The sequence below is a fragment of the Perna viridis genome, chromosome 2, assembly GCF_037379345.1.
Source record: "Perna viridis isolate PV_CMFRI_1.1 ecotype Kerala chromosome 2, ASM3737934v1, whole genome shotgun sequence".
In the NCBI taxonomy this organism is placed as follows: domain Eukaryota; kingdom Metazoa; phylum Mollusca; class Bivalvia; order Mytilida; family Mytilidae; genus Perna; species Perna viridis.
Genome location: NC_142446.1, coordinates 68,602,764 through 68,674,852, shown reverse-complemented (window position 1 = coordinate 68,674,852; position 72,089 = coordinate 68,602,764). Strand labels below are relative to the sequence as shown.

The window sequence follows — 72,089 nt, the reverse complement described above, 5'->3', positions numbered from 1 at the left end:
GTTCCTATTAAATGTGGATTTTGTGGCCCCTACCGTTTTAGAAAAAGGAACCAATTAGTAAAATAGTCTTTTTTTTTAATTAAAACCCACGTAGAATATTTGTTTTATTCCGATTTTAATTATTCTTTTTTGTTGTGTTCCTTATTGAATTATTGTAAACAAATGTTTAAGCTGATTCCATGTATTTTGGACCATTTTCAACTTATAGGGGGTCAAAGTATGGCAACGCCCAAAATATTCATTTTTTCTTCTGGTTCCGATTTTAAAATCCTTTTTTTATTGGATTCCTTATATAACACGTGGGCTGAGATAACCCCACGTGCACCCCCCCACCCGTCAACCAAAGTATGATTTTAGGTACCCTTATACCTCCAATTTAAGAATATTTTTGTCGCCAAAAATTGACAGAAGCATTTTTGTATTTTTTGGCGACTTTTTATACCTCGTTGAGGCAAAAATTATTTTTTAAGTTTTTTTATTCTTCGAACTTCATCTCTCTACAGAACAAAAAAAACCCAGATACGTGTATGTATCATCATGTAGTCCAATGTCTCAACTTTACAATGGTACCTAGAAAGTTGCGATAACACTTAGGGTTTTGCTGTAAAATGAAAAAAATGTACCCCTACCCAGCCGAAAAATCACTTAAATTTTTCAATGTCAAAATCCCGAGAGTATTAATTGGAGCAGAGTGATTGCGCAGTGGAAGCGATTTTACGATTGTTTGTTCAATTATGTAATTGGGAAGCTAGACGACGAGCACTATAACTTTTGTCTACGACAATGATTTCGATTAAAAACGATCTTTCTAATCCTACGTTTATTTACATAATATATACATTCACATATTTGAATACAATGTTTACCGATCGAACTCTGATTTCTAACTGACCATAATTATGTGCCGAATCTGAACAAATAAACCCAATTAACCTAAATGTAACTCCCCAAATTACCAATTTGAACTTTTACTTTCTCAATGTCTGTCTGATACAGATCATTAAATATGTTAAACAGCTGACCGCTATCAAAATAATTAATTAGTTCCAAGTACTGGATGACCAGACAAACAACGACTATCTTATCTTAACTAAATCAAGGTTACAATTCGATTTCTATGTAAAATTATCAATGAAAATTAAAAGTGAAAAGAAATAAAACTAGCTAAAAAAACGTTATCTAAAAACATATGAAAATTGAAGTCAAAAAATATAATTGTCTTCTAAACATTAATGCTTCAGTAAAAAATGGCTTATTGGGGTATTTTCTGTTTAGTATTATCACAATGTATGCTTTTTGGGTTCTTTTGATGATTTTTGGTGGTTTTCGTACTCAGAATTTATCAACTAAAACGTCTTAAATTTGGAATCACTCGATAGATAATTTAATTTCCTACAGAAATTAAACACGAAAAACTAATTTTCAAGAAAGGCTTTTCAAAAAATGTTGAAAATATTACCCCTACCCCTAGAAAACTGGTCTCAATATCAAACAGAATTCTTATTCTCAGCATACTGACACCGTAAAACATTCATAATTAAGGTAATTGTGTTCTCAATATATTTGATCAGATATGCTAATAGCACTGGAAAGTATCTTGAACGTTTCTGTATATTCCAACGTATTCAAATAGTTACCATGCAATTTTATATGATTTCTGTATATTCCAACGTATTCAAATAGTTACCATGCAATTTTATATGCCTTATATTATTGGAATCAAAGATCTGCCTTATATGTTACAAGTACATGTAACTTTTTGTTTCATCAATTTTATTCATTAGACTTTTTTCTATTAAAAAAACACCTAAAACTTTTCACAACGTTGGTACTATTTACCCTTTTCCTTGCTTCAAACCCGTGGAGAAAGTTCAAAGAAATAGATTTGTAAACCTTGAAAATATATGCCTACATCATTAATAATTTGAAGTCAGACAGGAGTTACTTCCACATAACTTCATGCATTAAATTGAAATGTTTTTAATTGGCGATTTATATCTTCGTAACAACAACAATTTGTTGTAGAAATAAATATTTTCTTAATACAATCATTTTGAAAGTGCATGAAACTTTATAAGTCTTCCAAATAATTCAAAATTCCGACAAATTTCATGTAGTATACTATAGTATTGAAAAGTCATTATTTCTCATGTAAAGTTTTATAAGAAATTTTGAAGTTTATTATCAGTGAGTCTTTTTTTCTATAAGCAAAATGACCTTCAAGGGAGACTATAAAGCGAAATCATCATAGTTCCCGGGGTCAAAGTATTTTTATTATCATTAAAACTAATAAGATATTGAATATTGTTTATTATACTTAATACTTAACAGTCTAATTCTTAGGATTAGAAGATAATTGTAAGAGTGATATGAACATGTACATGTTGAAAAAAGTAACTGCACGGGCGCTGATTCATAGGGCCACCAACTCCCCTTAAACTTTTAAGTTTTTTTTTAAAACTCAAACCAACAAAATTTTCTTACTTAGCGTTCTTATTCCGCCCCTAACCTGAAATCCTTCTGTAGATCCACTCCTATTGCGTATTCGATACCTTAGTTTATAACACTTAATTATTTTTTTTTTATTTCATAACATAATTAGAAACTTTAAAGTGCGCCATAGCATATAAACTTACACGTGTGTTCTATCATTATTCTAATTTTCTGCACGCTAAAAATAAAGAATAGCGAAATCGAAGTCAGGTATTTCTATTTTTTTAAATTGTTTGAACGCACCCCAATCTTATGAATATTCATGAATATTATTTACGGCTAGGTTCACTGCTGGCTGGTATTGACGGCTAGCTTCACACTGGTGTTTGAGGTCTGTCATATTGGTCAAGGCGGTCGTATTGGTTCCGAGGCATCGCCGAGGGCCAATACGGCTGTCGAGGCCAATATGATTGACCGAAACCTATAACAGGGCCAATGTGAAATTACATGTTTATTGACAATTTAATTAACCAACTCAACTAGATGATTTGTAGAACAATTGTTTTCGTGTTTTACCAAGAGCATGTAGGTTTATTTGTTTTAATCAGTCTTAAATCCTTTTGTATAAAATGGAAGACTTTTTGTGTTTCTGCAGCTTTTAGTCCTGGTGAACAAAGTTCATGAAATCCAATTCAAACTCAAAATGGCAATGTCAAACGACCGGAAGTTATGATACCGTATTGGCCCTAGTTTGATCCATATTGGTCCCGTATAGATGCCCGGTTTGAATTCATATCAATTGGTCAGTTTTTGACATATTTTAACGTATTTTGAGTAGTTGGTTAATAACAACCAAATTAAACGACAGACCCAAAGGAGGAACGTTAAAATTACTTTGGTTACAGGATTTGGCACAGATGGAAAGAAAATATAAAGACCCAACGCGTTAACGCATGAAAATTGTATTCTTCTTTTAGGCCCTGTATTAATTTAATACAGGGCACATGCCCTGTATTAATTCTGGCCCTGTATAAAAGTTAAACTTGTCCGCCATTTTGTTTGAAACAGACTATAGAATTTTGTTTGCCAAAACTGACTATAAATTTGCAGTACATTTAATTGATCTACATGAATGTTTCATAAAGGGATCACTTTATGGCTAAGTTCTATATGTGAAAAAAAAACACATTAACACACAAAAAATCAAAACTGTATAATGATCTACACATTAATAAAATTCGTGGGAAAAGCTAAAGAATGCATTAAAAACCTAATTTGAGAAGGTATCAGCAAACTTGGTATATTAATATAGATCTATATAGAAAAGAACAGTTGGGGTGAATAAATGCATCAAGAGATCTGGAGTGTTACAGTCTTCACTAGGAAATATGTCATACTGAGCTGTATTTAAAGGTTTGTACAGATAACTCCTGTTATTTTAAGTCATCAGTTAATAAAGGGATCATAAAATGGTTATTTTCATATTAAACCTGTATTATGTCCAAGTACAGTCGTATTGGGTTGAGATCACTTGTATTGGCTTCGCCTCGGGCCAATACAAGTGATCTCAACCCAATACGACTGTACTTGGACATAATACAGGATTAATATGAAAATAACCATTGTAAAATGGGAAAAATCAGAAACATGCATGCTAAAATTAACCGATCTGACAACATAATTTCACTCAGGGATGATTTCTCAATTTTAAAAGACCATTATTTGATCTCTGCATCACTGGATTTGCTCAGAATTTTCCCAATAGGATGTTAGAAAAATGAGATTTTTGACAGATTTATCTAGTACCCTTGAAATGCTCAGTTTCAGTGCATTTCAAGGGAATTATAATACAATTTGCCAAAATGATCAGGACAATCTTGTCTTTTCCTTTGATTCTACTGGAAAAAATAGTCAATAAAACTTTCAAAATAGTTATTTATTTTTTAATAGCTTGTTTCACCAACTGCCTGGTTCTCGCATAGACTGACACTTGATACCTCCGTTTTATATGGAAAGATAATTTAATGATGTTGACGATAAAGGCATCAAAGTGACAACTGTAGTTTTGTACTGGGGCATAAGCAACATTAATTGAAAGAAGCAGACCAAGAACTTCGAAAAATGCTGCAGTGTTATAAAAAAGTGACCAATTAGTTACCCACCCTTTCTAAATACAGATCTCGAAATATTTTTTTACATACAATCATAATATTCTCACAAGCTGTCTCTATAGTAACTACGAAATATATACAAACATCCCACTTCATATTTTTTTCTCTTGACAGATAATGAATATTGACAAAAAGAAATATTAGGATAAACTCTGGTAAGTATAAGTTATTGTAACATGCTTGTATTGTCACTGTTAGATCCCATCACATGTGGTGAACAAATTTTAATGAATACTTTTTAAATGAATTCGATGAAATTCAATCTCAGTTTCAATTCATGTCACATTGACAAATATTCGCTTGTTATTTTGTAAGCATTTGTAAAATCATTTTAGTCTTTTAAAGAAGATTGCAGTCATTCAAATAAAGGTCGGTTCAAGAGATTTTGACAGGGGGTTCCAAAAAGGGGGTCCAGGCTACATTTTTGTATATTTTTCTTATTTTTTGGGTTAAATTCTACGCAAGATGAACAAAATTTGCAAACAAAAGGGGCCCTTGCCGTCCCTGGATCCACCAGTGAATAATATTCAGGAACACCAACAAAACGCCGTGCATGATGTTTAATATAACAAGTATTGAACACAAGTGAAATATTGAAGCTACATGTACATCTAGGATGTTTATAACGACTTCCTTGTTGGCTTCTTTCTATCTTCTGATTTTATGTTTTTAGATGTTTGACGGCTCATGCGGGAAGCAAAAAACATCGATATTTTGACGTAAAGGATGTATTGAATTGAGTATAGATAAGGTAGGTCAAAACGTACGTTATCATTTTAACAGTTTAAATATATGAAACAGCGGCTTTAAAAGGTAATGAAGACAACAAATATTCGAAATAAACAAATATATATTCCAAAGTTAACGACAAGATAGTGAAACACCAAGGTAAAACGTACAAAGAAACAAGAGTAATTGAGCAACCAGAACTTTGCTAAGTCAAAGTACTCATATACTGAATCAATTTATATCAGTTGTTTGAAATAAGCGTCGAATTACAATAATAGGAATAAGATACATTCGTAGAAGGGAAGAACGGGGATTGACTCCCGACGTATATAAACATAAGGTTGTTGTGTATTGCTTACATTGAACTCTTTGATTTAAATTCATTATTCTGATTACGAACCACATTTAATTATCTTTAAATCAATCCCATCAAAATACTTGGAACATCGTATCAGTGCTCCAGTGGTTTGAGTAATTATTATACATTGTATTTAAATTCTTTGTTGGATTATATGGTACACAAAGATGAATGATCACAAAACTGTCCGACACCTGCAAAATTGTTGTTACAAACTGCTAGTTGGTCTTTTCCAGCGTTTAAATTTATGAAGTTGAAACCAGAAGTCGAAAATGCCAGTCAAATCATCCAAACTTAAGCCACTAAATTTGAAATCAATGTTGATCTAAGATACACGTACATCACAACTAAGCCACAACTATTTCTTTGTTTTTAAAGCTATAGCATTTGTGCTACAAAATTAATGGTCACGGAAAATTATTCACTTACAAAATAAGATAGATTGTAATAAAAATTTGTTTTTAAAGAAACACAGATATCAGATACAAGTTTTCCATTTTAAGATTTAATGTTGAATAAAATCCGAATCAAAGTTCAATGAGATATCAGAGAAAAATAATATAAACTTTCATGTTACTTCTCTGAACACCCAGAAGTAAAGTAGAGTAATCACTTTCGGTATATCACTGATGAAATGAAGACAATCATCAAGATGATATGTACAAAATGTACCCGGATATACATGTGTCTTTGAATTCTGATATCTGCTGGTTTATAAATGTACACGTGTCGACGCAACGTTCATGTAGATTTAAAAACAAATTGGAAGAGCGTTGACAAGTTTGTGACATAGTTCTATTTTTTCCTAGTGGTTACTTTAATTGTAAGTATTGTTTGATGCGTCTTTACTTGTGTAATGTGTGCATGATAAAACATTGGCTGTCGGTTACCAAATACATACTAAGTTTACGTTTTATCAATATTTTATTTGTATATAGTCCCTTTTTACATTCTAAACGTGGCTATTGTTCACTTATTCATTATTCTTAATTACGTTTAATTTGAGCTACTTCACAACATGTATAATTTTGTACATGTATTTTAATCTTAAACGCAATTGTAAACACCATCAAGCAAAACCAATCATTCTTTGAAATTATACTGATATTAAAAAGACAAAATGTAGCGTGGTAGTTCTTTTCACAGATAATCAATTTTTCATATCAGTTTTATAGCGACAACCTGGTACATTAGATTGTTTTATATATATACATGTATATAATATGAACATGTGTAACAAACAGGCTATACGAAAAATGTACATTTCGCTTAAATAACTGAAGACTATTCAAGACTGTTACTCCGAGTAGAAGAAACATAAGTGTTTATACTCAAATTAAGTCTCTAAGTTGCTTTGTTCGATCAAATCTGTCCATCATCATGGCGTCATGGAATTGCTGGAGTTGGACTATCTTCGAAACAGAGGTTTGTAGCTCATTCGTCCTTGTACTAACTGTTTGTTTGAGGTAGGAGATACAAGGACCTCTGTTTCGGAGATTAGGAGTTGGAGTGTATATCACATGCTTCATTTTGATGAATACTGATCAAGTGCCGGAAATTCGTTTTCTGCTATCTTGCTGAATTGTTTTTGAAAATAGATATTCAGATCCTTGATTTTCCGAATGTAATTCTATCATGTTTGGCCTTCCCTGCCATTAAACTCCCTGCTGGGCATACAATGTCAACTTGTTATAATTTAAAACAAATATCTTGCCTTTTTAAAAAAAAGATGTACATTCAATATTCGCCTTTTGAAAGCTGCTGAGTTGTGTAAAACAGAGTAAACGTCTCATAATCAGGAATTAAATCTGTAGATTAATGTAAATCCCATGATAATGTATAATTAAAATAAAAAAAGATAAAGTTAAAATCAATTGCTAAATAACTAATTTCATTGATCGTTACGGGAAAAAAAAACTTACTTTTTGTATATATATGTAAAATCACTCGACGCGGAAAGCTCGGTGCATTCAATTTAGACTAACAGTGAAACTGTGTAGTAGGTAAGAACGATACTTTGTTTAAAACATGTGTTTTAGCAGGTTGTGAGGGTCGGATCAATGGGGTTGGGGGTTCCGCGGTTAAAACTCGTGTTTTGTCGGATAATTTTTAAAGATGTCGTACAAAACGTCAGCAAATCATAATTGTTTTTTATCATATCCTAGTACCCCTTTTTTATCCCTCTAGACCCTCCTTCAAATTTCCAAAATCTCTGGATCCACCCACATGGGTTTTCTCCCACTTTCAAATATGCAGTCCGAGTCGGGCTTTGGGAGTGGGAGTAAGGCCCTGTGATCCACCCTGAGTGTAGACGATAGGATAATTTCGAAAATTTAGACTAAAACAAACGATGGGTTTGATTTGCTTTATCGTGACGAGTATATTTCATCTAAACCATATGGTTTTTAACTGGTTTGCACTTTAAAATCATTCAAACAACTTTGAATGAATTTATCAGGTACTTTAGTGGTTTTTTTGACGTGTATTCGGTTTGACCTAATGAGAGGTTTGTTAAATGGTGCTAAGTGTGAATAAAATCCATTGATTTGTGTTAATTTTAACTTATGCTATTACAAAAGTGTTCAATTCTCAAGTTAAAAAAATCACCAGTTTAAAAAAATTGCTACACAATTGTAGCAAACTATGAAAATGAATTGAAGTACAGTTTATAGACTTAATCCTCTGCATGAACAGAAAACTAACGGAGACGGACAGACAACACCCGACTGTTCAGTGGTTTGTAAAAGGACGATCGTTATAACTGGTTCATTCTTGATTGTGTGACTGTCTTTCAGAACAGACCAACACAGCATGGTGCAGATGAATCAATGGCCAAATACTCAGAGCCCATTTTTCTCTGTCATACTTAGCTGCGAAACGTAGCTCTAACTATTCTTTTGTATTTTCTTAACGTCTAGATCGCAAAATCAAAAAAAAAAAAAAAAAAGATCAAGAGCTACGATTTCGCAGCTACTGGCCTTTAGTAACATAATTGTCTAACAAGTATGTTGAAACTTTTATCACCGTCTTTTACCGACTCCTTGCAGCGTACCACTGTAGGCTCACCTGCCAACTCTTAGTGCGACAAATAATTAAAATAAATATATGCATTTATGTATTTTTATACGACTGCAAAAAAAAAAAAAAACAAAAAAAAAAAAAAAAAAAAAAAAACAAAAAAAAAAAAAAAACAAAAAAAAAATAAAAATAAAATGAAAAAAATGAAAAAAAAGATGCGGTGGTACAGTTTATTGGTATGGCGCTGTCGTCGTCCTCGTCATTGGCTTTTGTGCGATAATATGAATTGGTTTAACTTTATAAAATTTTATAACAAGGTTTCAAACAGCAATAGGAAGGCTGGTTATGGTACATAGTCTTTTTTCATATTTGTTTTAGCGGGTTTTTCAAAGGGGCGTAACCCACCGACGCACGAAGGAAAACAATAATCACTTTTTTCTTTGAAACTAGTATTATTATTTTACTTCGGTAAGTACCAAAATGGTTTGAAATAAGTGGTGAAAAAGTACCCAAGTGCTTACCGCAGCCCCAATAAATTAAATATTGAATTTAATGTCTACTGCTGTCCATTACTCCAATTGGACAGTAAACCAGTCTATTGGATTGGAGAGTTACTTCCCTTTGCTTAAAGTTTAAAAAAAAAAAAAAAACGAAGTCAAAGTCGGGGCTATGGAAAAGATCTATTTTGGATCAAAAAGGGCCTAAAACAAGCATTTTATGGAATTTAACTATATTACTCCAATAAAAGCATAGGAATGTCTGGTATTGTTCCACAATGGTCAGACTTGGATTGATTTTCGGGGTAAAAAGACTTTCAGAAATAAGGGACCAAAAGGGGGACCAGAAAAAAGCATTTTCCTGATTCCTGACAATAACTTAAGTATTTTTGAAATTGTATTACGAGGTGCCATACCACAAAATGAGGACTGGAATTAATTTTATTGGGATGTGACTTGAGCCAAATAAGAATAATGGGACACAAAGGGGCCAGAAACAAATATTTTTTTCCTGATTTCTTGACTTTACTTGTGGTCTGATTTTGATTTTTTTATTTGATTTCTCATGAAAATCTTTGCCTGCATTTTTGAATCAAATTTCAGACATCTTTAGTTTTCACTTTTCGAAATATAAGGGGTCAAAGGGGCCACACCCCGAAAAATCGTCTTTTTTATTTTTTATTAGATTCCTCATGAAAAATCTTGCCAGCTTTTTTTTCTATCAGATTTTACATATCTTTTACGGTCTTCGAGAAATAAAGGGCAAAATTGGACCACGCCCCCAATTATTAACTTTATTGATTTTTTTGTCGGATTCCATAAGAAAATACCAGTCTAAATACAAGATTTTTAAGAAGTATGCTTCTCAAATTAACCCTTTTATTTACTGCTTTTGAAATAATGAGGTAAAAGTGATCCATGAATGCAACCTAAAGCTTAGTCATACTTAAATTGAATTTCAAAATATTGTGCAATATTGTGTCTAAATAAGTTATTGTGTCCATAATGAACTGTAAGTCCCTATTTTAAGTATCAAACATTAATATCGTGTCCACACTTGAGTTCAACTGGCTGTGGTCGTATCATGCTGCGCTCGGCGAACAGCTATCATATTTCTTAGAAAACGCTTATCACGTTTGAAGGCAGCACTTTTGTTTTTTGTTTTTGTTTTCCGATTTACATGACTGCATCAGTGATATGAATTTCTCTTTTTCTTCAATCGTGGATAGAACATTTAATTTTTTATACTATGTAGCACATGTACAACTTTGATTATATGACACATAATATACAACACCTTGCCTGTAGCCAGCATTTATAATAGTTTGTGTAATAGTAAAATTATCAGATATTTTATAAAAAATGAATTCTCTGCATTTAATATTCTGATGGAAGTAAACATCAGTGGTGGATTAAGAAACTTTCAAGGGAAGGGGTCCGATCAAGAAATTTTGATAACGGGGGAGGGGGGGATTCTAGGCTTTAATTTGCCTTTTCTACCCAAATTCTGCACAAATTGAACAAAACTCTTCAACTAATTTGGAAAGGGGATTTCAAACCTCGGACCCCGCTTTATCCACCACTAAACATTAATTTTTGATTTAGCTTCAGCTTGTAATAAATTTATTATCGTTAAAACAACATTTTTGAGTCAAACATGTTAAATAAAACATAAAAATGATGTACCAAAGGGGCTTTGAGAGGTTACTTGGTCTGAAATATTGCTGCTCGGAGGTTAAATCCCAACAATCAATCAATCTTTGTTTTTCTTACTGAATGAATTTTAGCTCTTAATAACAAACTGTTACACTGTGCTTATAAAAAACGGGTAAGTTGGGCCCGTCATTATCACATCTATCCTACTATCCTTGGGTTAGGTTGGTTCGTCGGTACCACATCTATCCTGGTATTCTGGGGTAAGGTGGGTTCGTCGTTACCATATCTATCCTGGAATCCTGTGTTAAGTGAGGTTCCTCGTTACCACATATATCCTGTAATCCTGGGGTTAGGTAAGTTCGCTGTTACCACATCTATCCTTTTATCCTTGGGTTTAGTTTATAACAATTTTATTTGCTCAACTAGAACAAATGGGATAGGACACAAGTTACTCAAACTTATAAAGTCTTCTCCCTATTCTTGGGTCAGGTGGGTTCGTCGTTACCACATCTATCCTGTTATCCTGAGGTTAATGGGTTCGTCGTTGCCACATTTTTCCTTTGGTTTAGGCGGGTTCTTCGTAACCGCATTTATCCAGGATGCAGGTGGATTCATTGTTACAACATCTATTCTTTTATCCTGAGGTAAGGTGAGTTCGTTGTTAGCACATCTATCCAGTTGTCATGGGTACGGTAGGTTTGACTTTACCACATCTATCCTAGTATCCTGTGTTAAGGTGGGTTCGTCGTTAACCCTATCTATCATGGTATCCTGTATTTAGGTGGGCTCGTCGTTTACCATATTTATTTTTGGTTTAAGTTGGTTCGTCGTTACTACACCTATCCTGGGTAAAGGTGAGTTCGTCGTAACCACATTTATCCTGGGTTTAGGTGGGTTCGTCGTTACCACATCTATCATAGGTTTAGATGTGTGCTTGGTTACCAAATCTATCCTGGTATCCTGGGGTTAGGTGAGTTCGTCTTTACCACATCTATCCTGTTATCCTTGGATTTGGTGGGTTCATCGTTACTACATCTAGCCTGTTATCCTGGATTTGGTGGATTCGTCGTTACTACATCTGTCCTGTTATCCTGAGGTTAGGTGGTTCGTCGTTACCACATTTATCCTGTTATCCTGGGATTAGGTGGTTCGTCGTTACCACATCTATCCTGTAATCCTGGAGTTGGGCGAGTTCGCTGTTACAACATCTATCCTGTTATCCTGGAATTAGGTGGGTTCGTCGTTATTACATCTATCCTGGGTAAAGGTGAGTTCGTCGTAACCATGTCTATCCTGGGTTTATGTGGGTTCATCATTACCTACTCTATCCTTGGTTTAGGTGGGTTCGTCGTTACCATATCTATCATGGGTTTAGATAGGTGCTTGGTTACCATATCTATCATGGTATCCTGGGATTTTGGTGAGTTAGTTGTTACCACATCTGTCCTGTTATCCTGGGTTTAGGGGGATTCGTCGTTACCAAATCTATCATGTATTCCTGGGGTTAGGTTAGGTGATTTCGTTGATACCTCTAGGATCGGTCGGTTGTAAAAATATATACACATTTAATAATGAAAAAAAATCTATAAAATCTTCAATTCACATCCATAACATAAAGTAGTCCATACAAAGGCAGTCACCGCTAGCATACAGACACACAGACACTTCTATCTTAAAAGCATCATACAATGTGAGCAAGATACTGGACAAACTCCGGTGACAATCGTCTGCTTGATCAACTTCTCGGTATTGGACAAACCATTTAAACATAAACAACATCTCCTGGCAACCCGATCACTGTTAACATGGCTGACTTTTGACAATGTAAATATTGGGACCGAGAATTAAAATCTCACCAGAATTTAACGATTCAATGTTTAGGGAGAAGCCGTTTGGCTAAACGAATGAGCAAGTCATTTAAGACAATTTAATAAAGTTGTAGAAAGTATTTTTATTCAAATTTTAACAGTATCTTATGTATGTGACGCCGAGTATACAAGTACATGTGTATTGGATACGGAAGTAAAATTACAACAATTCTTACACGTTTCTGCCTTATTTACGACTATTTACTTCCTTTATTTAAGGTAGTACAATACAGTTGGGTCATTTCTGAAAGTTTGGTCTCATTTTGTTGAAATAAAGGCTGTTTTTAGGCAGTCCGCACAGAATTTTCTAGTGTTTTGTCATAAAAAAGTGCATATTTTTGAAATCCTTAGTGTGTGGAGGTTCAAGTCATTTATAAGTAATTTAGTGATTATTGTTATAAAATCCAGTAGCCATGGTAACATACTGAAAGAAATATTACTGAGTTTTAGTACAACTCAGGGGTGCCTTTCCAAAACTAACAGCCAATTACTATGTTTTATAAAATATCAGGCACTTGGACACTACCACAGCATGGAGTAGGTGGAAAAAAGGGTAAAAATAATAAGGCCCTTTTCGATTCATTCTCTCACAATTTTAGTTCCAAAAGTTCGTGCGAAATAAGATATTTTGAAAATCAGCCATCTGATGCTGAGGAGAGAAGCTAATACCGTAGGGGACTGAAACATTCCGGATACCATTCATTTAAATTACACCTGTTTACCATTACATATGTTACAAATGCTTAACTACATTTAAACAATACATCCACCAAATTTCAACTTTTAATTTTAAGTTTTACAAAATTTGACCGAGGTAACTTGGTGTGCGAAACAGTGCGCCTTAATGTAACTGTATAGTGCACCCTAATGTACCTATGTTTATTTTTCAGAAAGATGGTGATTTGCATCCTTTAAGTAACAACTTAGCAACCACCCTATACACATGGAGTACATTGATTTATTAAGTTGTATGATACTTATTCCGACGATAGTGGCCGGTCTCATGGTTTTTGTGTCATTTCACCGTTCAAAACACAAATACTCTTTCGTATTTCTTGTTTTGATATCGTCTGGACTTTTAAATGTTGGCATATGCAGCCTGAAATGGTTAAAAAGTAAATTTGACCTTTGTGCGATTCATGTGTATGCTAACGATATAGCGACGTTACCGACGTTTATATTCGAATTATCGTTTGCTGCGATAGTCGTTACACTTAGCAAATGTAAATTGAATTCGCCTACGATACAGATTTCCTATATAGCTTTTGTTTCATTATCATCTTTGTTCATTTTCTACATTAGAAGCAACTTCAATTTATGTTCCAGTGGGGTCTTTTTAGGCAGCAGTAGAAAACCATGCGATATAAAGACATTCCTCACTCTTCAGAATGATAGTTTCTCGCCAATCGTTGAGTTTTTGTGCACGTACTGCTCATCAATAGCAATTACAGTAGTAGAATATATTCTAATTTACTTTCCAAGTATCTTCCTAATACATGGGGATATTAAGAATGTTCAATCAAAGATAGGTAAGTCATCTTCCAGTAGGTTTATAAGCAATGTTTATTTTTTTTTCTTTAACTCATTCAGTTAACATTAATTAGATAATTTCGATAATCATGTCTCAGATAAATACATGGAGCCGTGTTTAGTTAAATAGCGCATCCATTTACAAACCGATTTCATTCAACAAAAGAGAATGATAAGTTACCATGAAAAGCTTAAATGGGATTTATTTTTACCGAAGGTCCATTGTTTTTGGGAAGGGGGCTTAGTTGATAATAATGATTAGTGTTTGTCGCCTGGATAAAGCCTCCATGGTTTGAAGTATTTCGTCCTAGCTTTGTTGAATGATTTAATTTAAGTTATATAATGAAAATGTGATTTAAAAACAGATTACACAAGACTACATACAACGGCAATGTTTTTCTCATAGCTATATGTGAATTATATGCTAAGTTGCTTAAGGGGAAAATGAACATCCATCAAATGAATTTACAACCTATTAGGAAGGGTTTTCTCCTTCAATAAAATGAAGAAAAAACAACTTTGAATAACTTTTTAAACGAGTTGCTTTCCTTTTGTACAAAAGATAATTAAGTCATTGCTTAAAACAAAACTCTTAAATGATCTAATGTTTTTGTACCCCTTTTTCTATTTTAGTGATATTTGGTGAGGAAAAGAATTGTGTGTGGAAAGATAAAAAAGAAGAAATCGGATGCAATGACTGCAACAGGAATGCAAAATTATTCCGAACAATGGCCACTTTTGTTTTTTCTATTGTTTATATTGTTAGGCCGTTGATTCTTATTATGAATCTGTATGTCCATTTTATGACCCAAGATGTGACCCCGAGTATCACCTTATTAGTTATCTATCTAGTGTTTATTGTTGATAGCATTGATCAGACGATACCTGGCAGTTGCGATGAAGTTACAATCACAAAATAGTTAAACATGTTAAAATGCATGCATTTTGTTGATTTGAACCATGATCAAATTTTAGACCTTCATAAAGAAAGAAAAATTAATAAAACCTTCACAAGAACGGATAGCGATTAGTGTAGGACTATGGAAATTATCATCAAAGGGTTTGTAGAAAAAAAATGGGAATTATTCTTCTTTATATAATAATTCTGCTATTATTGCTTAGTGGCAGTAAATGTTTTGAATGTGAAAAAATGTCGACAGATAAACATTATAAAATTTTTGTCGTATAATAATAAAACGATTGAAGTAACTAATCGAGTTAAACATGTCAGATGGCATTTTGTTTTGAAGATATTTAGAAAAGTCTCCTTAATTTACCTGATGTGTTTTCTGTTTTTAAATTAACTTAAAGGTTTAAAAGAAAATGGTCATAGATTTCTCCGATGTTTCATTGGTTTTTACCGATCCATCCTCGTAAATAGCCGATAATTATCCTAGATAATAAAAAAAATTTCAGTCTTGATATGATTAAATCGAAGACTGAAGTGTTCAAAGTCGCTAGTCCTCAAATATTCTGTGCCACTGATTTTGCCTTACTTTCGACAGCCGAAATAGTACAAATGCGCTATGCTCTAAAATCGAGTGACTACCGCTAGAATCTTGGTTCACTTGATGATTACTTTTTCCGTAACCGTGATGACCAGAATGATTTCATTCAAAACAACTGGTTACCAGGAACCAGATTAAACAACTGGCAATGTGTATATATAGATATCGGGGCCCTAATGTTGAATATGACCTATATGGTCAACTGTAACGAGCCCCTGTGTTTGAATCGGAAATTCGGTAATATTACATAAATTCATTGCTAACAGATCATTTCATCTTTTAATGTAAACTTCCCGTTCTTATACAAACTAAAAAAAAAAAAAAACTTAAAAGAGGTACATTTAAGCGACATTTGGGTCGCTTATGATATTGACCAGTGGACCAGATTAGGAACCAGATTAATCATCTGGCAGTGAATATTTATAGATATCGGGGTCCTGCTAAAATGTATATGACATGTATAGCCTAGAAATCACTAATGCCACTGCCCAAGTGCTTCAATGCTAATTTCACTACATTAGTAACTTCTCTGGACTTAACCTTAACTTTAACCTGCAGAGGACTATATATAAGCATAATTCTATATACAATATATGTCAGCTCACAATCCTCAGAATGGCATTTGGGGTTACATGTTGCAGAATTGCAGTGCAGCACAGGTCACCTCAAGTGAAGTGTTTATAAATAGCATAGGAAGTCCCAGTGTTTTCACAAGATAGAGGTATTTTTAAAAATCATTATGGAGATTAGGCTTTACAGCACAAGAAGAAAAATGCACTTAAAAATGTACAAAAATGTTTTTCCTTTCAGAAACAGTTTTATTTTTTAAAACAAAATAAGAACTTTTTTCACAGCACTATGAGGAATAGATAGTAATTTCTGCGTAGGACTATTTTTACGTTCCAAATGCTCATTGGATGTATTAGTAGAAATGGTGGTCTGTAATCTAAATATAGTCTTGTGACGACTCTATGGCGGTAATCAGGGCACAGATCTGCAGCATAACGTGTAGTAGTAATTATAATTATGCAAATCATATGCGAATATAAAGTACTGAAATTACAAGCGCAAGAAGTCGCTTACAATATTAGCGACTGAAAACATGTCTATTCAATATCACAAGTACATTTCTGAACTAAAGGTCTATAAAAGAACTAAATGATAAATTTAAAAATAAATAATAAAAATTAGTGGTTAATGAAAGTTATATACATGTAGGTGTAGTAGCGACTACCATTGTTAACGGTATTCTTCATTAAAGCACATGCCATATCGCGTATATCCACTAAACCTCGAGAGTACGGGCCATGTTCACCGGTACATGCATGTTAGGTAAATGTCCTCAACTGCCACCGATTTGAAGCACATATTCGGGAAGATGCCTCGTAAAACTGCCACCGATTTGAAGCACATATTCGGAAAGATGCCTCGTACAACTGCCACCGATTTGAAGCACATATTCGGGAAGATGCCTCGTACAACTGCCACCGATTTGAAGCACATATTCGGAAAGATGCCTCGTACAACTGCCACCGATTTGAAGCACATATTCGGGAAGATGCCTCGTACAACTGCCACCGATTTGAAGCACATATTCGGGAAGATGCCTCGTACAACTGCCACCGATTTGAAGCACATATTCGGAAAGATGCTTCGTACAACTGCCACCGTTTTGAAGCACATATTCGGGAAGATGCCTCGTACAACTGACTTCATTTTCCATAATGACTTACTATTGACCGTCAAATTCATCCATTTTAAATCTATAAAAAGTGCCCTATTTCGTATAAAAATATTCATGCAAAAATTAAGCAGACATATTCTTCTGTTAGAAGTTAGATTATTTTCTCTTTCACAAAAAACACGACGAGTAATCATCATATCGAATAAGTTTGACTATCTATACAACACTTGTAAAGTGTTGCGTTAGACGGGAAGAAAACAAAAATAAAAACAAATTAAGAAAAACCCCAAAGAAGTCGCAAACTGTGACAAAAAGGTTTCGCCTTCTAGGAGAACACAATAATATCGTGATAAATTACAATATTGTCTAGTTAAGACACCCTTTTTAAAAGAGTTTTTCGGAAAGAAATCGATAATGAGTTCGGAAATAAAAAAATGAGGTTATAGAATTCACTACATGTAACTTTAATGCAAAACTGTTCGGAAAAAATAGTATTACTTTTATCAAATTTCTTTGTATGACATTTGGTAACAGCTAATATAAGAGATATGCAACTTGTGTATTTCATATCTGGAAAACTTTGAAGTAATGATTTTAATTATCAAAACATTTCCCAATATCATGAAAATGTGCCATTAGAATGTTTCTGATAATGTAAATACAATTAAGTGCACTGACTTGACATATTTTACCATTACAGAACAAAAGAGTTTCTCCTAGGCAAGATATTTGTCACTTTTGAGAAACATTTTCCCGCAAAATAAAGGCATTCCATTGGACAAAAGTTTTGCCCCTATCCTAGCCGATCTGATTTTTAGTTACATGAATCGGAGCTCCTCCAAATTCTTGTGAAAGGAAAGATGTTTAAAAAAGGTAGATATAAGATGTCATGTTTCGATTTATTGACGATGTTCTCTCAATTAACAATCGTAACTTTAAAGAATAACTTCCCCTATTTTGTCATCAGGAGTAGTATACCATGAGTTTTAGAAGTCTTATTTCTCGGGAGGTGCACCCCAATGCGCATGCGCATGACGTCACATCCGGTGGTCAATGACCGGAACTGACCGGAAGGGGCAGGATGACCGGAATTGACCGGTAGAGGAAGAGGGACCGGAAGTGGACCTTGGGTATGACCGGAAGTGGACCTTGAGTGACCGGAGGTGGACTGAGGTGGGGGACCCATAAGGGGGGGGGGGTCTTAAAGGTTGGGAGGGGGAAACGACCTCCATATGTATCCTCATTAAGTGCCCTAATGAGTGTCATTATATAGTATATTATAAACAGGTAAGTTTAAAAAAGGGGTGTATTATGACAAGAGTTATCTTTCTTCGTTTATATTTTTTTGTTTTTAAATTTTTTACATTTTCATTAACTTCATTGATTTTTAATTATTTTTGTAAATTAATTGTAATTTCATTGTCTTTTTGCAATAATTGAATGGGGACTTTGGATAGATTTTAAATTTTGATTTGATTTTCTTTGTGTTCAATGGATTGTGTTATTTGAATGGATGTCTCACGGATTAGACAGATGTTTGAAACTTCCCTTTTTACTGGTGATTTCAATAGTCCGTGTAATGCTTTTTAACCGTTTTTAGTGTGCTTTATGAATACATTACAGGTGTAAGGACGTGTTGTGCAATGTTTACAACAGGGAAATCAATTTTTATCATTGTTTCAATTATTTTTGTTTAGTATTTTTTTGTATTCAGTTTGAAATTTTGACTGACCACTAATGGTTATCCTGACAATTGTAAGGTTTGCACGTTGTACATTTGGAACGTTAATATCTTTTGAATGCTCATTTCAGATTTTTATAGTCGACCATTTCACCACTCAACGTTTTCATCGATTTTATCCGTGTTATGGGGCTCTATCGGGTGAATTCCTTTATTCATATTTTCGATGTTTACATGTCGCTGCTACTTGATTTGACCCGTTATGGGGTTATTTGGGTTAACCATTGATTTGTTGATTTTTTTCTCTCCATATTTTCATTCGTAGTTTGTTTCCTACGCCCTTTTTTGTTTGAGACTTGTGTGGTGGTTTAATGTTTGTCTTTTGTTATTATAAGGAGATTGAACTTTTTACTGCTATAGTATTTTCGATATTTTCATGTGGCGTACACACTTTGAATGTGTTATGAGGCTCTATCAGGTAAACCGGTTTCTTTTTCATACTTTCAATGTCTACATGTCGCGTGTACTAGATTTGACCCGTTGTGGGGGTAAACCATTGAACTACGGAATATATTTTTCTCTCTATAATTTCATTCGTGGTTTGTTTTCTTCACCCCTTTTTTGTTTAAGTACTGTATGATGGTTTTTTTAGAAGGAACTTTTTATTGCATAATATGTTTTCAAGTTACTTACACTTTGACCTGTGTTATGAGGCTCTGATTGTAAATATGTTTGTTATGCTGTTACTAATAGGTGTTATCGGTTTTGAACTACCCTTTTTGTAAGGAGGTCTTTCTTTAGTATAGTTTTATTACACAACAAGTATTTTTTTCCTTTTATATTTTATTTACAATTCATATTCATATATTCGTCGCGGGGTGTCGTCAAACCCGGGTTCTGCTCAATGGTCTGTTCCATAAAGTGTTCTTCGTCCCCTTCAAATAACACTTCACGATCCGATCTTCTGATGATTCTGCTTTATTATAAGTAGTCTTGCCGTCCGAGTATCATTGGCGTCAAGGCTGTTTTTTCCACTCTGTTTTCACTTCCTTTTGTTTACATGACTTCTGGTGGTGTTCGTTGTATTTCCCATATAGCGCCTCATTTTTCTTGATGAACAATCCTCTCAGGTTCTGGCACCGTAGATCAATATGATTCATCTTGTTGAACTTTTGTAATTTTCTTGATTTATTAAGGTCGTTGTTTCTTATACAAGGATGCACGATATTCTGCTCTGGTTTCCACTAGTATTTGATATTCTGAACTACCTTGTAAATCTTTATTGCTCCGGATGCGTCCATCTCCTTTTGGGAGTCGGCCAAGAAGTGACAACATATCCTTTTACATCTCTATTTAAACTTTTCTTCATCAAAGAACACATCCTGAATTTCCCATGGGAAAATGTTGCTTCTCAATCTCAAGTTGACGGGAGTGCCCTGGTTCATGTCGATCTATAAATATCCGTGGGGTTTGGCAGTGGCATACTCATAAAGTAGCTTGTCTTTTTGGGAAACAATTGTTGGGCCATGGTCATGGCCTGTGATACGTCTCTGGGATTTTTAAACATAACCAAGTAATGAGCATTCAGACTGATGGTTCTGTGATACCTGTTTTTGTTGAACAGATTCTGAACCAACAACATGACACTTATATTTTTATGGTGAGAATATTTCGTGAAGAGATGGGAGACAGATTCGGTGACCGAATTCATCATATCGTCTAGAATAAGCAAGTGTCTCTCTCTCTGGGATCCAAGGTGTCAAGGTCGGGGAGTCCTTGTACAAAGTCGACATCCTCCATGGTTCCATAAATGGTTTGGTACACGTCGTAGCACCACGTTATTCGATCGGGTCTAGGCATCATCATGTGTTTCACGTTTTGTACGAATCGACGTACAAACATCTTTTTCCACTTCCGGTGGGTCCTGCTATGACACTGCTAAAGGGATGGGCCCACGGCATGAAATGGTCGTCCAAGTATCTTTGGGTACGTCGAAAGCAAGGGGATCGTCTGTCGGATGTATGAAAAAGTTTTCTTCAGTTGGGTCCCTGGGTAAGCTTTCTTGAGTTTCATCCTGGATCGATTGGCTTGGCCCTTTCATCGAAGTATAAGGGTCTTGGTGTAGTCCATTCAAGTATCTCGGTTTTTTTTTCTTTTCTCAAAGCATATTGGTGTAGTTCTATCATCAAAGTATGGTAGTCCGATAAGCCAGTTTGCATCGATTCTGTCTTTCTAAGATTGTCTCTTGCTGGACAGGATGCGTATGTGTACTGTCTTGGTCTGTTTGCTTCTCGTAGCGTGATAGACTCAGTGAACCTTGCGATGGTCTAGGATAAGGAGAACACCTTGTTTCACTCCGATAGAGTGCATCAATTAAAGCCGGGTATCCATGAGTTTTCCTAAAATGACGTTTCATATTATACCTTCTTGTAAAGATAATCTTGCATTCTGGACAGGTCGAAGAAATCTTGTAAACGACGACCTTCTTCTTCGACAACTGAGAACAAAATGATAACAATTCTTTTTTACTTTTACTTTTAAGACTATTTTTTGCAAGTATTCTCGCTGATATTCCTTTCATACTCTAACCCCATCTTTTGAGGCTATGTTTGAGTCTTTACTGTCTTTTGACCCCTTAATATTGACTCTTGACTCTTTACTCCGACTCTTGACTCTTACGTCCTACTCTAAAGACTTTTGGCTCCGACTCTTGACTGGTCAAATCAAGAGCATGCGACATGTACACAATGAAAGTATGAAAAAGAAATCGGTTTATCCGATAGAGCCTCATAACACATTCAAACTGTGTACGCGACATGCAAATATCGAAAATACTATAGCAGTAAAATGTTCAATCTCCTTATAATAACAAAAGACAAACATTAAACGAGCACACAAGTCTCAAACAAAAAAGGGCGTAGGAAACAAACTACGAATGAAAATATGGAGAGAAAAAAATCAACAAATCAATGGTTAACCCAAATAACCCCATAACGGGTCAAATCAAGTACACGCGACATGTAAACATTGAAAATATGAAAAAAGGAATTCACCCGACAGAGCCCCATAACATGGATAAAATCAATGAAAACATTGAGTGGGTCTGTAATAAGTGATGAAATGGTCGACTTTAAAAATCTGAAATGAAAGGCAATACACCATTCAAAAGCTATTAACGTTCCAAATGTAAACCTTGCGATAGTCAGGATAATCTTTACTGATTAGTCAAAATTTCAAACTGAATAAAAAAAATATTAAACAAAAATAATTGAAACAATGATAAAAATTGATTTCTTTGTTGTAAACATTGCACAACACGTCCTTACACCTGTAATGTATTCATAAAGCACAATAAAAATGGTTAAATATCAATACAGGGCTATTGAAATCACCAGGAAAATGGAAAGTTTCAAACATCTGTCTAATCCGTGAGACATCTATTCATATTACACAGTCCATTGAACACAAAGAAAATCAAATCAAAATTTAAAATCTATTCGAAGTCCCCATTCAATTATTACACAAAGACAATGAAATTACAATTAATTTACAAAAATAATTAAAAACCAATGAACGTTATGAAAATGTAAAAATTAAAAAAGCAATATAAACAAAGAAAGATAACTCTTGTCAAAATACACCCCCTTTTTATACTTACCTGTTTATAATATACTATATAATGACACTAATAAGGACACTTAATGAGGATACCTATGGAGGTCGTTTCCCCCTCCCAACCTTTAAACCCCATTCCTACATCAATAGGTCCCCATGTTCCATTTATGGGTCCCCTACCTCAGTCCACTTCCGATCACCCATGGTCCAATTCCGGTCATAGCCCAGGTCCACTTCCGGTCCCTCTTCCTCTACCGGTCAATTCCGTCATTGACCACCGGATGTGACGTCATGCGCATGCGCATTCGGATGCACATCCCCGCACCTCCCGAGAAATACGACTTCTAAAACTCATAGTATACTACTACTATCAGGACTAGAATTTTTAGAGACTTCTGAAAAGCTTCTTCCGTTTCATTTTTAGACCTTCACCTCGAATTCGAATTCGACAATAGTAGTCATTTAGGTGAAAAAATATATAACAAACGAGACCATTTTGATTTTTAAATCACAAATACTCTTTCCATGTGAAGCAGTATACCAGTTCCCCTTGCAAGTGGTGTTTATATTTCTCGCCTTTTCAGATAAGCAAGACATAATTAGTCATTATCCTGACTTCTCAATGCGCTATCGTTGCCTGAGAGACCGGCTTGTGAGCAAGGTCTTTTTTAATTTCTCATACGCTGCCTGAAAATTTTTTTTCGGCGAAGAGAATGTATGAATGTTTTTCTGAGAAAGCTTTATACATTTTTACACAGCCAAATGAATGAAATAAAACATTGTATCGATCGACATATTAAAGACAAAACAGCGCTTCCGCACTTGCGCAATCGTCTACATTCGTGTCGACAAATTTCGACTTCCGTCAGAATATTTTTAGCCATTCATAATTAAACATGTATAGGACGTCGCTGACGCTCCGTCCATATCAGTGCTACCCTCTTTACTGAGACCGATATACATGTACATAATTTAGATTAAAGCCGCAACAAAATGCGAGACTGCCACAAAGACCATTTTGGTAGGAGCCAAATTAGTTTATCTTAGTTTTTGTAAATTAAATGTATATCTAAAATTTAAAAAGATAATACTTTAAGCAGAGAAGACAACGTTTTTAATTCGATTCGTGTGACATCTTCAAAACAATAGCACTACAAAAAGTTATATTTAGCCAGTGACTGTAAATCACTTATAAATATACGGTCAGACTGAGTGCTTTTTGACTACGAAAAGTTAGTAGTTTACATTTAATTACATATGTTTATGTAAAAAAAAATAAAGTATGTATTTGGAACATATGCCGAAAGGTAGTAGGTAAAATAATATTTAATTTGTTAGAGGCATGCAAATTATCCAGCGGCTAACTCATAGTTGTTTAAAGTTTATAGGCAATTTTGAAATTTTGTGACATTTTTTATCAGTTTCTGTGAAATGCATGTTCAACCTTTGTCATGAGAATAAAATGAATCATTAACATTGTTAGCAAAAACATTGGCCAGATTTTCTCCAAATTTTGACTAATTTGATCTAAAAATGAAAATTTGACATCAAATTATATACAACGATGTATGTCATACCATTGAAATAATACATGCTTTCAATATGTAAAGAACCCGCGGAGGTCCGGGTGTCAAAGGAATAGGCCTGCAGCAGCGCTAAACTTGTCATAAAAGGAGACTAAATAGTGCTCAGAGTCCTAGCCGGGGGCTAGGCGCTCTACCTACAGAGCAACTGGGATGTGTGCCCCAGGTGGTGGAATGGGGTACCTCTGGCATGTTACATGCTGGGGTTATCAGGCTATAATACGGAAAACCTGACCGCAAACCATAGTGGTGCACCGTGACGTTCTCGCACGATAAAGAACCCTGCTGTGGTATTCGATAGGAGTAGGAACCTTTGCGCTCCGCCACAGGAGGCTAAGTTTCCCGACTCTACCCATCCCTTCCTGTTATCTTGTGGCAATCAAAATTTGTCGACCCTATTATCCTTGTGTCCCATCCCTTTTTTCATTTCATCGTCATTTCTTGTTCATTTTATCATCCTGTTATGTTCATCGCCTGAATATAGCTGAAATATTGCTGCTCGGGCGTTAAACCCCAAAAATCAATCAATATGTAAAGAATATGGACACTGAAGTATAGTTTTGACAATAAAATTTACATTTCTTAATTTAATGCCTTTAAAACTTGGTAAAAACTCTTCATGCACATTCAGAAGTTGAAATAGGAGGTAAAATCTTTTTCCGTATTTTGAAAAAGAGGGGGAGTTCTGTCTGTCCAATGTAAAATTAGATTTTGCCGGCCCACCCCGGGAGATAAATAATGACCGGTTCCTTATGACCACCTTAAGTCTATCTTCATAACAATAAGATACTTTGTTGTGCAACTTAATCTTCGTCGTAAGATGGTCATAGGACTATCCCAAGATATGTCATAATATGAACCGATCGCGAATACACCGAAATGTTATAGATGACTACTAATTTTTCATCCCATTTCCTGGACAATCAAAAATACCTATTTGTAAAGATTAGATTCATAAATCATTTTGTTTCAATATTTGAGTTATTATATGTCTTCTTAGACATGTCCGCTTGCTATTTAATGATGTTTATAATATGCCCAGTTTTTTGTATACTAGCAAGTATACTCCTTATCGGAATTTCTTATGCATTTTCTTTCATTTCAGCTATTTCGGAACATCTCGGAAGTTCATCTGCGTTACTTCATCTGGAATTCTAAGAAACTTGTGGGCACGAAAACATTTTTGTATGCATTGGAATTTTAAAAGTTTATATTCTTGAAATATTGAATCATAACATTTTTTTCGTTCCCGGCTGAATAAACATTTTTGCTCAAATTTGGAATAACTTGATTTTTATTCAAAAATCACAGCTTCTCCCCTCCTCAAGTATGAAATGGTCGATGCCTTACCTGAACCATTTTGAACCAAGAAAGAGGGACAAAAAAGGGGCCAATAACATGCATTTTCCTGATTGCTGGTTGATAATTTACCATACAAATAATGGTAACTAGGCTATGATTGACTTAAGGAGTTGTTTTAAGAACCATATAGGAATTAGGAGCAAAATGGGGCTACATAGATTCTGTCTAAATTACTATCCTGTGTCGGGTATTTAATTGCAATCAAAATTCTAAGTTGTATCAATCTTGTATAGTGTTGCAATACTTAATTGACCAACTGTGAAAGGTTTCAAATTTCTCTATAAGGAGGAATGCTCATGTTCATTAATTAATACTAAACTCTGCCCAGTGTTCAAATGCACTTAAGGTACTGATTACACAAAAAATATCCTAAGGCCTGATGGACGGACGGTCGGAGTCGAGTAGCTAATAGTCTTCCTTCAACCGGTGTTTAAAACGCAAGTAAAACCATTACAGAAAGAAAGAAACTTTTTCAATAATGAGATGATCCTTATGATATGTCTTACAAAAATATACATGTAAGCAAGTTGTTAGGCAACACCTTTTGAGAGTTATTTCTCTCTATAGTCGAGGTGATCGTATAATGGCATGGTGCTGTCGGCCGTCGACAATCTGTTTCGTGCGATGACTTAAATATCAGTTGGTTGATTTGTTTCGCTAAAAGTTTAAATTATATACCACGATTTGTCAGACTAGAATAAACTAGGAGTTTGAGAGCGTCGAACATGATTTTTCCCTTTTTGTACAACAAAAACCGTAATCCAAATCAAGAAATATGTGATACAATAGGCATGTTTGGTACTTTTGTTTTAATTATCAATGTATCCAACATATCTTCTGAATTCAAGGGAGTATTTTTTCAGTTACTATTTGTTCATAAAAAGGGGAATTTTCTAATGAGCCAAGACAATGCACAATTAAACGTATTCCAGGTCATTTAGGCGGATGATGGTAACCACTACCCACTAAATTTCTTCCCAAATATGTAAAAAAATGATCGTTTATAGCATACACGAACTGTACACAGTGTCTATTTGGCATTTATTATGGAGATCTTGTTTGAATCTTATTGTCTAGCAAGTATGCTTTAATTGTCCCGAAGACGACAAAACATTAAAAAAGGGAAATTTCAGAATTAACAGATTATCACACATTTTAGCACGTGATGACTGGCATTCATGTATCCAACACCACTTAAAAATGCTAATCTACCACATTCAAATTGTGGGTTTTCACGGAGATTTTAGAGGGTGTGGGGTACCATTCTTTCGCCGAAATGGCCTAGAATACGTTATGAATTGTATGAAGTATGAATTGTCTTGCCTCATTAGAAAGTGTAGATGCTACATGGTTGTGTTTGAATATTGAAAATCTTATTTGAAGCAGGGTATTTGAAAAATTGCCAATTACAGTTGAAGAAAATATGAAATTCAAAAAATTTCCCTTTTATGAAAAAATCATTATTGTCATATCGAAACTGAAAAATACGCGTCTGAAATGAGCATGTACGTTGAATACATCGATAATTAAAACACTAGTACCCAACTTGTTTCTTAACATCGATAATATGCTTAAAAATAACATTTGGGTTTGTGTTGAAACATTTTTTTTCATTGGTGGGGTGGCAATTTTTAACCTACTTGGAAAAGTTCAAATATTCATTACTCGGTCTCATTAAAAAGCTATGACATTATTTAATTTTATTTAAAGATACAAAAGTTAAAATTAATATTTTAGTTCATATTGAGGTATTCTTTTCATGGGTAGGCAATTTTTCACCTAACTTGACTTGGAAAAGTTCAAATATTTATTACTTGGGCTCATTAGGAAGCTAAGACACTGTATTAATGTACCATAACACAGAAAAGCTTGTTCCAACTACGGTATTCTGAAAAAATGACAATAACGAGTGATATAGAAGAAATTCTGAAATTCTGAAAATTCACATTTTTTTCGATTTTATAGTAATTGTAACCCCAAAAAGAAAATCTTAGCGCCTGAATTGATCAGATATGTTGAGTACATCATTATGTTAGATATGAATACCCAAAATGTTAGTTCTATCGTGTCAGTATCCTGTGAATAAAAATTCTGTTTGACACTGAGACTAGTTTTTTAGGGGTAGGATTAATATTGTTGGCATTTTATGAAAATTCATTCTTGAAAATTAGTTTTTCGTGGTTTATTTATGTAGAAAATCAAATTCTCAATCGAATGACACCAAATTTGAGACGTTTTGGTTAAGTTGAACTTAAGTGTTTTTTTACGGAAAAAAATCGGAAATCCCAATTTTTGCATTTTTTTTTTATCAATTCTGACTACAAAAATTGCCAAACTCAAGATTATGATAATACTAAACAGAAAGTACCAAATTAGTCATTTTTGTTACCGTAGCATAAATACTCTAGGGGTTTTGATATGGAAAAATATGTGAATTTGAGCGATTTTGCGGTGGGGTAGATGTATATTTTTTTTTCATTTTATCCCCAAACCTTAATTGTTACAGCAACTTTCTTTGTACCATTGTAAGGTTTAGACATTGGGCCACATGATAATATCTACATTTGTTTAGTTCGTTCTCACATTCTGTCCCAAATAATTGAGTAAAAAAATCTTGGCTTTTTGACCCATTGGGGTACAAATATTGAGTGCAGAGAGTCAATTTTTTTAAAAGATTTTGTGGAGTTCAGAATATTTATTTTCAACTTACTAGCCAAGATCAGAATATCTATTTTTAATTCACTAGCCAGGGTCAGAATATTTAGTTTCTAGCAATTTGCGAAGTCGGACTATCTATTTTCTGGTATGATGAGGACAGATGATTTATTTCCAAAAAAAATCAGAGACAGGTTATTTATTTTTAAATCCGCCAGCCCCCTAAAGAATCTAATGGTCGTCCCATAATAAGGACTGATCGCGAATACACCGAATGTTAAAAATTACTACTATTTTTCATCCCAGTTCATAGACAAACAAAAGTACCTATTTGTAGAGAATAGAGCACCTAGATGTTGAGAAAAAAAAATTACATTAGACGAGGTTGAATAACGAATGTAAATCTTAGATGTTTTTTCTTGTTACAAAAATAGTCAGTGAACATTAATGGTATTTATAGAAACAAAAGTCCATACGTTAAATATAGGTACACGCAATAAAGATGATGTTAGAAGCAATATATTTTTCAAGACAGTCATTATTGAATTTGAATTTGAATTTGAACTGAATAAAATATAGAAATAACGGGGTAATTGGCGCCATATCCAAATTTAAGGTATGTATGAGTCTTTTTCCATAAGAAAATTCAAGGACTTACTTAGAAAATATAATCGAAGAATTGTACAGTCAATTTATTTTTGTTAAGCACTAGTATAGCTAGGGAAAACTTTCAATTATGTGGTGGAAGGGGACGTGTATGAAAAAATGCGGACTGTGGATAAGAATGATGATATGAAGAATTTAGTATTAATTTATTTAAAAACTAAATCTTAATATAGCTAAAAAATAGTTGAAGAATTACTGTAATACTTTATAATACTTATAATACTGTTTAAAATTGGACTTGATTATGGAGTTATATGATAGAAGAAAGTACAAAAGGGAGGTGGGGTGGTTATGGAGATTGCGATTGTGACAATAGGGAGCAAGGAAAGGGCGTAGTTTATGATGTAAATAAAAAAAATAATCATTTAGGAGTTAAAAAGGGAAAACTGGATGTCTTGAGGTTGTCATTTTGACCATGTGATCTTCATTGTAGATATCCCAAAATTGTATTTAATTACAAATAACACAGAGTCAACGTACAGCTTTTCGGTCATTGTCTTTCAAAAGGATTTCTACAAAAAAGTAATGTCTTTTATATGTAAAAATTAACATTTAATCTGAAAAAAAAACCAATCTGTACAAACTGCAAAAAAATATGATTCTGTCTTAAGAGTTCAAAATGGCCATATGGGTATATGAATTCAAATATTTATTGTCGTGTAAACATAATAATGTTTGTGACATTTTATAATCTATTTCTACATATTTTTAAAACTATTTTTAGATAAAAAAAATTCCGAAGATATTTATAAATGCAAGAGTAATCAATTTGTTTGTTTGTTTGTTGGGGTTTAACGTCCGAGCAGCAATATTTCAGCTATATTCAGACGATGAACATGAAATGGATGATAAAATGAACATGAAATGATGATGAAATGAAAAAAGGGATGGGTCACAAGGACAGTAGGGTCGACAAATTTTGATTGCCACTAGAAAAAGGGAGGGATGGGTAAGGTCGGGCAATTTAGCCACCTGTGGCGGAGCGCTAAGGTTCCTACTCCTATTGAATACCATAGCAGGGTTCTTTAACGTGCGAGGAACGTGGCATCTTTCCCAACACGGTGCACCACTATGGTTTGCGGTCAGGTTTTCCGTATTATAGCCTGACAACCCCAGCATGTAACATGCCAGGGGTACCCCATTCCACCACCTGGGGCACACATCCCAGTTGCTCTGTGGGCAGAGCGCCTAGCCCCCGGCTAGGTTTCTGAGCACTATTTAGTCGCCTTTTACGACAAGCTTAGCGCTGCTGCAGGCCTATTCTTTTGACACCCGGACCTGCACGGGGCCAAGAGTAATCAAGGGAACCAAAGTTATAACGGTAATCAAAAGAATGTAATCCAGGGACAAAGACCAGACATTTAAAACAGACATACACAACAAAGAACATAAAGTAACTAAAATCATACATACAAAGTAACAAAAGTAAATGAGCAACTCGGACTCCACTAAAAACTGGGAGCATGGACCAGGTGCACCGGTAGGGTAAGCGTCCTCTGCTTTTCTAGAAACACCCGCCGAGTTGCAAGCACATAAAATATTATATGGGTCATTCTCAAAGAATATGTGCAATGGTGTTATCCCTGTAGGCTGGTTGATGGAAATTATTTATTAAATAAATAAAATGTATGATTTCTGATGTGTTTTTGTCTAAAGACGGGAAACAATACTAGTATATGAAATTATAACATATATATGGTAAACATAATTTCCACCCTGATAAGTATGCATTTGTTGGTGGTTTTTGCATGTCGGCGGCGCATTTTGAAATCTTTACAATAGTCTAGGAATTTAAAAATGCATCGAATATTACACATAAAGCCAACAATTTAGCGTGTTGATATGTAAATTTGATTTTGTAACCCCCAAAAATGCCTATATCTTATAAACATGTTGATTTTTTGGGGCGTTTAACATGTCCCCCGTTTTTTGTCTTTGGTATAACACCAAAGAAAAGTGAGGGGCATGATTTGTCTTTGAATAATAACTCAAAAATAGTTTTGCCCCTTACCCACAATCCAACGTAATCAAATAGCAGACGACGTTTTGCAGCAGAAATGTTACAATGATTTAAAGTCAAAATATACGAGTACAAGTGACTGCGTAACTTTTTTACGGTCTTTGCTAAAAACCACCTTGAAGCTGAATAGTGGGGGTGCATGGTGGGCTCTCCTAGCCCATGGACAACTACACATTACCCTGCCCCAGTATTAGCACCAAAGTCATTTATGTACATGTATATGCACTTATATTGCCACTTGAGACTGTTAGGGTGTTGTATAAAACTTGTGGCGTATTTAGACATGTATACTTTTCTAATTTATGAAAGTATGGCGAGCGCAGAGAGTCATTTTTTTTAAAGATTTTGTGGAGTTCAGAATATTTATTTTCAACTTACTAGCCAAGATCAGAATATCTATTTTTAATTCACTAGCCAGGGTCGGAATATTTAGTTTCTAGCAATTTGCGAAGTCAGGCTATCTATTTTCTGGTATGATGAGGACAGATGATTATTTATTTTTAAATCCGCCAGCCCCCTAAAGAATCTAATGGTCGTCCCATAATAAGGACTGATCGCGAATACACCGAATGTCAAAAATTACTATTATTTTTCATCCCAGTTCATAGACAAACAAAAGTACCTATTTGTAGAGAATAGAGCACCTAGATGTTGAAAAAAAAAATACATTAGACGAGGTTTAATAACGAATGTAAATCTTAGATGTTTTTTCTTGTTACAAAAATAGTCAGTGAACATTAATAGTATTTATAGAAACAAAAGTCCATAAGTTAAATATAGGTACACGCAATAAAGATGATGTTAGAAGCAATGTATTTTTCAAGACAGTCATTATTGAATTTGAATTTGAATTTGAACTGAATAAAATATAGAAATAACGGGATAATTGGCGCCATATCCAAATTTAAGGTATGTATGAGTCTTTTTCCATAAGAAAATTCAAGGACTTACTTAGAAAATATGATCGAAGAATTGTACAGTCATCTTATTTTTGTTAAGCACTAGTATAGCTAGGGAAAACTTTCAATTATGTGGTGGAAGGGGACGTGTATGAAAAAATGCGGACTGTGGATAAGAATGATGATATGAAGAATTTAGTATTAATTTATTTAAAAACTAAATCTTAATATAGCTAAACAATAGTTGAAGAATTACTGTAATACTTTATAATACTTATAATACTGTTTAAAATTGGACTTGATTATGGAGTTATATGATAGAAGAAAGTACAAAAGGGAGGTGGGGTGGTTATGGAGATTGCGATTGTGACAATAGGGAGCAAGGAAAGGGCGTAGTTTATGATGTAAATAAAACTGGATGTCTTGAGGTTGTCATTTTGACCATGTGATCTTCATTGTAGATATCCCAAAATTGTATTTAATTACAAATAACACAGAGTCAACGTACAGCTTTTCGGTCATTGTCTTTCAAAAGGATTTCTACAAAAATGTAATGTCTTTTATAGGTAAAAATTAACATTTAATCTGAAAAAAAACCAATCTGTACAAACTGCAAAAAAATATGATTCTGTCTTAAGAGTTCAAAATGGCCATATGGGTATATGAATTCAAATATTTATTGTCGTGTAAACATAATAATGTTTGTGACATTTTATAATCTATTTCTACATATTTTTAAAACTATTTTTAGATAAAAAAAATTCCGAAGATATTTATAAATGCAAGAGTAATCAATTTGTTTGTTTGTTTGTTGGGGTTTAACGTCCGAGCAGCAATATTTCAGCTATATTCAGACGATGAACATGAAATGGATGATAAAATGAACATGAAATGATGATGAAATGAAAAAAAGGGATGGGTCACAAGGACAGTAGGGTCGACAAATTTTGATTGCCACTAGAAAAAGGGAGGGATGGGTAAGTTCGGGCAATTTAGCCACCTGTGGCGGAGCGCTAAGGTTCCTACTCCTATTGAATACCATAGCAGGGTTCTTTAACGTGCGAGGAACGTGGCATCTTTCCCAACACGGTGCACCACTATGGTTTGCGGTCAGGTTTTCCGTATTATAGCCTGACAACCCCAGCATGTAACATGCCAGGGGTACCCCATTCCACCACCTGGGGCACACATCCCAGTTGCTCTGTGGGCAGAGCGCCTAGCCCCCGGCTAGGTTTCTGAGCACTATTTAGTCGCCTTTTACGACAAGCTTAGCGCTGCTGCAGGCCTATTCTTTTGACACCCGGACCTGCACGGGACCAAGAGTAATCAAGGGAACCAAGGTTATAGCGGTAATCAAAAGAATGTAATCCAGGGACAAAGACCAGACATTTAAAACAGACATACACAACAAAGAACATAAAGTAACTAAAATCATACATACAAAGTAACAAAAGTAAATGAGCAACTCGGACTCCACTAAAAACTGGGAGCATGGACCAGGTGCACCGGTAGGGTAAGCGTCCTCTGCTTTTCTAGAAACACCCGCCGAGTTGCAAGCACATAAAATATTATATGGGTCATTCTCAAAGAATATGTGCAATGGTGTTATCCCTGTAGGCTGGTTGATGGAAATTATTTATTAAATAAATAAAATGTATGATTTCTGATGTGTTTTTGTCTAAAGACGGGAAACAATACTAGTATATGAAATTATAACATATATATGGTAAACAAAATTTCCACCCTGATAAGTATGCATTTGTTGGTGGTTTTTGCATGTCCCCGGCGCATTTTGAAATCTTTACAATAGTCTAGGAATTTAAAAATGCATCGAATATTACACATAAAGCCAACAATTTAGCGTGTTGATATGTAAATTTGATTTTGTAACCCCCAAAAATGCCTATATCTTATAAACATGTTGATTTTTTGGGGCGTTTAACATGTCCCTCGTTTTTTGTCTTTGGTATAACACCAAAGAAAAGTGAGGGGCATGATTTGTCTTTGAATAATAACTCAAAAATAGTTTTGCCCCTTACCCACAATCCAACGTAATCAAATAGCAGACGACGTTTTGCAGCAGAAATGTTACAATGATTTAAAGTCAAAATATACGAGTACAAGTGACTGCGTAACTTTTTTACGGTCTTTGCTAAAAACCACCTTGAAGCTGAATAGTGGGGGTGCATGGTGGGCTCTCCTAGCCCATGGACAACTACACATTACCCTGCCCCAGTATTAGCACCAAAGTCATTTATGTACATGTATATGCACTTATATTGCCACTTGAGACTGTTAGGGTGTTGTATAAAACTTGTGGCGTATTTAGACATGTATACTTTTCTAATTTATGAAAGTATGGCGAGCGCAGAGAGTCATTTTTTTAAAGATTTTGTGGAGTTCAGAATATTTATTTTCAACTTACTAGCCAAGATCAGAATATCTATTTTTAATTCACTAGCCAGGGTCGGAATATTTAGTTTCTAGCAATTTGCGAAGTCAAGCTATCTATTTTCTGGTATGATGAGGACAGATGATTATTTATTTTTAAATCCGCCAGCCCCCTAAAGAATCTAATGGTCGTCCCATAATAAGAACTGAACGCGAATACACCGAATGTTAAAAATTACTACTATTTTTCATCCCAGTTCATAGACAAACAAAAGTACCTATTTGTAGAGAATAGAGCACCTAGATGTTGAAAAAAAAAATTACATTAGACGAGGTTTAATAACGAATGTAAATCTTAGATGTTTTTTCTTGTTACAAAAATAGTCAGTGAACATTAATGGTATTTATAGAAACAAAAGTCCATAAGTTAAATATAGGTACACGCAATAAAGATGATGTTAGAAGCAATATATTTTTCAAGACAGTCATTATTGAATTTGAATTTGAATTTGAACTGAATAAGATATAGAAATAACGGGGTAATTGGCGCCATATCCAAATTTAAGGTATGTATGAGTCTTTTTCCATAAGAAAATTCAAGGACTTACTTAGAAAATATAATCGAAGAATTGTACAGTCAATTTATTTTTGTTAAGCACTAGTATGGCTAGGGAAAACTTTCAATTATATTGTGGAAGGGGACGTGTATGAAAAAATGCGGACTGTGGATAAGAATGATGATATGAAGAATTTAGTATTAATTTATTTAAAAACTAAATCTTAATATAGCTAAACAATAGTTGAAGAATTACTGTAATACTTTATAATACTTATAATACTGTTTAAAATTGGACTTGATTATGGAGTTATATGATAGAAGAAAGTACAAAAGGGAGGTGGGGTGGTTATGGAGATTGCTATTGTGACAATAGGGAGCAAGGAAAGGGCGTAGTTTATGATGTAAATAAAAAAAATAATCATTTAGGAGTTAAAAAGGGAAAACTGGATGTCTTGAGGTTGTCATTTTGACCATGTGATCTTCATTGTAGATATCCCAAAATTGTATTTAATTACAAATAACACAGAGTCAACGTACAGCTTTTCGGTCATTGTCTTTCAAAAGGATTTCTACAAAAAAGTAATGTCTTTTATAGGTAAAAATTAACATTTAATCTGAAAAAAAACCAATCTGTACAAACTGCAAAAAAATATGATTCTGTCTTAAGAGTTCAAAATGGCCATATGGGTATATGAATTCAAATATTTATTGTCGTGTAAACATAATAATGTTTGTGACATTTTATAATCTATTTCTACATATTTTTAAAACTATTTTTAGATAAAAAAAATTCCGAAGATATTTATAAATGCAAGAGTAATCAATTTGTTTGTTTGTTTGTTGGGGTTTAACGTCCGAGCAGCAATATTTCAGCTATATTCAGACGATGAACATGAAATGGATGATAAAATGAACATGAAATGATGATGAAATGAAAAAAGGGATGGGTCACAAGGACAGTAGGGTCGACAAATTTTGATTGCCACTAGAAAAAGGGAGGGATGGGTAAGGTCGGGCAATTTAGCCTCCTGTGGCGGAGCGCTAAGGTTCCTACTCCTATTGAATACCATAGCAGGGTTCTTTAACGTGCGAGGAACGTGGCATCTTTCCCAACACGGTGCACCACTATGGTTTGCGGTCAGGTTTTCCGTATTATAGCCTGACAACCCCAGCATGTAACATGCCAGGGGTACCCCATTCCACCACCTGGGGCACACATCCCAGTTGCTCTGTGGGCAGAGCGCCTAGCCCCCGGCTAGGTTTCTGAGCACTATTTAGTCGCCTTTTACGACAAGCTTAGCGCTGCTGCAGGCCTATTCTTTTGACACCCGGACCTGCACGGGGCCAAGAGTAATCAAGGGAACCAAGGTTATAGCGGTAATCAAAAGAATGTAATCCAGGGACAAAGACCAGACATTTAAAACAGACATACACAACAAAGAACATAAAGTAACTAAAATCATACATACAAAGTAACAAAAGTAAATGAGCAACTCGGACTCCACTAAAAACTGGGAGCATGGACCAGGTGCACCGGTAGGGTAAGCGTCCTCTGCTTTTCTAGAAACACCCGCCGAGTTGCAAGCACATAAAATATTATATGGGTCATTCTCAAAGAATATGTGCAATGGTGTTATCCCTGTAGGCTGGTTGATGGAAATTATTTATTAAATAAATAAAATGTATGATTTCTGATGTGTTTTTGTCTAAAGACGGGAAACAATACTAGTATATGAAATTATAACATATATATGGTAAACATAATTTCCACCCTGATAAGTGTGCATTTGTTGGTGGTTTTTGCATGTCGGCGGCGCATTTTGAACTCTGTACAATAGTCTAGGAATTTAAAAATGCATCGAATATTACACATAAAGCCAACAATTTAGCGTGTTGATATGTAAATTTGATTTTGTAACCCCCAAAAATGCCTATATCTTATAAACATGTTGATTTTTTGGGGCGTTTAACATGTCCCCCGTTTTTTGTCTTTGGTATAACACCAAAGAAAAGTGAGGGGCATGATTTGTCTTTGAATAATAACTCAAAAATAGTTTTGCCCCTTACCCACAATCCAACGTAATCAAATAGCAGACGACGTTTTGCAGCAGAAATGTTACAATGATTTAAAGACAAAATATACGAGTACAAGCGACTGCGTAACTTTTTTACGGTCTTTGCTAAAATCCACCTTGAAGCTGAATAGTGGGGGTGCATGGTGGGCTCTCCTAGCCCATGGACAACTACACATTACCCTGCCCCAGTATTAGCACCAAAGTCATTTATGTACATGTATATGCACTTATATTGCCACTTGAGACTGTTAGGGGGTTGTATAAAACTTGTGGCGTATTTAGACATGTATACTTTTCTAATTTATGAAAGTATGGCGAGCGCAGAGAGTCATTTTTTTTAAAGATTTTGTGGAGTTCAGAATATTTATTTTCAACTTACTAGCCAAGATCAGAATATCTATTTTTAATTCACTAGCCAGGGTCGGAATATTTAGTTTCTAGCAATTTGCGAAGTCAGGCTATCTATTTTCTGGTATGATGAGGACAGATGATTATTTATTTTTAAATCCGCCAGCCCCCTAAAGAATCTAATGGTCGTCCCATAATAAGAACTGAACGCGAATACACCGAATGTTAAAAATTACTACTATTTTTCATCCCAGTTCATAGACAAACAAAAGTACCTATTTGTAGAGAATAGAGCACCTAGATGTTGAAAAAAAAATTACATTAGACGAGGTTTAATAACGAATGTAAATCTTAGATGTTTTTTCTTGTTACAAAAATAGTCAGTGAACATTAATGGTATTTATAGAAACAAAAGTCCATAAGTTAAATATAGGTACACGCAGTTAAAAGCAACACATTTTTCAAGACAGTGGTTGTTGAATTTGAATTTGAATTTGAACTGAATAAGATATAGAAATAAGAGGATAATTGGCGCCGTATCCAAATTTAAGGTATGCATGAGTCTTTCTCTCATAAGAAAATTCAAGGACTTACTTAGAAAATATGATCGAAGAATTGTACAGTCATTTTATTTTTGTTAAGCACTAGTATAGTTATGGACACTTTTCAATTATGTGGTAAATGGGGACATGTATGAACAAATGGGGACAGTGGATAAGAATGATGATATGAAGAATTTAGTATTAATTTATTTAAAAACTAAATCTTAATATAGCTAAACAATAGTTGAAGAATTACTGTAATACTTTATAATACTTATAATACTGTTTAAAATTGGACTTGATTATGGAGTTATATGATAGAAGAAAGTACAAAAGGGAGGTGGGGTGGTTATGGAGATTGCGATTGTGACAATAGGGAGCAGGGAAAGGGCATAGTTTATGATGTAAATAAAAAAAATCATTTAAGAATTAAAAAGGGAAAACTGGATGTCTTTTTGACCATGTGATCTTCATTGTAGATATCCCAAAATTGTATTTAATTACAAATAACACAGAGTCAACGTATATTTCAAATAACCCAGCTTTTCGGTAATTTTTTTTCCAAAAGGATTTCTACAAAAACGCAATGTCTTTTATCGGTAAAAATTAACATTTAAATTGAAAAATAATCTATACAAACTGCAAACAAATATGATTCTGTCTTAAGAGTTCAAAATGACCATATGAGTATATGAATTCAAATATTTTATGATCTATTTCTATATGTTTTTTAAAACTATTTTTAGATAAAAAAAATCCCGAAGATATTTATAAATGCAAGCAGATAAAATATTATATGGGTCATTCTCAAAAATGTGCAATTGCGTTGTCCCTGTAGGCTGATTGATGGAAATTATTTATTAAATAAATAAAATATATGTTTTCTGATGTGTTTTGGCCTTTACATGGCAAAAAATATATGAAATCATAACATATATATGGTAAAAAAAATTCCTCCCTGATAAGTAGGCATTTGTTGCTGTTTTGTTTTGCATGTCCCAGGCGCACTTTTCAATCTTTACAATGGTCAAGGAATCTAAAAATGCATCAAATATTACATATAAAGCCAATAATTTAGTGTGTTGATATGTAAATTTGATTTTGTAACCCCCAAAAATGCCTACATGTTATAAACATGTTGATTGTTTTGGCAGTTGAACGTGTCCCCTGTTTTTTTGTCTTTGGTATAACACCAAAGAAAAGTGAGGTTCATGGTTTGTCTTTGAATGATAACTCAAAAATAGTTTTGCCCCTACTTAGTTTTGTACTCTACTTACCGTGGAGATATTTTGGATGATAAATATTTGGACTCCGTAACCAAAAAAAAACAACAAAAACAAAAAAAAAAAAAAAAAAAAAAAAAAAAAAAGAAAAGAAAAAAAACACTAACCCAGGAATTGCACATATTTTGAGAATGACCCATATCATATGCAGGGTAGGACAAATAGAAGGCGATGCTTTGCAACAGAAATATTACAATGATTTAAAGTCAAAATATACGAGTACAAGTGACTGCTTAATTATTTTACGGACTGTGGTCTAACACTAATATATAGTCAATAAAAAACTAAATTACTTAATTCACATTACCGTAATATCATGATAAGTGATAGCAATTGATGACATGTGTTTTGTTTATGAAGGATACATTTATTTAAATGTTAAATGGAATTTTTTTCATGTTTGTCCAGGGTGTAAGGTCCTTGGTGTAACAAGACAGTGTTACTCTAAAGGACTTAATACATTAGACGAAGACTTTTTATAAATTATTATATATTCAAAGATGGAAAATGAAATGTACCAAGAAACAATATTTTATGATAGATAACACCGAACAAATAAAAAAACCACAGTTGATACAGTAATTGTATACTATTATATTTTGTGTTATATGTAAGATAATGTTTGTTTAACCAATTTGAAAGACAATTAGTTTGGTTGTCCACGGACATCTATGCAGTAATAATCCATTTTGTCAGCATTATGCTTATATTTTCAAAGTAATTATATTTTAATCAATTTACATATTTCTTACTTAAGAATCAGATATTCCTAACACTATCTCATGGGTACTTTTGAAGGAAAATTGTTCTGCAAAATTTGTGTTACACCAAAGACAGAATGTACCAAACCATAGACAATTTATATTTTGTTATTCCGTGGACATTTATGTATAAATGATGTATTTTATTTGTCATATAGCTTATCTTGAAAAAAAACCCACCAAAATATTGATCAATTAACGTCTCAATTACCAATTAAAGATTAATTTGACTATTCACGGGTTTCCTTTTTGACGGAAAGGGGTTTTACAATATTTATGTTATACCAAAGACGACTGTTGTTACACAAAATACATTTATTATGTTATCCCATGGCCATTTACGAATGAATGATGCATTTATTTCTCCTTTCTAGATAGTATTTGGTTTTCAGTGTGTGTTTTGGTTTTTGCTTTCCCTATCTAAATTGAATAATATTCAGTTGGAACGCCAGAAGTTTCTACAGTGTTTGATAGGCGGTTAATATTTCTTGAAAATTGTCCTTGGTGTAACATTCAATTGCACGGTATAACACACAGTAGAAACTTCTATAAATGCATGATGAAACATTTCTTTTTAAAATAATTGTTACTGTATTGTTGCTTCACACTTACATTATGGTGCCATAACAGAAATTCAAAGAATATTTTGAAATAAAGTATCATTCTGGAGATTTTATGTGGTTGATTTTGACTACATTTCGAACCTGGATATGAAAAAGACCAGTGGTAAAAATCATGAAGCTTAAATGTAGTGTTTTTCATAGTTTTGAACCCATATTACATAATGTACATTGCAAACTGCCTAATGTATAAAAACGGTCTTTATGACTTATTCCTTTCTTATAATGACTAAAACAAACTGTGTTATACCAAAGACATTTGCTGATGAATTTAAATACACATCTTAACTTTTGACGGATTTGTACTCTACTTACCGTGGAGATATTTTGGATGATAAATATTTGGAATCCGTAACCAAAAAAAAAAACAACAAAAACAAAAAAAAAAAGAAAAAAAGAAAAGAAAAAAAAAAACACTAACCCAGGAATTGCACATATTTTGAGAATGACCCATATCATATGCAGGGTAGGACACCCGAAAGTAAGATTTAATAGTTTTCAATCATTTGTTTCATGTTATCTTCGTCGTCAGTGTGACTGCCTTCATCCAGCAGCGTTTTTTTTTCAAAATCTACATGAATTGTTAGGGTCTTGTGGGGTGTATGTTGAACCGTAATATTTTTTCTCTTCATGGCTGAGTAAACAGTGCTCAAAATTGGAATAACTTTTTTTTTCAAAACAAATCACAGCTTCCCACCTCCCCAAGTATAAAAAAAATGATGCCTTACTTGAACCATTGAACCATGGAAGAGGGACAAAAAAGGGGCCAGTAACATGCATTTGTCTGATAGCTGGATGATAATTTACCATACAGTAATAGAAGCTAGGCTATGATTGACTATACGAGTTGTTCCAAGAACCGTACAGAATCAGGAGCAAAATTGGGCTACATTGATTCTGTCTAAATTTCTATCCTGTGTCGGGTATTTAATCGCAATAAAAATTCTAAGTTGTATCAATCTTGCCCAACTGTGAAAGGTTTCCCAAATTTCTCTATAAGGAGGAATGCTCATGTTCATTAATTAATACTAAACTCTGTGTAGTGTTCAAATGCACTGAAGGTACTGATTACACAAAAAAATATCTTAAAGCCTAATGGACGGACGGTCGGAGTCGAGTAGCTAATACACCTTTTTCCATCGTTGTTTAAAGCGCAAGTAAAACTATTACAGAAAGAAAAAAAGTTTCTTCAATGATGAAATGATCCTTATAAAAAATCTCCATTGTACATGTAAGTAAGTTGTTGGACAACTCCTTTTGACAGTGATCTCTCTCCTTAGGCGAGGTGGACGTATGGTGCTGTCGGCAGTCGACAATCTGTTTCGTGCGATGACTGAAATATCAATTGGTTGATTTTTTCCTAAAAGTTTTAATTATATACTACGAATTGTCAGACTAGATTTAACATTGGTTTTATGACTTCAGGGTTTTAAATGAGTTACTGCAACAGTGAAAACAACATTATTATGGTTCCAATACAATGCGAATGAACACTTTGAAATCACACAACAGGGTTCAATATCACAGAAGTAAAGTGTTTATAAAGAATCCTTAAGAAACTGTAGCACAAGATCAATACTGCTAAAGTTAGGTTTGGATTGATTTTGGGGTAATAGTCATAATCATGAATGAATTAGGGGAAAAAGGATCACAAAAAAACTATTTCATGGCTTCTGACACAGAATTTTTTAGGCATAATCTAGATATAAGGGACCATATATACATGGTACACCTCAATTTGAATATGGTCGGTATATCAAGTATTATGAATAGAACATAGAGATCAAACACAAGTATTTAGAAATATCTCCAAAATCATTACATGTAGCAAAGGTCTTACAGTATAAAAGTATGTAGCATGATGAAATCTATGGTCAAATTTTAGTGTAAATCTGTTAAGCCATGTTGGAGTTATATCCTTTTTGGACGTTTTTCTCTATTTATAACGTTAAAAAATATTCCTCTTACACTACCAGACCAATAAGACGAGACGCAGCCTGCTCTGCGTTGTGAATGTTTTCTCGTCGTTGATTGAAGACCAATGGGTGGCCTTGGGCTGATATTTTCATCCCGGTGGGGTTGTTGTCTCTTTGACATATTCGCCATACTTGTTCTTGTTATATTAGCATGAATGTTCAAAAGGGCGTTTTTAATAGAACTGATGTTGGGAATTTAGATCTGTAGAACAACTGCCGCTGTAACTACAATTGAACGTAGGGATCAAACTGAAGGTTTTTGCAACTATCTCCAATCTCATTAGATATATTGACATATTGACCCGAAGTAAAAGTATTAAGCAAGATAAGATCTAGCTGTGGTCAAAATTTCGTGTAAATCCGTTCAGCAATGTTGAAGTTACTGCCCTTTTAGTACGTCCTTCATCTTTTTAAATGTTGTTAATTTAAAACAAATCTCCTCAGAAACTACTAGTAATTGATATAATTGTTTCTTAGGTAAGGGCATTAAGAATTTTTTCTCCATGAAAAAACATGGCCGCTTTTACAAAATAAAATAAAATGATAGAAGGTTGTTTATCAAACCAGGAATTCAGACTCATAAAAGCTTTTAATTATACGACCGCCACATTTTAATTTCGGTCGTTTAATTTTAATTTAAACACATCGTTTCTAGGGCAATGGCAGATGACCTTATACTTTTTTGTCACATCCCTTTTAAAAATAAGGTGCTTAAAGTGGAAATTTGGTTTTAATCATTAGAATTGATATAATAAGTTTATTATACCCTCAGCAAACAAAGTGTAGGGGTATATAGGTTTCCTCCTGTATATCTGTCTGTCTGTCCATAATTATTTTCTAAACAGCTTGCAGCATTGTTATGAAACATTGTGGGTTGTAATATAACCACATGAAGATGTGCATACTGTCAGGAATTTAAGTTAGGGATAATATTATAGAAATGATGGCTGTTGGAATTAGGCGTTTTTTTCTGCAATACTTGGTCTAATGGGTTGTACATAACTCCTTAACGACTGACAAGATTGTTATAAAATTCAGTGGAATGTTAGATTACCGTGCAATGTGTGCATATTATCAAAAGATTGTATCTAAAGTAAATCTGCAGTCATATTCTGTTATTATTTTGCCAACCCCCTAAAAAAATGTACTGATTTCGGTTTGGAGTTGGGTGTCTAAAAATGGCAGCACGTTTTTGTGTCCCAAATGCTCGTGTCCCAGTGGAAAGTGAAACGATTTTGTGTCTCATTACGAATAAATATGGCCACTGCTAGAAAATGAGTCGTCCTAGGAATACATTGTATACTTTCATTCTAAAAAAAACATAATGTGGTACTGCATTTACAATATTAAAAGGGAAATAATTTCATGTTAAGTTCATAAAATGTCAGACAAAATAGATGCTAGGAGCAATTCGTAACCTTTGATATTCAATAACATGCAATGCGCGTAACATGTAATATTTATTTGAAGTATTTCCGGAAAGTAAACTAACTTTTTAATTATGAATTATGCAAATGTTCAAATCACAGTTTAATTCCATTTCCAAAGTTTAAAGCTTTCTATTCAAGTCATAATATACATAATTCCAATTTAAAAATTATCTCTCTAAACTATTAACTTATAAACCGATGTGAATTTAACAAATAAGAATTTATTTGTTCACACTTATTTAACTTTCAAATTCTATTTTATAGTGTGACATCTCATAATCACAATATGTGAATGCCTACTGTCATGGGTTTGAAGAAGTGACCGAAAACATAACTTTGAGAATATTATATGTGATTGTATTAAAATGATGGTCCGTGTGAGAACCGAAAGGTAGTCATGGATGTTAGATAGACCACAGTAATATTAAAATGATACTAAAGTAACATAATACTATCTATTTAACATTATTTTTAGGCAGAAGATGAACTCAGTAGAACAAGAAAATTTTTTAAGGGTCGCTATTGTCATCGTAGATCACGGTAAAGAAAGCTTAATTGAGCTTCTTGATTTACATTTATCGATCACGAATCAGACATTTGAACAATTTATAAACCTAAATCAACATGAAATATTTCATCTCTTTAATAATTCAAGATGTTGTAAATGCCCGCATGGCTATATACAGCGACGTTCTCGTATTATCTACGAACAACAGATGAGCATATTGTTTGACAAAGCAACGCAATGTAATTCAGGTAGATGTCGCGATTTTTGCTGCTGTTTGGCGAAATCAGGCCTTTCACCAAAAAATGTGGATATGACATTGGCCAAATGCTTGTTGATACATTTTTGCAGCGAAATATTCTGGTACAGTAGTCTTTCGCATCAAAACTTGACGTTTGAGCAATTTTTAAACAGAAATAAGCATGGCATATATCATCTTTGGCAGAACGGCACCAGCTGTTGTGAATGTGACCCGTCGTCGTCCACCCAAGTGCGGAAAGGCTACTTGAACACAGGTCAGTGGAACAATATGTTCATAACTTCATCGGTTCCATGCAAAAATCACAGAAAGCGGCCAGCGTTTGGGCACCCGAACTGTATTTGCGTGATGAAAAGTAAACCAGGCATTACACTAAATCAAACCGATGACGACACAAAAAATGTACTGATCCAACATTTTTGTCCAGCACGACTATCAGTAGACTCTTTAGTGTCAATAAGGAATGAACATTATGGCCATATATCTGAGGGACGAATCTCTAATACAGATTACCACGCGCTTATGACCGAAATAGAACAAGGTATTGTGGCAATAGCTACGGTATGCAACAAGGAAATGGAATTCAGAGATAGGATAGAGCTGACCAAAACTAAGCATCTAGACTGTAATCTATACGAAAGATACAAATTGAAGATTTCAGATGTCTTCAGTCAAAACCATGAAATACATAAGGTCTGTAACGTTTAATATTCTTCATATTACAGTGCTTACTAGATTTGTTAAATTTAATGAAATTAAACAGAAAAAAAAATGTTTGTAAAACTAAAACAAAGCCTTCTACGAATGAAATTGTAAATATTTTTGGAGGCTTCGAACACGCATTTCATGTTTTTAATCTGTACAATTAATATTTTAGTCCTTAACAGTAATTGATGATAAAGTAAATACCACAAGAGGAAAAGCAAAGAAAATTTTCGAGCATGTAGAAACGAAAATTCCAAAGATAGTCGATGATTCAACAAAGTATATATCTACAACTGTTCAAGAAAGCTTTGCCCACCAAAGAGAAATTGTGGAAAAGTACGGTAACAAACTCAGACAGTATTGTGGTATGTTTTTTATACACTTGTTGCTTTTTTGAACTGCCTTTGGAGCTAAAATCGGGAAAGAATTTGTTTTTTTTTAAGGAAACGGCTTACTTAATTACTTTATTTATTAGGACTTTCCAGTTTTATCTTTATGGCATCAGTGACCCCGTAAATAAGCAGATGCTTTAAGTTGTCTTTGTGTTATACTTCTAGTTCATACATGTTAAATGCAACACAAAGTTTTGTCAAGTAAACAAATTATACGTATTTTAAATATTCTACAACCCTATAATGTTACGGGAATTGTAGAGAATAAAATCATATATACATAATTGACTATGAATCAGTACTAAATTACTTGCATGGGAGTGTAAAGAATAAAAAAGTTTCTGACACGCTAATTCTAATTCTTAATGATTTTTATACTTATGACTTGGTTCATCAAAATTTAATCTAATGTTGGTATCTTGTTCGTGTGTTTCAATCAGTGGTATTATAAATAAACCGGTAGGGTGTTTAGTTCAAAATGTATACAAGAAGTACTCAAAATCAAAAGAATATTGAAATAGGAAGCAAACCCTAACCTCTATAAGTTCTACAAAAATACGTCAGTTGACAAAGGAGTTACATTATTGTAGTACCACGTGTGATGCCTTTAAGGATTTAAAATATTTTGCTTCGACAAATTTCGGGCATATATAGCTCGAGGACAGACAAGTATGTCTACTTAGTTGGTTAATACTCTCAGTTGTGGCATCGACTACGTAGATTTTAAATACAAAAAACAGCAATAGTATTCTAATAAGTATTCGGTATGCTATTTACGTGGTCCCCTCGTCAACAGCACTAGAACCAAACATTGAGGAATTCCAAGATTTGAATATGTACATAATATATAATAGGAAGCCAGATCTAACAACAATACGATCTATCAGAGAATGTCAATTGAAAACGAAGCTCTATCATGGTAGTTCATGATTAATACAAGGGATAAAGCATTCGTGTTTTAGGGGGTTCGAATTTTGTTCTACGGCACATTTTGATATACCTAGTAAGACAAGTGTGGAAATCGATTGAAATAATATACATTTGATTTAAACATTTGAGTGATGGGATTCTGTATTATTCTGAATTTATCAATATATCAGAGTCAATGCGTATTTGACATAAGGAATCCAAAATTAAACTTTGAAATGTTTACAAAAAGGGAATCATTTATATTAAGTTTTTGATATGTAGAATATAACCATATTTATATTTTTGATGTTGGACCATTATAGGTAGGTTATTTGGTTATCGAACCACTTTCACTCTGATAAAATGACCAGAGAAAACCTTTAATCGTTATCCTAATTTAGATCAGTATAACCCTTGAACCTGCTGTCCATATGATTCAACATCTGCGGTCGTCCAAAGTTGCACCCCACGCATTATTTTATTTGAAAATTGCAACTATTTTAAAACTATCGGTCAAATTAGAAAACCAGTTCTCAAGTAAATTTGAACGATGATAAGACCAAAAAAATGCTGACAGTTCAAAGGAATCAAATTAGCAGTCGAAGTTTTATCAACATTTGTATCTTTTTTGTTTAACTTTTTAACAAACAAACAAGACTTAATTGTACGATCATTATAATAAAATAAATCTGCATTTTCAGATCTTACACGTCTAGAAATCGAAAGTCATTGGAACGAAGGAACTTATGTCGAAACAGATGAAGTTAGACAGTGTGTTAAAAATGTTAAACTTTACGACGTGATTATCCTTTATGGCAGAGAAGGATCGGGCAAAACTCGCTCCGGACTCGAAATTATGAGGCAGGTAGAAGAACTTGAGCCGTCTTTTTTTCATCTTATTAAGATTTCAGATATCAGTCAGATTAACGATGTCTTAATGACAGGAGTAAACATTGTATTATTTTTAGATGATCTTTTTTGTGCCGAGTATGATAGTGGAGTGAGTATGCCTTGGAGTGCAGTGTTAGATCGATTGTATAGCTGTAAGATGAAAATGTGCATTAAAGTTATTTGCACTGTAAAATCTAGCATCAAGAAGTCTTTTTCGCAACTTTTTCAAACAAAACGAATTTTTATGAATAGATTTGAAATCGAATTAGAATCTTCATCCGTAAGCATTCCAGAGAAATCCGAACTTCTGTCAAGATACTGCAAACGTTTCGAGATTGGTGTTGAATGGAACTTTCCTCTTCAAAATAACGATCGTAAACTAGATCGTAATACATTTTTTGATATTGTAAAATGTGAAAGTTATCTCCCTCTTGCAACGTCTTATTTCCTTTTCACTTCTGAAATAAGAAATTTTAATTTAGGTCTTTCGTTTTTCATACACCCCCCAGCATACTTAATTGAGAGAATTAATAAGCTGAGAGACTCTGAAGGAAATGTAAACGCACTGGTCAAGTATTCTATTCTAGTTCTAACTTTAATAAACAAATCTTTGTCTAGTACAAGTATTGATGATATGAAAAAAATTAAGGATTTTTTGCTAAACTGCTACAATATTTCTGCGAACAAGACTTTGAAAATAAAAATAGTAAATTCTTTCGAAGAATTTGATGGAGAATACTTAATATATGATCCCAATTTATCCGTTTATAGTTTTAAACATCGAGTTGTTTATGAAGCTGTTGCAATATCGTACTTTGAAATTGAACCACACGTAGTGCTCTCAGCTGTTGATTTTGATTTCATGATTCAAATGGTGCATCTTAGTGAGTGTAATAACAAAATTGGTGTATTTTTGCCTGTAGAAATGTATGACAACTTTTGTGAAAAATTATTCGCTTACTTTACCTCAGAATGTAAAACGAGACAAAGGAAAATTGTCAAACTGTTGTGTAGTTCAAGTATACTTAATTCAAACCCCAAAAAGTTCATGAAAACTCTTGTTGCTGTTTTTCGAAATTTTAGTCATACAAACAACGAGAAGTCCTTGATAGATATTAATGTAAACGAAATAAGTTTTTACATGGATACTCTCTTACTTATGTCTAGAAAGGAAGAGGCCGCTGAGGTTGTTGAAGTTATAATTGATGCTATTAAACCCATTCCGAAATACCAAAGTTACGTCACGACAACATTTGAAGAGGCTTTACTCTTTATTTGCGACAATGGAGAAGCAAGCAAAATGTTTTACACACTTTTGGAATTTGTCAAAGAAACAGGTCTGGGCTGTGATGTCAAGCATTGCATTTTTGCTACAATTGAAAGAGAACGTGATGTCATGTTCAACGCATTGATAACTAACTTGTCTCATTGTTTTACATTTGTTGAATTGTTGTATGATTTTGAAGATTGCAATTTACCCTTTCTTGTGAACATGTTTTCAAAGATAAACTCAGAATGTATTTGCATAAATACAAACAAAAAAGCAATCTTGCAGTGGTTGATGTTGTCTGATAAACTATCAGTAAACGTCCAAAATGAGGCAGAATTTGCTTGCAAAAGGCGATTGCCTGAAATAGTTGATTGGCTAATACAAAACCGTCAGGATAAACTATCCAGTCTTCGACCAATAGTGGATCAAGCGTGTCAATGCGGTTGGGAACAGGTATTGAATTCCCTCTTAGAAAACTGTGAGCTTTGTACCGAAGAACTGGCAAAAATATTCAGAACTTCGTGCAAACACAACTTTGTTGAGTTATTAAAGTACCTGGGTGTCTACCTTGAGACGTTAAAAATCAATTTAAAACGAGAATTCATCGAGCTGTACGAACATAATAAGGTAGAAGCATTGGAAATAATTATAACGGGTTACAATGTGAACATAAAGGACGTATACAATTATTTCGTAGAATCAGTACAAACTTTTGGGTCGGGTCCAATTGAAAGCATCATTTCAAGGCTTAAAGAAAATTACGATCAGAGTCATCCAAATTTTAAAGTGTTATGTTTAGCTTTACTTTTATACTTAAGTAATATCCTTAAATTTGACCGAGGATTTGATATTATTCTTGTTAAGGTTAACGACGACCAAAAACTTACAGAGTCAGTTTGTAGCTGGTTAACAGACAATACAAGTTATGATAAATTGAAACTGCTTCTTAGTAAAGCATGCACGATGCCATTGTTAAACATTTTCAAACAGATTTTGCAAACATGCCCCCATACGGAGCTGGACCTACAGAGATTATCAGACGAAGTATGTGCTGCTGAAAATATTGACATAATGAAAATCTTAGTTACAAATTCAGAGCCTATAAGCCTGAATTTAGATGCAATTGTTAGTGCATCAGTTAAAGGATCGTGGCAAGAAAAACAGTCAGAATTTTTAACATGGATTTTGCAAAACATTAGTCACGACAGTATAAATTGGGACGCCGTTTTACATGCTGCAGTCGATTCGCCACAAAGTGTTTTGATACTTCGTAACAAAGTTGACAAAAAACGTTTTACCTTTATTAATAACGTTGAGTCCTTGGTTGAACTAAATCATGAAAGGCAGCTATTTACTTTGTTGACGTATTTTAATCCTGAAGAAGTATTAGAATGTAAAAAATTAACTGATTTGCTTTTGACTAACGGCTATTCAGACGAATTCGCCATGATCATAAATTGGCTTCAAAATATGTTTGCTGTGGAATATATAGAAAAATGTATTGTTTCACCTTTTTCACAAGTTTTTAGCAAGGCTTGTCAGGCCCAGCGCATCGATGTTGTTAGGTGGATGCTGAAAAACATTGATACATCACATCTTTTGATAAATGCAGCAGATATAAGGTGTGTTGTTACAGATTCATATAAGAAGTTTGAAAATGAGTTTAAAAAAACAAACAATAAAGGATTGCAAACAATTGCTTCGTACGACTTTTCATCATTCATCAAGTTGCTATCATTAAAAACTGATTCTCAACTTTTAGATTACGAAAACTTGTTTTTTGAGTCATGCAAATCACTTAGTGCACCTGAAGATACTCAGTTTGTTAATCAACTTTTTGAGATAGTTGATAACTTAAATTTTGATATGAATCAAGTTGTACAAATTGCATACCAGTCGATAAAAGACAGCGAGAAATTGTTTTCGGTAATACAATACCTATTGTCATTAAGGGACATCCAGAGGTTTGATGTTACATATATGACGGACAAAGCATGCCAACTACATCAGATTGATGTTGTTAAACTACTTGTGAACACTGTAGACCATTCAAAATTTGACTTAAAATCAGCTGTAGAAAATGTTTACGGGAGTGAATTCAGAATGTGGAGAGAAAATTGGGTGAATTCCTGTTCCTCATTAATTCTATTTTTGTTGTCTTCATTCGATATTAAGAAGTTTGATGTTACATATATAATGAACGAAGCATGCGAATACCATCAAGTCGACGTTGTTAAATTTCTTTTGGAATCGGCAGACCATTCAAACTTTGACTTAATACCAGCTGTAGAAAATATTTACAAGAGTGTATCCGAAATGTGGAGAGAAAATGGGGTAAATTCCTGTTCCTCATTAATTCTATTTTTGTTGTCTTCATTCGATATTAAGAAGTTTAATGTTGCATATATAATGAACAAAGCTTGCGAACGCCATCAAATCGACGTTGTTAAATTTCTTTCCGAATCGGCAGACCATTCAAATTTTGACTTAAAATCAGCTGTACAAAATGTTTACCATAGTGTATTCGCAATGTGGAGAGAAAATAGGATGTGGAGAGAAAATAGGATGAATTCCTGTTCCTCATTAATTCTATTTTTGTTGTCTTCATTCGATATTAAGAAGTTTGATGTTACATATATAATGAACAAAGCATGCGAATGCCATCAAATCGACGTTGTTAAATTTCTTTCCGAATCGGCAGACCATTCAAACTTTGACTTAATACCAGCTGTAGAAAATATTTACAAGAGTGTATCCGAAATGTGGAGAGAAAATGGGGTAAATTCCTGTTCCTCATTAATTCTATTTTTGTTGTCTTCATTCGATATTAAGAAGTTTGATGTTACATATATAATGAACAAAGCTTGCGAATGCCATCAAATCGACGTTGTTAAATTTCTTTCCGAATCGGCAGACCATTCAAAATTTGACTTAAAATCAGCTGTACAAAATGTTTACCATAGTGTATTCGCAATGTGGAGAGAAAATAGGATGTGGAGAGAAAATAGGATGAATTCCTGTTCCTCATTAATTCTATTTTTGTTGTCTTCATTCGATATTAAGAAGTTTGATGTTACATATATAATGAACAAAGCATGCGAATTGCATCAAATCGACGTTGTTAAATTTCTTTCCGAATCGGCAGACCATTCAAAATTTGACTTAAAATCAGCTGTAGAAAATATTTACAATAGTGTATTCGAAATGAGCATAGAAAATTGGGTGAATTCCTGTTCCTCATTAATTCTATTTTTGTTGTCTTCATTCGATATTAAGAAGTTTGATGTTACATATATAATGAACAAAGCATGCGAATGCCATCAAATCGACGTTGTTAAATTTCTTTCCGAATCGGCAGACCATTCAAACTTTGACTTAATACTAGCTGTAGAAAATGTTTACAAGAGTGTATCCGAAATGTGGAGAGAAAATGGGGTAAATTCCTGTTCCTCATTAATTCTATTTTTGTTGTCTTCATTCGATATTAAGAAGTTTGATGTTACATATATAATCAACAAAGCTTGCGAATACCATCAAGTCGACGTTGTTAAATTTCTTTTCGAATCGGCAGACCATTCAAATTTTGACTTAAAATCAGCTGTAGAAAATGTTTACAAGAGTGAATGCAGAATGTGGGAAGAAAATAGGATGTGGAGAGAAAATTGGGTGAATTCCTGTTCCTCATTAATTCTATTTTTGTTGTCTTCATTCGATATTAAGAAGTTTGATGTTACATATATAATGAACAAAGCTTGCGAATGCCATCAAATCGACGTTGTTAAATTTCTTTTCGAATCGGCAGACCATTCAAAATTTGACTTAAAATCAGCTGTACAAAATGTTTACCATAGTGTATTCGCAATGTGGAGAGAAAATAGGATGAATTCCTGTTCCTCATTAATTCTATTTTTGTTGTCTTCATTCGATATTAAGAAGTTTGATGTTACATATATAATGAACGAAGCATGCGAATGCCATCAAATCGACGTTGTTAAATTTCTTTTGGAATCGGCAGACCATTCAAACTTTGACTTAATACTAGCTGTAGAAAATGTTTACAAGAGTGTATCCGAAATGTGCATAGAAAATGGGGTGAATTCCTGTTCCTCATTAATTCTATTTTTGTTGTTTTCATTCGATATTAAGAAGTTTGATGTTACATATATAATGAACGAAGCATGCAAATACCATCAAGTCGACGTTGTTAAATTTCTTTCCGAATCGGCAGACCATTCAAACTTTGACTTAATACCAGCTGTAGAAAATATTTACAAGAGTGTATCCGAAATGTGGAGAGAAAATAGGGTAAATTCCTGTTCCTCATTAATTCTATTTTTGTTGTCTTCATTCGATATTAAGAAGTTTGATGTTACATATATAATGAACGAAGCATGCGAATGCCATCAAATCGACGTTGTTAAATTTCTTTCCGAATCGGCAGACCATTCAAAATGTGACTTAAAATCAGCTGTAGAAAATGTTTACGGGAGTGCAATCAGAATGTGGAGAGAAAATAGGGTGAATTCCTGTTCCTCATTAATTCTATTTTTGTTGTCTTCATTCGATATTCAGAAGTTTGATGTTACATATATAATGAACGAAGCATGCGAATACCATCAAGTCGACGTTGTTAAATTTCTTTTGGAATCGGCAGACCATTCAAACTTTGACTTAATACCAGCTGTAGAAAATATTTACAAGAGTGTATTCGAAATGTGGAGAGAAAATGGGGTGAATTCCTGTTCCTCATTAATTCTATTTTTGTTGTCTTCATTCGATATTAAGAAGTTTGATGTTACATATATAATGAACAAAGCATGCGAATGGCATCAAGTCGACGTTGTAAAATTTCTTTTCGAATCGGCAGATTATTCTAAATTCGACATGAAAACAGCTGTAAAAAGTGCATACGAAAATATTTACGCACGTGAACTGCCTGCATTAATTCTTTATTGTTTGTTGTCATTTGATATTAATCAGTTTGATATTGATTATATCAAGAAAAAATCGTTTTTTATGTTTAACCAAGAAGAACTAAATGTGTTCTCCTCGTTTTTTGATAGCTGTGATATTATAGATCTGTTACAAAGTAAACAAGCCATTGACTGTGTGTTTACCCATTGTGGGATTAATGTCGTGAAGAAAGTATTTGAACAGGTCCCTGATACTAATTTACAAAACGCTATGATCAAGGCGTGCCATGGAGACAACTTATGTGTAATGCAATACATACTTGAAAAAAATCAACACGATATATTCGATTTTGAGAAATTTATTCTTGTTGCCAGTAGGTATGAGGCAATTCGTGTTGTCGAATGGTTGCTTTCAAAACTTTCTATATCGGAATCTTGTCTGAATACTGCACTCCAGAATGCTTCAAAATGTGGTAAAATGGCAGTTGTCCGGTGCTTGATGCTAAATGTTGTATTTTCCCCTAATGATATACACGACGCTATAACTGTTGTAATAAAAAGTGACTATGATAGAAAGAAAACTGAACAAGTATGTTGTTTTATAATTGACAAGAATCAATCATGCATTGATACCAGCAAAATATTTGTTGAAGCTTGTGAAGGATCCCGGTTTGACCTAGCTCATTACATTTTAGAAAAACACAATGTGAACTGTATCGATGCTTTCAGTTCAGTATTAAGAACAGAACCGTCCAACAAAACTGATGAAAAAAACAGGAGCGATAACGTCCAAATTATTTTAATAAAGATTCTAAAGAAAGTCGATATTAAATCTTTACCTTTAGAAAACATTATTAAACAAGTTAGTTCTAAAGGATATGTGGAAGTATTAAAACATATTTGGGAGAAGTATGAAAAGTCAAAAATCGTCCATTTTGCAGCTTCTGTAATGAAAAATGCATCTAACCATGGGCAGTTAAATGTTATTGAATGGCTTCAGAAAAACTTTAGTCTTGAAGCTTTTGACATGAAATCATTAGTTATAGATGCTTGTATATATGGCTGGTTGCATATTATAAAACAACACAAGGAAATTGTAGAAGCAAACGTCAGGGAGTGCATAGCAGAAGGTTGTGCATTTATGAGACAAGAGGTTTTGATCTGGATTTTAACAAATGTGGAATGTAGCTCGGATAATTTTGTTTCGGAGTGCATTTTAAAGACTTCGTGCAAAAATGGATGGGCGAAAGTATTTGACTTGGTAATGCAGAACAGACATGGTAGCTTTTTAGATATTGAAGAGTGCGTTTCGGAGGCATGTATAAATGGCCATATTGTTCTTGTGAAACAGTTAAACGAGTTATTTGGAGGCCAGTGTTTTAACATTCCGTTCATCTATAAATCAATCTTATCGAATAAAAGAAATGGTATTGTTGTACATTTCCTTTTGACGACTTTTGGGCTTCAAAATCTGGATGTACAAAAGGCTTTAACTGCTGCATGTGAATTTGGCTGGGTACAAGTTGTAGACTTTATATTTCAAGATCTATCACGCAGACATAAGAGGTACCTAGTCACAGACTTATCATCGGCATTTAAAACGGCTTGTAGTAATGGTGAATCTGAAATAGTAAAACTGATTTCTGATTGGTCAAACGATGAACTAGATATGAAAGCTGCCATGAAAATTTCATGTGAAAAAGGATGGGATGAGATTGTGTGCGTCTTACTTGATCAGGTTGACCATCAAAAACTTAATGTGAACGACTGTCTTTTACTAGCTTGCGAACTTGGGGAGTCAGAAATTGTTGACAAAATACTTCAGAGAGTTGACGTTGTACCTCATGTCATTACACAATGCATACAGAAAACAATAACGAATCCACTGAACGAACAAACCGTGCTCGTTATTTTGAAACGTTGCAATACAGAGTGTTTTAAAGTAGAAGAAATTAAAGAGTCTGCCAGGACACATTCATGGAAGTCAGTTCTGGCCTTTTTTAATGAATACATTTCTATAAATGAAACCGGTGAAATGATTATTTACGGATTTTATTCTTCAATGATTTCTTAAGTTGTCATTTTAATGTTAAATAGTATTAATAAAGTTCTAAATTTCTTAAAACAAAATATTTCCGCTCTTTTTTAGAAAGATGCATTATTTGAGTATACACAAGTCATCCTGTAGTCAAACCATGACAGCAATTACTGTATTGTATCAGTGTAGAGCTTTTAAAAATTCTACCCGAAACAAGATGAGGGAATGTGAAAGATTAGTTTCTTTTTTATATATTACTGAAAGTATGTATTAAAGCATAAAGAAAACCTATGGAAGCCCCCCGCCCCCCCCAATAAAATTGAATGTGCCATTGTCTAATTTTACCAGTCGTTTTACGAACAATGCATCACCTATCAATATTATTCAAGTTGTAAAGAGAAAAAAAATGTAATGATTTTTTTTTTAAGTAAGGGACGGTCGGTAATGTTCTTATCGAGAAGACTTTGAGTTGGTAATCCATTAAATATATATTACTTGTTATCATTTTAATATCTAGGTTCAACTATGAAAATAAAATTATCTCCTGCAGAGTTTTCGAAGACAGTAACATTTTGATGACAATCTTATGAGATTTTATTATGGGAGTGTTGAGGGAAGTGCGTTAAATGAAAGTGAGGGCTAAGAGTGGAGAAAAACGTATATTGATGTAAAATACAAAACATGTAGTATAGCGAGACTTTAATTTATTTTTGACATTGTAATGCTTCATGTAGCTGCCTAATATTAGTAGGAGAAAGTGTTTTTTTTTTATAGTTGTTATTTTAAAATCAAATTTTTAATATAATTCTGTTTCTTTGTACGTGTTATACAGATTATTTCGTATTCTTTGTTGTGTGTGTCTGTTTACATTGTACATTATACATGTGTTATTTTGATTTTCGCTCGAATCTTGGTTCCATTAATAGATCTTTGTAAAAATCATGCAAAAATCATTCACACGAAACCTCAAACTTTTGACAATATTTTAAGCTATTCAAAATAACTGTATGCGAGTCAGTACAACATTTCAAACATTTACTCAAAATTTGATAAAATGGGTTTGATATATAGTTATCTGCCTCTGTTTTTCTCACTTAACATGAATTTCAATTAATTATACGGCAATTTTAATGACCCCCAATTTTAGGCAATACATGTAGTAAGTTACAATACTGTTATGTGTTCACATACCTGTCTAAACTGAAATCTGAATAATCCCAAAACCTGTCTAAACCAAACCCTGAATAATCCCAAAACTATCTAAACTGAATTCTGAATAATCCGAAAACCTGTCTAAACCAAACACTTTTTCAATCTCTTTACATCTCTTTACATCGATTTACATGTATTTTTAACCTTAGTAAATCAAGCACTTTTCTGAACCGATCAAATTTTAAAGTCCAAAAGATATTCGGCTTACCAGGATTCACTGTAATTGAACTGAAACTGCTATCAAGGAATTACTAGAAATTCGTAATTGAAGTAACAATCTGAAAAGCAGAATAGCGTCTGGTACTGAATATTAGTGGCTTTATCATCAAAACTTTTGATCACTAAGTTGCTTTGAGTTTGATATCAGAATGTCACAATGCAGAATTTTACAGTTATTTCCCTTCGGTGTAGTGCAACCCCTTAAGTGTCCCAATTTGTACATATACAACTATTCAGACGTCATTGAAATGTCTACGTTCGTTTACATTTTTTACATTTTTTTGTTAATATACCGTGTTTATATATATAAACGATAAATATATATAATATAATAAAAATGAGTAACTTTAATACAAAATCAGATTTTACAGTGAAACCTGTCTTGAATTTTCAACTCTATTGAATTTCATCGATCATACCGTATCACGTGTTTTTTCATTACTATAAAAATTTTTAAATTATTTGTACATAAATCGTATTGACGTTTTATTGTCTAACAAGTTTGTAGTTTTTTTTCACTGTCGTACATTAATATACGGGGTATGACTTGGTCATTTTTAGTTGCAAATGCAATGCACTATAGAGGACAATACAGAAAAATGCTAGCAATGCCGACTTTTAAAATGTGTGTAACTATGTGTAATGTATTTCTAAATTAATTATCTATTATACATTTTATTGTATATAATTAACCTCATTTAAACTTCTTCCAATCAAATGATATTTTATAAATTACTATAATCTGACCATTACTGTTAAACACTTGTCATTCAGGTACTTTCTTCGTGATCATAGAGATTAGTGGGAAGGGGTGGCAATGCTCTAAACGCTTCACAGAAAACCTTTCAGTGGCCCTCTCATATTAGGACTGTCAGTGCCTCCTTTGGAATTTTATGGCCCTCAATAATTATTGGCTATAGAGTGTGTTACATGTACAAAAAATTACAAAGAGTTTAGTTCAGTACTAACCAGAAAATAAAGGCAAGGAAATTAAAAGTAGAACGAGACTTATAGACCCTATTGAAATAAATATTATAAATAAAATCTTCCAAAGTTTCAATGTGGTGTGTTGTCACGAGATTTCATTTCAAGTCTCCGATACTTCTAATGTCTTCGTCTGGACTTTCAAATTAAATGATCGCAAATGCAAATGTGTTTGCGTTCTTGTCTTCATATATTGTCGATTTTCTGGATTTTTTTCGTTTTTTTTTTTGTTTTTAGTATTTGTTTCGTTTTTATCATTTTTCAAAAGTTTGTTGTTATATCTTTATGAAACTTTGTAAATAGCATGATATAGTATGGAAATTAATTATATACTATGTTACTTGTATGAAACACATTTTGTTTTAAATAGTTATGTTTTGATCGTCCTGAGGCATGTTAACATTGAAGTTGTTTTCCTACTTGACAGATGTAATAAAAATAATAAATATTTGTGTCATTATATACAGTCTATTAGCTTTATATCGTGTTGATAAGAAAATAAAAAAAAAACCCAAAACCAAAACCAAAATGAAACAGACAGACAGACAGACAAAACAAGCAAAACAAGTATCTAGAAGAGAGTGTCGCCTTGGTTTAAATCGGCAGAATTTCATAACCACATGACCATATTCCATTAAATGTGTGGGTATCGTTCATGTTGAGGACTAACTATTTTTTTTAAAATTCTACTAGTGTTTATATCATCACGGACACTGTAGTGTTGACACAAAACAATAAACACAAACATGCGAATTCGGACCCTTTACAGTTAGGAATTATCTTTTCGATAGGATTCCGATTTAAATAGCATTCATTCACAACATCTAAAAGCTTTTAAAAATAGACATTTTCCAATAATACATGTCTGATAGACTTAATATGTACAAATAACCCATCGTACATAGAGGGCATCCATCACACATAAACCACAATCTGTTTAGTCTATTTAGTGACTAACGTTCGAATATTGGCCTAAATATGATCAAAGAGCAATCAAGGGAACCAAGGTTATAGCGGTAATCAAAGAGTAATCAAGGGAACAAAGGTTATAGCGGTAATCAAAAGAATGTAATCCAAGGACAAAGACCAGACATGGAAAACAGACATACGCAACAAAGAACATAAAGTACCTAAAATCATACATACAAAGTAACAAAAGCAAATGAGCAACTCAGACTCCACTAAAAACTGGGAGCATGGACCAAGTGCACCGGTAGGGTAAGTGTCATCTGCTTTTCTAGAAACATCCGCCGAGTTGCTCATAAAAAGTCAAGTCCGGGTAGACAAACGAGGAAAGGAAAACCAAAGCTGTCAATACAATACAAAATACAAAAGTGTGCCAATACGGGATTTAGCCGTCAATACGGCTTTTACCCGTCCAATACGTCATATTGGCAGTAGAAAAAACGTACTTTGTTGATAGAGAATAATTAGTGAATAATTGTTTATGGCGTATTGGACTAATTATTCATTAAAAGTGTACTTGCGTAAGGTATTCCATCTTAAACTAAAAAGATCCTCGTTAACTAAATTTTGTTTAATCTGAAAGTCGTTTAACTGTACAAACGAGTAAATCGCATAAAATATAAGACAATGTAGTTAAAGAGGGAGAGCAATTCTTATAACCCTGACATCCAATTTGTTTTCCGTGTCATAAGTTTCCGTTTATAACTCTATCGTCTGACCCCAACTTGACCATTTATTAGCAGCTCGATGGGTGTTTCTGGAAAAAAAAAAAAAAAAAAAAAAACAGAGGACACATAATCTGCCGACGCACCTGGTCCATGCTTCAAGTTTTTAATGGGATCAGGTGTGTTTATTTACTTTTGTTTCAATGTACGTACTATTTTGGTAATTTCATATTTTTGTTTTGTGTGTGTCTATTTTTTTCTGGTTGTCGTCCCTTGATTGTATTTTTTGAACATTCTAAACTTGCATCCCATGATTTTCCTTTTAATAACGAATGTACCCAATTTTTATATTACACATGTTCATGTAAGTAATAAAACTCTAAAAAGTATGCAAGTCGAAATTGCATCTTTTTTGCCTCCTTTTAAAAAGTTCACTTCAAGACAATCACAAGACTCTATCAATTATAAACATGGTAACAAATGACAGTGTAATACACGGAATAATGTCTTTTGTCATGAAACCAAAGTATAAATTTGCCACAACAATCATTGGTCTCAAAACAATAACCGAGAATAATACGAAAATAACAATAATGTTGAAAAGTTTTATACTGTTGTTGCAGCTTATACATCCCATGTCACAATGGTTAGTGCGCATGACATCATTGGACGTCTGTTTCCATGACACTGAAAAAAGAAAATGATTGGTTTGAACCATGCAGAGAAAATCAAACATCAACTCTCTATAACCAACTAAATCAAGAACGATTACTCTTACACAGTGCAGATGTTGTGTGCAAAAACCGAATGACAAATTCTGAACTGGTTCTGTAGTCTGTGTTTTTGAAATAAAGGTGAATTTAATGGGCTTTTAACACGCATAAATCGCCTCATACCTAATATTTTTAAATACTGCTACTTAAAATCATTCACAATTAAATCGAATTATAAAAACTCTTTCATGTTCTATGTATAATACTTCAAAATATCACAGTTGTAGGACCGACAGTTTTAACCCTGTTTTGTTTGTGCAAAAGTAGGGCAAATGGACTAATGATAGCCACTTTTCTAAATGTCTGGGTTCGGATACCCTTAACCTCTGCTGTAAAAAGAACTCTGTATCCTCTCGGTATCTAACTGAGGACATTGTATACATAGCAGCTACCAAAGAAAACAAAAACAAAAACAAAACAAAACAAAACAATAAATATAAAAACAAAAACAAAAACAAAAAAACTAAATTCTGAAAGCGTAGATTTAGATCTTCTACTGTAACAGTAAAACCTTGCTAAACCAAACGTTTTAAGTCCTTTAATTTGAATGTAATTTGAACCTTTATAAAACAAACAACTGTTTTGACCGAGCCACTTTTAAAATCAATAAGGCGTTCGGTTTAGACAGGTTACACTGTATATTTGCCCCACCTACCTGTTTTCACAAGTATATTTTTTATTTCACCCATCTTTAAAACAATACACGGAAAATAGATAAAAATGTATTCTGCCATTGTCGGAGTTAACGGATGGTAATATCGGCATAAAATATCCGCATGCTGAGGTGGAGTGTTCATCTGGATACGGATGAAATTTTCTATATCGCAAAGTTTTCCTTTATAATATTGGTTATCTGCATATATATCCCCGGAACATAGAACGGATCTGCTTCTTGTAAAATAAGCAATGAACGATGACACTATGATATAAAATCCGAAAAGAGTTTGACATATAGACGATTTCAACGAGCACTGACCGAGTTCGGCGACTAAAACGCCGAACGTCAAGTTCAAGATGAATGTTGGCCAGGTCGCCAAGTCTGTAAAGTTGATGATGCATAAACCAAATGTCCTCTTTAGCCAACAATGGATGCAAATTAGAGTATTTAATATTCCAAATGCAATCACCAGAATAAAAACATACGAATACTGGTGTATTGGTCGCGTCACAGATAGAATAGCCATGATCATTTCTACCTTAAAAAAATATGATGCAAATATAACTATCTTTATTGTCATATTAGATGTACATGTACATGGTCGTTATCGTCTGAAGCTGTCAGATGTTGTTAAAGTAGCATTTATCGTTCAACGACTGCTTTACACAGGTACTTATCTCAGAAAAATATACAAATCTCTTGGCCTTATACATGCAACAAAATGTACAAGTTTATTTGAATTCGAGAAAGAAACTGAACGGCTCCAGATTAATCTGACTTTTTCAATTGGCTATCAAACGCCTTGTTCTCGGGATGAACATAATTTTTTTTTCTGTATACATGTATTTAAAAAAAATATCAATGTCTATCAACAAATTACAGAATCTTCCGTGCAACATCATTCAGTCATTTTTTTACAATCTCTCACCGATCAGGAAATCATTTCATTTAAAATACAAGTACATGTAACATTTTAAGTGAAGAGCTTTGAACTTCTTTTTAATTTCAACCTCTATTCGAATTGTTATATAGTAACCTGGAATGTTTGAGGAATGTACCGAACCGACGAATTTAGTGGCCGGAGATTCCGATTTAATTACAATAAAACATTATCAAACAATTACTAAAGAGATTAGGAGATAATGATATCAAGGGGTGATCGTCAGCTTTTCCACTACAACACACAATTAAGTTAATATTACGTCAACACAATAATGAAATACTAACGGAAGTACAATAATTAGCATGATAAGAAACACAGTTAATCATTTTGTCCATTGTCCGTAGGAACGTCCTACATGTAAATGCTGGTTGTATAATCTTAAACAGACATACATGCATTTTTTCTTGGCCAAAAGTACAAGTCGATTTAAAAAACACATCTGCTATCGATGTGGAACTATAACAGTACATTGTATACATCAGGGAGTTTATATTACATAGACTTTCAGTATACATATAGCACTTTATAGATCAAGGATGCAGGATGTTGGAGAAGGATCGATAGTTTTGTGTATATTCTTTTATGTCTTCCATAAACCGGAAATGAATCTGAATATTACGCAAAAAAAGGTCAATTGGATGTCATTCGTAATCAGAATGGTGGATTTAAAACAAAGATATTAATGTTTTGTTTACATGTACTAACAATTTACACTAAGCTTGTTCTTAGACACGTTTGAGGCCATTGCTGTAGAAGTATTTCATCGAGAAGAGCAGACCCTCACTTACCATATGGCATAATCTACATTGCTATATCCACTAGGAAATTCAAAAAGTACCATCTAAATACCTCAATTCAACTGAACAATCAATCTTAGTCCTGTTGACAAACATCAATCAAGAAGATTTCACCTGTGAATTAAAATTTTTGTCGTTACTGCATGTTACGTTTTGACCTTACTTCAATTTTGATAATGTTCTGGTAATGAATTCATCAATTTCTGAAGAGCTATTTTTTATACAATTTTTTTGGGGCAATTCGAGCGTTGAAATCTCTATGCAACATGTTTTTTCCTTTATTACAAGTACACAATTGGTTTATTTTCTTATCAGGAAACAAGAAATCATGAGATGAGAAAGTGGAAAATGAAAAAAAAATTAGTTGTTAATCAAAAGAATTTTGACGCAGTTTTGTTCATTTGCTTAAAACATTTTTCTTTAAAAATTAAATCTTAATTTCATTATCAACCAGGGTCGTGTAATAATGTGGATTATTGTTTCAGTCTTACAAAATCTATTCGTAAGGCCAAAACAAATAATAGTCTTGTTTCCTGCAAACCAGCAAGAAAAAAAAAGTACGGTAAGTAGGCAGGGAATTTATTTTATTTTTCAAAAACATTTTACACTGCACGAGTTAATGGCGAAACTATCTAGATTTTTACCATACTTGATCAAAACTGGCCATATTATGATTAAAGTAGGCGTGACCAAAACAACTGAGTCGGTAGAATAGCAGGAAACAGACATATCATTTTCTTTTGCCTATTGTCCTTTAAAATTTCAGAAATATATCTTAAGTGGCCTTGTCAATTGAAGCGGTAGTTTGTTATTACACACTGTCTTCAAATTTTCTGATTTGATCTATCATGGCTTTTTTCTCCTATTATACGATAAATATATTTAAAAACGAGTATTGACAAAACCTCATTTGGTCTACCAAAAACACACATATACACAAAAAAAAAAGAAAAAAGAAAGACTTTAGTAAAATGCTAAATATCAATGTAAGCAAACTGAGAATAGCTATATTTTTACCTGGTAGCAACTGCACCAATTAAGAAAAAAACTCGGTAAAAATCCATTTAAAACTGTCTAAACCTACATGAAAATCTACACATCCAATTTATTGACTTATCCACCCGTAATCACTCAGGTATTTCTATATGCGCAGCCATGCATATTTATGGCTTTTGACTGTGTATAGTGCTTGTGTAAACTTGGTTTGATAATCATGGCTACCAATTCAACATGAAAGAAGCAGGGTAAGTCAAAGAAAGCTGTAAATATACATAAACTTTCCTATATTTGAGGATAGACAGAAATTCTAGGTGCAGTAAACACAATGTGGTTTCCACTAAACTCCCATTGGTCCCATCGCAAGCTATATCATGATCGATTCTGACCCGGATGGTTATTTCAGAGCATGTTGTTTCCAAAAAAGTAGAGTGTTTATGCTGTGTTGTAAGCATAAAATAATTTGCCTCCATTAGGGATGGTATGTAGCAAAAATGAATATAATGAAAAAATAGTATGTAGATACACTGAAGATACGTACATTTTTGTACATGTACTAATGTATGCCATAAAGCTTTGCTTTGGTTTCTTACATGATGACGTTATATATCGATAGTTAAGCCATACACATGCTGAATACGTCCAAGGTGGAATGTTTATAACTTATTGATTATCATGAAACATAGATATGACATAACCACGTACATGTATTAAATAGACATGGACGTATAGAAACGAAAACACACCATATCATGCCTTTGCTGGAAAGGGGGAGGGTTGGTATTGGTTTTGGGGGCTAAAGGGCCAAAAACAAGTAGTTCATAAAACTAGGTAACTCCAGTTAAAGTCTATGATATTGTACCACAATTTTATTCCACAATGGTCAGACTTGGATTGTTTTGGGGGTGAAGACTGGAACTTTAGAAAATTAGGGACAAGAAACATGCAATTTTCTGATTTCCAGACAATAACTAGACTTATTTATTTTTGGTCCTATTTCGAAATATTTTATAGGATGCCTTTTGGAAATCCGTGCCTGCATCTTTTAATCGGAATTCAAATACCTCTTACAGTCTTTGAGTTATAAGGAGTCATAAGGCCACACCCCCCCCCAAAAAAAACCAACTCTTTATTTTTGGTCCAATTTTTAATTTTTTTGTATTGAATTCCTAATGAAGATCCTTGTCTGCATTTTTCAATGAGATTACGATATCTTTAAGATTTTCGGGTTATTAGGGGTCAAAAGGCCACACCCCTAAAAATTAGTCCGATTTTAAAAAATGAACTTAAAGATGTGTACTATATTGTGTCAAAACCAGTTGTTTTGTTCATAATGTATATTGTAAATCCCTATGCTTAAGTGTGTCAAAAAATACTTTTGAGTCTACACTAGCTCCTATTGTCTAGGGTTCGACCACTGTGGTCGTTTCATGCTGCGCCCCAATGGGCTTTAATGTTTTTCCGTTAAACAAAACAAAATTGGATTTTTTATTATGAACACAACAAATAGTTTTAGCACGATACACTGGTACATTTATAACAACATCCTGGTGAATGAAGTTCTGTTTTAAAAGTGCTTATCAAAAGACCTTTGCTTCCGATCCCAGATTCCCTAAAGAATTTTTTAAAAATTGAAAAAAGGGGACTCCAACCCCTGCAAACTCCGTAAAACTTTTAATTCTATTTACGATTTTTAAATGTACGCCCAGAAAGATAAAAATAAAGCCACTAAAAGAATCAGGCAGCGTTAGACCCACAAGTTGTGAAAATTGATGATGATTTCAGGCATGTAAGATAAAATAAGGCACGATGTATCTTCATAACTTTTATTTTCACTCAATTCAATAGACATGATCACTACAGTTGATGAAAAGAACACCTATATTTTTTGTGATAGTCTTCCAACTGGCTTTTACTCGACACTCGACTTTTTAACTCGATAATCGACACTAGACAATTAGTAATCCTCAAATTACAACGAATTTGGTACTAAAAATCCCTGATGGTCGAGCTACCAGAGTGTAGACTGATTCCCGATCGCAATATTCAGTATGCGAGAGTGTATGACTACTAGCTAATACCTGGAACGTAGTCCAGGGAACCAGGATCGATCGAGTGAAGTTCTACTGTAAATGAAAAAAAAAAAAAAACGAAATACTGATACACATGGATGTCTCCAGAAACATCTCGAACGAATCCTTTGAAAAAAAATCAATATTGTATTTTCACACATTTTGATATCAATTTTATTTTTGTCGAAGCCTGGAATGAAATAGTAAACATATAAACATTCACTGTATACGTATATACATACATTTGTAATTAGGGACGAAAATTGAACTCAGAAAAAGATAGAAAATATACCTTATAGTCCTGGACTAACTCAATAAAAAAGTTAATTTTACCTTATACATGTACTATTAAGCTGCTAATAATACTATGTATTATAAACATAAAATCGAAGTTCCCCTTAGCATATCTAATGTTTTGTTTTGTATTAATACGAGAGGTAATTTTTGTATTATTCTTTGCATTTTCAGGTAGAAGTAATCTAAGAAAAAAACGAAATGAGGCGCTATCAGGGATGGATGCTCTTTTTGATTATTTTAATCTGCGTTTTCGTTTTTCTCTACACTCAAGTAGATACACGTAAACGTTTAACTGATGCAGCATTAGAGAGTGGAAAATTTGTGCAATGGCTCCATGAAACGAAAATAGGCCAACAACAGACAATTGATAACAATAATCATATAGCCTTAGACTTGGACAATACAGTAGGAAAAGTTCTTATCAAAGCATCAAATGGATTGGAAATTGACAAAGCGACATGTGTAGGCGACGAAGACTTTGTAGCAACTCAAATGAAATATCCGCGAAATATAGCTATTTTTATCTACGACTCCAAAGAGGCGGCCAAAAACCCTCAACCTTTGGAGGACCCTCATATAAAAACTGTTATAGGTGAACTGGAAAAGTTTCCAGGTGCTGTTTTTATTGATGTCGGTTCAAATGTTGGAGCCTTTTCAATTGCTACTGCATCGAGTGGTTATAGAACGTTTACTCTTGATGCTGATAAGAGCAACATTGTCCGCGTATGTGCAACCATGGACTTAATGGAACTCACTGGGAAAATGACGATTATGTATAGTCCCAATCAAAACATTTGTTTAGATGATATTTCAGAAACATTTAAACTTAACCACGTAGTAATGAAACTTGATGCAAAATATTTCAAAGACGTAGTAATGAACTGCGGTTACGGTTTCTTCACAACTGCTCGAGTTAAAGTTGTTGTGATAGATTTTGCTAACGAAAAAACTCACGACGATAGAAAAATTATCGTCGAATATCTCGAAAGGAACGACATATTGCCGGGTCCAACAATTGCGGCGGAAACCGATTTTGGTAAATGGGACCGAGTTGTCGTCTTTTATGCCGACGGAAAACCAGTAGAAATTAAAAAACCGGAAGTTAAACCGTCTTATATTCCAAAACTAGTAGACGTTAAAAAGGAGGAGGAGGCTTATGGAAAAGTTGTTTCATTGGTCAATAACAAGTGGACTGCTGACGAAAATTTTTGCAATGCTGATACCACGTTGTTTGCCACGGCAACTTTAAACTACAATCCAAACAATTTTCAGATGTATGTGTACCCAGAAAATGAAGACAAGTACGTGTCTGGTAACGTCGCGAAATCTGGGACCTGGGAGCCGGAATGGGTAAAGAAAATTATGGAAGAAATGAAAAAACATCCTAATGCAGTATTTTTAGATATCGGTTCGCATGTTGGTGTCTATACGATGGCAGTGGCTAGCATGAACCGGAAGGTGATAAGCGTCGATTTCGTAAATGAAACTGTCGTTCGTTTGTGCAACTCTGTTAAATCAGCCGGATTTTCGGATCGCGTTGCCATTGTCAAGCACGCTTTATCAATGGAAAGAACAAACTATGCTGTTGGAACAGATGCTGGAAACATAGCAGGCACTTATTTGAAAAATTATTGGGAGGGAAATGTGACTTTGGATAGCATAACACTTAGTGACCTACTTTCTCTCTTCAAATTAAAAGAAGTTGTTATAAAAATGGATGTTTCAGCACACGAGGGCGATGTTTTGCAAGGTGCTGCTAATTTTTTCAGTACCGTTAAAATTCATTATTGTGTAATGCAATACTCACAACATAAAGGACAAATGAGCGGAAGTTACATTCGGAACTATTTTGAGTTGAATGGAATGGAGGCAAATTTACCGGAAGGGGCTTTATGGCACAAAACAGCAACTTGGCCAGACATAGTAGAATTCATCCCCGCAAAAAACCCTCTTGTAAAATCGAAAGTTTGATGTATTGATGTACACTCACAAAAAATATTTGATAAAACAAAAATGATACATGTATAACTTATACATGTATAAATATCTAAAAACATACATGTACACATTAATATGGGTTGATTCATTTATATGCACTTATTCCTTTTAAAACGGCAATGAAAATAGACATAACTCTACAATATCTGCTGTAACCAAACATACATGTAATGTTGAATAAAAGTATCGTAGAAAACACCTTTTAAAGAGACGCTGGTACATGTATTTCATGAAAACATTCGAGTTGTTTTACTTTCACCGTGTTTGCATTACCGTCATTTTGTCACGTGCATGTAATGAATGATGTCTGTCTGTGTTTGATTTTAAATGAAATTACATGTCTTCTGTTATTTTTTGCGAATAAAACGCGTACTAAGTCTTCTGTGTTTAAAACAATTGTTACGTTTGGAACAAAATATGGTACTCATACAACCAAGTTTGTTTTTACAAGCACCGCCAATGTGTGCTATCTATGAAATTTTCTTCTAGACATACAGTTTTTGGGGTGGGGTGGGAGGTGAATGGAAGTAAATGTCGAGCGACGTGAGGCAAGAACTTTTTGGTGGGTTTAATATGTGAAAAATCAGATTTTCAGATAAAATGATTATTTTCCTCAACTTTTAGCTCACCTGGACGTAGGCCATATGCGCTATTGCCATCACTTGTCGTCTGTAGTTGTTGTCGTCGTCGTTAACAATTTCTTCAAACATATCATCTGAAACTACTGAATGGATTTGGATGAAACTTTAAATGAATGTTTCGTCGAGTAATCTGCACAATATGACCGTTTGATATTTTGATCTGTTAAAAAGCATGGCCGCCGTTACAAAAATAGAACAAAGGGGTCAGACAGCAGGATTTTACATATATTTCCGAAACCGTTAGGTTTAATCAATTTCTGAAATTGGGTAAAATTATTCAACATAATGAGATCTATCTGTGGTCAAAGTTTGGTGACAATCTGTAGAACCATGTTGGAGTAATTGCCTTTTTTGGGCGTTTTTTTGCTGTTTTTTTATGTTATTACTTTAAAAAATCTTCTTCTCTGAAACTACTAATACATAATTCAATGAAAGTTAGTATTTTTGTTTTTAAGGGTATTCTGCACAAAATGACCGTTTGGTTGTTTGATCTGTTACCAAAAATAGAATTTGTTTTCCTCCACAGTGACTATAGAAGAATAATAAAAATGAAAGCTACCCATAAGATAAACATGATATTTTGAGTTGACTGTCAGTATTGAAATTATTTTTAGGCTGCCATTTTCACCAGTTGCTCAGATTCCATCTTTAGGAAACTAGGTGTTTTTAGTTGAATGGTGAAGACGAAAGGTTGTTCCGGGCGGCCATTTTCCTGCTAATCTTATACTTGCTTTTATTTCAACGATAATTGGTTTATTTAGTAAACATGGTCTCCTGAATTGAATGGTGATGATGAAAATTTTGGATAACCATGGTTAAACTTCATTTTATCTTCTTTTTCAGCAAATGTATACTAGGCTAATGCCCTCTCAGACCTGGTGGATTAACAGGGCATAAAGAATCCCCTGCCCAATTTTCCAGAGTTTGTTAAAACGCTTTGAAGGCATTTCGAACAATTTACAGTGCCTAAGGTACTCTTTTGAAGTATACATCAATATGAGCTCTTTTTCAGCATTTTTTTGGTCATAAACGGTAACAAAACATGATACCTTTTCCTACTTAGTTAAAAGGGCATAATTTGTCAGGTGAGCAATTCAGACTCTTCGAGAACCACTTGTTTTTTCTCTTTTTTAAGGTGTTGGGTGGGGGTTTAGGGTTGCTCGCCCGTCACCCCTGTCCTTGATCAGCGCCTGACAAATAAATTTGGTGGTATTATTCATCTTTTATTTTGACATCATGAAGAAAGGCATTTTTATTATCGGTTGACTAACACTTAATTATTGTTCCTTAAATATTGAAAAAAATTGTGGATTCGAACCATTGTCGAGACCTACCATTGACTGATGGTGAAGAACTGAAAGTCATTGCTTCATCGCAAAACACTTTTGATAACAAGAGACAGAGTGATGACCAGTTGTCTTTGAGGAGAAAGAGAAGAATACAAAACAAAACGAAAAAAAAAAAAAAAAAAAACCAAAAAAAAAAAAAAAAAAAAAAAAAAAAAACAAACAAACACAAAATAAAAACAAAGCACACCCCCCCCCCAAAAAAAAAAAAAAACAAAACAACAACAACAAGAACCAAAAAGAACAAAAAACAACAAAAGAACCAACAAAATAAAAAAAAAAAAAAAAAATAAATAAAAAAAATAAATAAAAAAAAATAAATAAAACATTAAAAATTTAAGTAGGTTAGTTATCCAGTTTAGACTATTTATGTTACATGTATAAATCATTTATTGTAAATGGAAACTCCATAACCGAATAGAAATCGACGGTTTTCCAAACTATTTGTATTCGGCATAAGTTTGAAAATTGAACGATTATATTGATATTACATTATATTGATATACGGAAATATGATTCTTACACATGATGGAGGAGATATGGTTCTACATGTGCATGTCTGTTGGTGTTGATTGACAGAAATTTGAGGTAGTTAAAATAAACTCCCATGAACGTATGTATCGTTTACCGGTTACAAATCTTTCTCTTGATTTTCCTTCACTAAACTATTGGTCACTTATATGAACATTGCTACAACTAACGCAATAGATGACCAGTAAAAAAATTGAAATGCCGCTCGTTTTGAATTTTGCCGTGTTAAGTATAAATCCAGAAATGGGGTTATTTTGTTTCGGACAATTGTAAGGAGGGTGCTAGGCACTGGGCAACATATAATACAGCGTTGGGAAAATGAGATGCATCACGGGAAATGACCAAGACGCATAGGAAACGGAATATGGCATATACATATTGGTTATGAATCCAAACAAACAGAAAAGAGAATTCTTTTTAAAACCATTTTTTTTCAAATGATGCATCCATGAGTTCAACTAGCCATGATCCTACATCTGTAACTTCATTACTTTATTGAGAACGAGACAGAGCTGATATTCTCAAATGTAGTATGTGCTATCCCTAAAATGATAAATTAATCAGTTACATACATGTAATCCCTTTTGATAGCAGAATAAGTAATGGAGAAGTTAAAGCCTAAAGTTGGCGAAGAAGTACAAGAATACCTCAAGCTTCCGATAGTGAAATCTAATTTAGATAATATAAAGTTACTTGCAATAACTTGATGTTAAGGGATAACATGAACAAGAACATATGTCTCTTTTAAAAAGGTTGAAAATTATCTACAAAAAGTCTTTTGTGAAATATTAAGTAGTAGATTCAGTGCTATGACATTGTGTAACAATGACTTCAAACGTTTAAGAAGCTTTGATCTTTGAAACTACTGTTACAATTAACATCGTCAATATTTGTAACATATTTTTCTCTTATGATTCCTACACTGAACTAAAATTCAAAAGAAAAAAAAATTAGTAATATGGGTAAAATACATGTACAAAATTACAGTAACTATACTAATTTACCAGTAGATACAATCAGTTGAAGTTGTTCTTATGATCAGTACCCCCCCCCTCTTTTCCTTATTAGGTGACCTAGGAAGATTACCGGTATTTGATAATTGCCCCCTTTCCGTATTAAACGTCCCGAGAAGTTTATTTGATAAATCCGAAATTGCTTTATAGTAGTCTTTCTTGCAATGGAGAAATACCA

At 33.6% G+C, this 72,089-nt stretch overlaps 3 protein-coding genes and 1 long non-coding RNA gene across 9 annotated transcripts; 3 read left to right on the top strand and 1 right to left on the bottom strand.

Annotated features, from left to right (window-relative positions):
- The first annotated feature begins 12,152 nt into the window (after nucleotides 1-12,152).
- Nucleotides 12,153-15,469, top strand: LOC148626670 (uncharacterized). The gene is made up of 3 exons (XM_088570839.1): nucleotides 12,153-12,770; nucleotides 13,621-14,259; nucleotides 14,894-15,469. Exons 2-3 carry the CDS (start codon nucleotides 13,674-13,676, stop codon nucleotides 15,178-15,180), a joined length of 873 nt encoding a protein of 290 aa, XP_088426965.1. The 5' UTR covers nucleotides 12,153-12,770; nucleotides 13,621-13,673; the 3' UTR covers nucleotides 15,181-15,469.
- Nucleotides 15,470-28,840: 13,371 nt separating this feature from the next.
- On the top strand, nucleotides 28,841-58,675 carry LOC148626669 (uncharacterized). Of its 5 annotated transcripts, none has more exons than XM_088570836.1 (4): nucleotides 28,841-28,964; nucleotides 44,394-45,375; nucleotides 45,560-45,752; nucleotides 47,390-58,675. In XM_088570836.1, exons 2-4 carry the CDS (start codon nucleotides 44,401-44,403, stop codon nucleotides 55,834-55,836), a joined length of 9,615 nt encoding a protein of 3,204 aa, XP_088426962.1. In that variant the 5' UTR covers nucleotides 28,841-28,964; nucleotides 44,394-44,400; the 3' UTR covers nucleotides 55,837-58,675. The 5 variants fall into 5 exon arrangements, with proteins under 5 accessions (XP_088426962.1, XP_088426960.1, XP_088426959.1 ...); XM_088570834.1 differs by lacking the exon at nucleotides 28,841-28,964 and adding an exon at nucleotides 28,978-31,943; XM_088570833.1 differs by lacking the exon at nucleotides 28,841-28,964 and adding an exon at nucleotides 33,245-34,890.
- Nucleotides 58,676-59,737: 1,062 nt separating this feature from the next.
- On the bottom strand, nucleotides 59,738-64,166 carry LOC148626668 (uncharacterized). 2 transcript variants are annotated; one of them, XR_015920134.1, is made up of 5 exons: nucleotides 64,035-64,166; nucleotides 63,009-63,131; nucleotides 61,275-61,815; nucleotides 60,459-60,533; nucleotides 59,738-59,938 (listed from the first exon to the last, which is right to left on the bottom strand). It is a non-coding gene; the product is annotated as an uncharacterized LOC148626668 (long non-coding RNA). The 2 variants fall into 2 exon arrangements; XR_015920133.1 differs by having other exon boundaries at nucleotides 59,738-60,533.
- Nucleotides 64,141-68,759, top strand: LOC148626667 (uncharacterized). Its single transcript, XM_088570838.1, has 2 exons — nucleotides 64,141-64,261; nucleotides 66,554-68,759. The coding sequence occupies exon 2, from the start codon at nucleotides 66,581-66,583 to the stop codon at nucleotides 68,351-68,353; it is 1,773 nt and encodes a 590-aa protein (XP_088426964.1). The 5' UTR covers nucleotides 64,141-64,261; nucleotides 66,554-66,580; the 3' UTR covers nucleotides 68,354-68,759.
- Nucleotides 68,760-72,089: the final 3,330 nt, after the last annotated feature.

Excerpts from the sequence above, each read along its gene's own strand:
- LOC148626669 (XM_088570836.1), top strand. The coding sequence starts at position 44,401 with ATGAACTCAGTAGAACAAGAAAATTTTTTAAGGGTCGCTATTGTCATC. Across the intron at positions 45,376-45,559 it reads AAAACCATGAAATACATAAG|TCCTTAACAGTAATTGATGA; the intron begins GTCTGTAACGTT and ends TTAATATTTTAG. Across the intron at positions 45,753-47,389 it reads CAAACTCAGACAGTATTGTG|ATCTTACACGTCTAGAAATC; the intron begins GTATGTTTTTTA and ends CTGCATTTTCAG.
- LOC148626670 (XM_088570839.1), top strand. The coding sequence starts at position 13,674 with ATGGAGTACATTGATTTATTAAGTTGTATGATACTTATTCCGACGATA. Across the intron at positions 14,260-14,893 it reads GAATGTTCAATCAAAGATAG|TGATATTTGGTGAGGAAAAG; the intron begins GTAAGTCATCTT and ends TTTCTATTTTAG.
- LOC148626667 (XM_088570838.1), top strand. The coding sequence starts at position 66,581 with ATGAGGCGCTATCAGGGATGGATGCTCTTTTTGATTATTTTAATCTGC.